General features: G+C 38.8%; 2 protein-coding genes across 2 annotated transcripts in view; both read left to right on the top strand.

Annotated features, from left to right (window-relative positions):
- The window catches only part of LOC122312514 (loganic acid O-methyltransferase), a 5,800-nt gene extending 1,055 nt beyond the window's left edge, over positions 1–4,745 (top strand). Inside the window, exons 2-3 of the mRNA XM_043127151.1 lie at positions 2,723–3,382; positions 4,401–4,745. Of these exons, the coding sequence (XP_042983085.1) occupies positions 2,723–3,382; positions 4,401–4,745 (1,005 nt within the window). The remainder of the gene's footprint in view (positions 1–2,722; positions 3,383–4,400) is intronic.
- A 31,202-nt stretch (positions 4,746–35,947) lies between these two features.
- Positions 35,948–37,060, top strand: LOC122312632. The gene is made up of 2 exons (XM_043127288.1): positions 35,948–36,151; positions 36,419–37,060. The coding sequence occupies exons 1-2, from the start codon at positions 35,948–35,950 to the stop codon at positions 37,058–37,060; spliced, it is 846 nt and encodes a 281-aa protein (XP_042983222.1).
- The last annotated feature ends 35,029 nt before the right edge of the window (positions 37,061–72,089 follow it).

The following is a 72,089-nucleotide window of genomic DNA, read 5'->3' as shown; positions in this document are numbered from 1 at the left end:
TATACTAGTCTCTCCCTCTCCTTCTCTCTCTCTAGGTCCACCCTAATCCTATTTAACTTGATGCCTATTTATAACCTTATTTACTGTTCACTTTTTCTTTTTCTTTTTCCCATTAAAATATTTGGATCTACCATCTACTCTAGTACTGTTCTTGCCACCTGCAAAAGCTCAAAGGCCGAGCTCTCTTCTGTCTTTGATGTGCTTGTATCGAGGTTTGAAGAAAAGTTATATATAATTGATTAATTAATGATAAGTTTTGCTGAAGAAAATATTAAAAACCAGAAAAGAAATATTGGATATTGTTAAGCTTAAAAGTTGAGTGATTATTTAATTAGATTACGTTTAGATATTAAGTTAAGCTGAATTTTTTATAAATAGTAATGAGTTGAGATAGCAGAACGAATTTTGTGAGATTTATCTAAAATGAATTTAGAAGTATTTAGATGTTAAGATACGTTTAGATGTTTTTATGAGAAGTTGAAAAAGGTTGTGGGTCTTGCGTGTAAAAAGGTGTTGAGTTAAAAAAGATTATGATTCTCACATGTAAAAAGGTCTTGAGTTGAATAATATTTAGTAATTTGAGAATTATGTATTTAGATGTTAGGCTAAGCTTAAATTTGAACTCAACTGATAAGTTGAGATGAGTCTATGTTCTAAATGAAGCCTTAATTATGATCTACAAACCCTTTTTTTAATTTTTTAATCTTTACTTAGCTTATCAAAAGGGTCAAAATAATTGTTTTGATTTGAATTTTTGGTGAAACTTATCTACAAGATATAAAGTTCATCCATCTTAAGGGAGGATATTACATTTATAACCCTTCTAAATAAAGAAAAAAATGCTTATGTTTTTATTGGTTCATATATATTCATATTTAAAAGCACAACATAGATATAAACGCATATATGGACAAACCGACTTTTAAGAAAGTACCACAAAAATATATTTAATAAACAAAAGAAAGAAAATTATGAGACATAACAAGAGAGAGAATGTTTACATTCACTTTTTATATTATTCTTGCCAAGAAATATAAAGAGTGCATTATAAAATTATATAAAAGAAGCATTTATAAGTTTCCTAGCTATAGCTAGGCTAGCTCCATTGCACCTACTCGTCTGTATGAGATGTGTTTGATGCTGTGTAGACACCCTCACAACTCGAGGAGATCATTTTAATATTCAAAATGAAGGCTCGAGACAACAAAAAAACTTGAAGACAAAGCTTAGTCCTTACGAAAGTGGAAAGTATATTTCTTGGTTTGCCAAACGCCAATGCAATATTTTATATCCTACTCCTCTAGCACAAGTACTTGAGAGCCCTATAAATGTCACAGACATTCTACGCTCAAAAGAAAAATTATAGATTTGGGGATATTGACCAAGTAGAAAATGATCATAAAAAAATAAATAAATTTTAGTGATAACACGAGACAATAAGATTAAAGTGTTTCAACTCAAAGAAAAACATACATTAATTGGCAAATACGATCATGAAGAATTCACTGAAAAGAAATAGAGTACATGCAAAAGAGTAGTAACAAATCAAAATCACTCAAATCTAAAGTCTTACTTAATACACCCAAGCCTCACAATCTCATTATGAAGAAATACTCAATTGACTATCTTACTCTGTGTATATCTCTTGTGCTCACTCCCCTTTATTCTCAACCTTAATTAAGATGCATTCTTATATAGACAAGAGTTACACATTTTAGATGTGAGGATAGACAAAGCATGGCAAGCCTTAAATTGGGTAAACAAATCAAATCTTGCACGTAGGAGCTGCGATATGTTTCTCTCTTGGGTTTCAAAACATGCTTGCGAATAAAAAATGGTTTCCTTTTGACATAGAAGACAAGCCATTACTTCACGTATAGGAATTACAACAAATCAAGCATACGCTAGCTAGCCTTGTACGTAAATGAGCGAACGAGTTTCACTAAGTGCATAGCGTTTGCTTTTATATGATGTTGATGGTCATTAACTCAATTCAGCATGCAACCAAATCATGCTTTAATTTGATGACATAAACTTCATTTTCCAAGAGGTGACATAAAGTACGTACTAGCTTCACCTAAAACATCGTAAGTTCTATCGATCTCCTTCCAATAGGCAAGCATGACTTAATTCACAGAACACCTCAAAGGAGATCAAGGGCTTGTCCCTTATGCATTCATCTGGTAAACTCGTCAATTGGATTAATACTCTGAATTGATTTTGCATTCTACTTACCAAAAGAATTTAGTCGACTCAGTCATTGAGGGAGTACCTTTTTTGTTTAATTTGTTTTATATGTAAGAAATGTTGGAAAGACGTGTTTAGGGCATGTTTGGATATTAAGAATATCTTTGAATATTTGTGAATAATAATAAAATAGTTTAAGTTATGATATTTTATTGAGTTTTAGGAAAATTAGAGAGAAAAAATTGAATAAAAATATTATAAAGTTAAAACTTGTTTGAATATAATTTTTTAATATTATTTTTGTTTTAAAATTTAGAAAAGTTGTATTTTTTGTGTTTAATTTGGAAGTTTAGAAAAGTTTTAATAATTAAGTAGTGATTATAAGATGAAAAAATTGAAGATTTGAAATTGAAAAATGTTTTTTATTTGAATGATATTAATTGGAAAGGAAATATTTGAGAATATTTAAGAATACCTTATGACAATTGTGTTTCCAAATGACCCCTTAAAATAGTTCATCTCTATTTCTACGCAGAGACTATCAGCAAATGTTGAAAAGAGAAAAATTGATGAGGAAATTGCTGAGAAGCTTGATGTCTTAAACTTCTTGTCTACTTCGAAAACAATTCGTATAGCAGATTTGGGATGTGCAACGGGACCAAATACATTCAATGCAATGCAAGACTTGATTGAAGCAATTGTTCACAAGTACAAATCCTTATGCCCCACTACTCCATTGCCAGAATTCCAAGTCTTTTTTAACGACCAAGCCTCAAACGACTTCAATTCTCTCTTCAATGCTCTTCCAGCAGAAAGACAATACTTCGTAGTAGGTGTGCCAGGTTCTTTTCATAATCAGTTATTTCCTGAATCCTCTCTCCATTTTGTGTATACTTGTTATGCACTCCAATGGCTATCTACTTTGCCTGAAGAGTTGAGTGACAAGAACTCTCCAATATGCAATAAGGGAAGAGTTCACTATACAAATGCCCCTCATGAAGTGTTGAATGCTTATTCAACTCAATTTGCTACGGATGTGGAGAACTTTTTGAATGCTAGGGCAAAAGAACTTGTGCCTGGAGGGATGATGGTAATGATCTTATCAGGTATTCCTACAGGAATGCCATATTCTAAGATCCCCTCTGGTATACTGTTTGATTTTATTTCTTCAATCCTGATGAATATGGCAACAGAGGTAATTTAATGTTCTTGCCATCACCTCCTCTCTCTCTTTCTCTCTCTAAACTTTCATGCATTTCTATAAAATTAGTTGATTAATAATTAATAATTTCACATAAATAAATTTGAAAATTAATGTAGTCTTATATGATATGTTAAATTTATTATATAATTAAATTAATTTTATAATATGATGTGTCATGCATGTCAAATACACACATGTACACTAGTTGGCATACTAGTAGTCATTCAACCCTCGAAACTACATGGGTGGAAGAGATCATTTTCTAAATATTTTTCTAAGTACTATAAAGTAAAGTTGTAACGTCCTAATGGAATGCCTAAATCACATGACTTATACTTCAAAAAGACTAGTCAATGATACAATTGGAACCCCATTGAAACCTTATAAATAGTAAGAACTTCTCCTTTCCAAACAATGTGGGATTTCATACACCACCTATCTTTATCCTTATCATATGGGGTATCACAATTTCCCCCCTCTTGAATTCCTGACGTCTTCGTCGGGCATGTCCTTCGTAGATAGCATGGCTCTAGTCGTACATATTTTTGTTGGGATAAGGCTCTGATACCATTTGTAACTCCCAAATGGAAAGCATAGACCACATGGCTTATACTCCAAAATGACTAGTCAATGATACAATTGGAGCCCCATTAATGGAACCTTATAAAAAGTAAAAAATTCTCATTCTCAAATAATGTGGGGTATTATATACCACCTATCATTATTCTTATCATATGGGGTATCACAAAGGCTCTACAATTAATACATACATAGATACATGCTTAATTACAATGAAGGAAAAAAACGAAATCACATGCTTATATATTTGTTGAAGATTAAATGTATTGGGATATAGCCAATGAATTATTGATGATTAGGCATGCAACACGATTTTGACTTCATCTACCTGAGTAGTGCATACTGTTTCAAACATCATGTGCTGCATGCATAGATGCAGCGTATTGGGCAGGGTGATCTAAACATGGCAATTAAACCTTTTTCATGACAGGGACTTATTAAAGAAGATGAAGTGGACTCTTTCAACATACCATTTTATGCTGCCTCTCCTGAGGAGATGACAGGGTTGGTTGAGCGAAATGGGTATTTTAGCATAGAAAGGATGGAGTTAACGAACCCAGCAACATGGTTGGGGTCAGGCCCAATTGACATTCAGGCATGGGTGATGCATGTTAGGGCTGCCATGGAGGGCATCTTCACCGAACACTTTAGCAGATCAGAGATTATTGATCAAATGTTTAAACAGATGACTGAAAAACTCTCGGACTGTTCTGAGGATTTGAAATCAAGATCGCAGGAAAAAGTACAACTCTTTGTCGTCTTGAAGCGCAAATGATGCATGAACAATATATATATATATATATATATATGAATTGTGTGACTTATTTCTTGCTGATATTGTACCTTATGATCGATGGTTAAGCATTTTTATTTATTTTTTGCTAATTTGCTCATGTCCATTCTAAGACCAGGTTTTGCAACGTGAATAAAAATAAATAATATCTCCATCAAGTATACATGTATGTGTGTGTGTGTATATATATATATGTCTGTGGCCAATTGGTTGGAGTTTGTATTTATTTTCTTATAAAGAAAATAATTTGTATAGTTCTAGATTGTGAGAACCTCACATAGCAGTACTCCCTCAATAAAAATAGACAAATTTAGGACTCATAAAAAAATATCTATTTTTAATGATGACATCTATTTTTTAATGTATTTAGCATTATTTAGCTGATAAACCTTGATTAATTAGTGTGGGAGTATTGCAACCTACCCACCATCCCTTTTATCATCTCATGGCGTGACATTTAATTATTGGAGACTATTTGTTATGTTCTATTTGTTGGTCAATCACTTGATCATACCCCCATTTAGTGATGTCGAGAAGATTATAAAAGGAAATGATAAATAGATTTTTTTCTTAGTTTGGTTATCAGTCTAAATAACTTGTAAAATGAAATCTGGAAAAGAGTTCCACCAAACTATAAGATCATCTATATTCCAAGCATGTTTTGCAAGTGTATGTGCAGCTTCAATCCGTATGTGCCCTTTATGCTGTACTGTGCAGATTTGGATCTTATTCATTGAATCTTTTATTTCTTGTACCAAGTTACCCGACATTGACAAAGATTCTCCAATAGCTTGCAATTTTTTCACCATTAATAAAGAATCACTTTCTAAAATAAGCTTATGTAGGCCAAAGGAACATACAATTGCAGCCTTCTAAATTTTGCTAAAAGTTTAATCTATGTAGGGTCATTGACTTTTTTCTTTTTTAGACTAGCAAACATAATGACATTACCATTTGCATCTTGGAGAATAATGTCCACCCATGCTCTGTGTTGATCATGAAAAATAGCCACATCTACATTCAGTTTTATCACCTCTAGAGGAGGAGGCACCTAGCATCACTTCAATTGCTTCATCTACTTTGGTTTTCCGTGAGCTTCATTATGTTTCTTTGCAAAGATAAGGCATGTTCCACCACTTACTCAGGTTTTAGGTCTTTCTCCTCATAAATTCTCAAATTTCTTCTATATCATAGCCTCCAAGCATTAAGAAAGAACTTTTCTAGATCCTCTTTACTGCCCTCAAAGTCTTCTTTATTTGCAAATGGTGGTAGACAAGTTCACTATTTCATCCAACATTCCCTTATTAATGGGCAATGATAAAGAGTAGGTCTAACATTCTCCACTTCCTCCCTACAGAATTGATAGCATTCCTCTATAAATACCTTCCTGCTTTTTAAATTATGCAGAGTTGGTAATCCATTTTTACAAACTCTCCATGCAAACACTTTTACCTTGTTTGGTAGGTGAACCTTCTGTAGTCTCTTCCAAATATACTTCAGATTTTCTGCATTATAGCTCTCTCCATTGTGTTTGGTTTTCACAAGTGCATGAAACAATATGTATGCACTCTTCACAATGTATTGACCATTCTTTTCATGTTCTCATATATGTTTGTCTGCTCGATCTCCTGGAGCTATAATGATTTTCGAGGCTTCAGCAGCTGCTCTTGGTGGTAGAAGGCTTCTAACTTTCTCCACATCCCACTAGTTTGTAGTTGCATCAATGAGACTTGCCACTTTTTCCTCATTATGATTTTTGTGCTCATTCATACTTTGTGGCATGATTTTATATACTAGTAGCCAATAATCTGTTCAGATATTAATAGATTTTCCATTACCCACTCTCAATTTGCAGCGTTGTAGCAGTCCCTTCTTTGCCTCCCTTATTCCCCCTCTCTATGCATAGGATGGTGATATGCTTATCTTTGAATCCAAGAAACTGAAATTTGGAAAGTACTTTGCTTTGAACACTTTGTGTAACAGTGTGGACTCCTCATTAGGAGTTTTCCATCCATATTTAGCCAGCAGTGCCATATTAAAAGTCTTAAGGTCTTTGAAACCCATTCCCCCTTTTGCTTTAGACTTGCACATCTTCTTCAAACTCACCCATCGAATCTTATTCTCATTCTGCCTTTGCGGGTACCAAAACTTAGCCATCATATTTTTCAACTGAGAACAAAAATTTCCAGGTAGTTTGAAACAACTCATTGTGTAAGGTAGTATTGATATAGTCACTGTTTTGATAAGAATTTCCCTCCTCCTTGAGAAAGCAGTCTTTCCTTCCAACTTCGAAGTTTTTGCCATACTTTGTGTTTCAAATAAGAGAAAGACTTATTCTTTTCTCTAGCCATCATAAGAGGCACTCCCAAATACTTCTCATATTGCTTAAAATTTTGAACACCCCAAAATGCCATGGTTTCCTCTTGTTTCATTGTACTGACATTCCTACTAAAGATCATGAAGTTTTTTTCTCTCTTTACCTTATGACCAGAGGCTTTCTCATATGTCTCTAATAAATGTTGAATTTTCAGGTTTTCTTGCATATTAAACTTGCAAAACAAAACATTGTCATATGCAAACATAAGATTATTTATACTTGGGGCCCCTTTGCATATTTTAATACCTTATATCTATTTATCAGGCTTTGCCTAGTGTAAACGAGTTATCAAACTTTCAGTACATAACAGAAACAGACAAGGGGATAAAGGATCCTCTTGTATCAAGCCTCTAGATGGTTTAAATGGTCCTTTAGGTTACCCATTAATTAGAATAGAGAAAGATACATTTTTTACACACAACATGATCAAACTCACCCACATTTCATTAAAGCCCAACTTTTGCATAACCTTTTCTAGAAAGCTCCATTTAACTCTGTCATAAGCTTTACTGCTGTCAAGCTTCAAAAACATATCAAGTTTTACCAACTCTATTTTACCTTAGAAAATGGATCAACTCATAGGCTACAAGAATATTGTCAGTGATGAGTCTACTCGGGATAAAATCACTTTGTGAATAAGAAATCACACTTGGGAGGATATTTTTTAATCCGTTTGCTAGGACCTTGGAAATCAACTTATAAATCGCATTATAGAGGCTTATGGGCCTATAATCAACAACTAACTTAGGCTTTTTCTTTTTGGGAATCAACATAATATAAGTATGGTTAATGTCATTTGGGAACTTATAATTGTTTAAGGCAGTTAGCACTGCTGATACCACATCCTTACCAACTATATCCCAATATTTTTGGAAGAAAGTTGGTGACATACCATCAAGCCCAAGTGCTTTTGTAGGGTTCATTTGCTACAAAGCCAAATAGACTTTTTTTTTTTTTTTTGAACTCCTAAATAAGCTCCTCATTCATATCTGCTATAATTTTTCCAGCAAGGCCTTCCCAGAAATCCATATTCCTTCTTTGATTTGAGGTAGTGAAAAGTTTTCTAAAAAAATCCAAAATCACATTATCTCTACCTTCCTCTTCCTACCAATTTCCTTCTCCATCCCTATCCACTTTTATCAGATTTTTCCTCTTCCTCTGAGATACTTTATTGTGAAATCACTTTATATTTTGATCCCCTTCTTTGAGCCATAAGGCTTTTGATCTTTGCCCCCACATTATTTCTTATCTTTCTAGCCATTTTTGTACCTCAGCTTGAGCTTCCTTGTGTTCTTTGATCCTGAAGCAAAAAGGGTCATTACTTTGCAATTTATGAAGGTTTGTTCTACAATTCTATATATTCTTTCTTACTGTTCCAAAACTTCTTTTTTTCCACACCTCCAATTTCTCACTACATCTCTGAATTTTGCCCATCACAGTGCTTAATTCTTTGTTTCCTAGAACTCCCTTCCATGCCTTAGTAATGACTCTTTTACAATCTATTGACTCCATCCACATGGCCTCGAATCTAAACAACTCTCCGTGTAACAAGCTATTCAAATGTACATTGACACAAAAGCATATATGCACTTTATGTCTCCTATGTTGTCCACACTTGTCCTAAATGATTAGCTATCCTACCACGTCATAGCAAAAACAATTTAAATACTACATCTTATTAAAAATTAAACTAAAATAAAATTTAAAAAATAAAACTATGAAAAGTACATATTGAATTATATGTTACTTTACGACTTTTGCAAATGAAGTCGTTAAAATATACAATGATGGTATGACAGTTTTCACACATGCTAAGGATCTCAAATATCATGATAGAACCAAAATACAGTTATTTGATTCCACTATATTCAGGATATTGTTGCATGAGGTGAGGTGATCTTACAAAAAATCTCTACCCAAGATGGTAGCTCATCCTTTTACTAAGGCTATTAGTAGAAATATTTTTTAAACTCATGTTAGGAGTTTGAGACTTCATCATATTTGATATTTGTTGTGTCAATGATGTCTTATTGACTTTATTGTACATTAAACACTGTAATGGTCTATTGCATTAGTGAGATTATTATTTTTATTTCATATTATGAGTTAAATGATACTAAGATTTCAACTGATAGATGTGACAGACACCCCCATTTTGCCACCACTATGCTACTAAGTGAAAAGCACATATTATAAAGATGTCACTGGACTATGTTCAGTTCACTCACATGGATGATCACCTTGGTCAAGAATTGCATTGAATTATAACTCGTGAGGGATTAAGGACCATTGATCTAGAGATATCAAATAATCCTGATTCTGGACGAAATATTATGAATGATGTACTATATTATGAGCCAAGTTAATGAACCAATCCCCATCAAAAGACTTTTAAAATAGAGTATTAAGTACGCTAGTTCAAAATGTAGTGAACATGCAAACAAAAAGGAATATACCCTTATCAACTAGTATTGGGTATCAAAATCTCCCCCCTTAAATTCCCAACATCTTCATCAAGCCAGCCCATAGTAAGTGACACGGTTCAAATCACACATTGTTTATTGGTACAAGCTCTGATACCATTTGTAATAACTTAATGGAGGCCCCAACCAAATTCGGGCTTATATTCTGAAAGGAACAATCAATGATACAATTAGGGCCCCTTTGTAAATATTATAAAAAGTAAAAACTTCTCATTCTCAAGTAACGTGAGATCCCATACATCACCTTATTAGTCATATGAGGTACCACAACCTCCAAAGTGATAGAGATGTGTAATCAGAACAATTTGATATGGACTGTAACAGGAGCAAATATTTGAATTTATCAGTTCCATTTGAGATAATTCGAATTAACCTAAAAACAATTTAAGACAGAATCATGCATGCTATTGCAATTACTATGGTTTCAATCTTTGGACAAAGGAAGTACAAAACCTTAGAATATAAAGAAATAAAGGAAAACATATATCTATATATGTATATGTGTTCGTATATATATATATATATATATATATTTATATACACTAACATTTTTTACCAACAACATGCAAATTGAATTTGGTGGCCTCCTATTGCATGTATTTTATTGGGTTCTTATTTTCTTTCTAGGCCATGCTGAAGGTCAATTCTAACATATTATTTTTGATTTCTATTGTTTTGAGTGTCTCTAAAATAATTTTTGAACATTTAGGCACCATTTAGATGTCGAGATGGTCAACCCATCTCAACATCCAAAAAACACTCACAAACATAATCCAAATATTAGTGAAATAGCTTGTGGATAATAATGAAATAGTAACTAATAGTTTGTAAATTGTAGTAAAGTAGTTTGATAATATTTCAGCACAGTTTTGTTCTCAAAGAGGCCCATAAGGCTCCATTTGGATACTAAGAGTATTTAAGATAATCTATGAATAGTAACAAGAATAGTAGTGAATAGTTTGTAAATAATAGTAATAATTTATGAATATATAGTAATGAAATAGTGTGAGAATATTTTAGAACAGTTGCATTCCCAAATAGACCCTTAGAAATTAAAAAATTAATGTTTAAGCATTTTACTTGCTCAATTTCTCAACACGTATAAACCATCATCAATTTCATATAGCAAATATTTTCTATTTTTTGAATTATTCATTTTCTCAAAAAGAGAAAAAGTCTACTCCGATTTTAGCTATATCATATATATATATATATATATTATAATATCTTTTGTACAAAAAGCAAAACTATATATATATATATATATATATAGATGGAGTTCGATCACATTTTCATATCTTCTTTAATATATATCCAAATTGTTGTCAATATACCACAAAAGTCAATTTTTAAGTTAGACTTATAAAATGCATGTTCTTGTCACATGTTTAATGAATACTTGTAATGTCTATATATAGATGGGTTGTAGAAAACTTCCTCCAATTCAGTTTGGAGAAAAACTAGATTAAAAGAAATAGAATATAAATAAGAATTAAGGACTTTAGAATATAAAATGCCATGCTATCATGCGCGCAACTTGTCAGAGAGTCTGCCTTATAACATTGAAACTTGTTGAAGGAAAAGCAATACCTCCATCTTTGGCCTATTTGGCTCCACAAAATTCTAAAATCCTAAGAAAAATCTTCTTATTTCTACACACGACCACACTTCCAGATTCTAGAACACCATTAACGCCTTATCTTAAATGACGAATGGCTCAAATCTAAGGCTAAAAATCAATTAATTTATCGATTTTGGTGCAAAAACCAAAACTGAACTGACGTGGTTTTAAGAGGGGGTGGTAACGATCGAAACTGGCTGACAAGAAGAGAGAGACTTGGCCAGAATCTGACAGTTTGGCAATTGGGGATCAGTTTTTGAGCCTATCTCCAAATTCACATCACAAATTGATAATAAATCAACTTTAAATTCGCAATAAATTCATAAATTCATAACAAATTAACTCGAAGTTCTCAACAAATCAACTCCAAACTCCATGGGCAGTAGTGGCAATGTTTGTAAGGGGCTGGGCTCCACCAATGGAGAGAGAGAGAGAGAGAGAGAGAGAGAGAGAGAGAGAGAGAGAGAGATGGCGCTAGTGTGTGAGATAGGAGAGAGAGAGAGAGAGTCTGAAATAGAAATAGAGAATAGGGAGAAGAAGAGGCTGGAGGGGAGGGTGGGGGAGGGGTTATAAAACCCTAAATGCAAGTGAAGTTTTTTGGTGTATTAAATCAGACACCATCGTTTCATTTTAATTTTTATTCTAAACCATAGTTGTAAAGCGATTCTGTTTAGATCACTTAAGTGAAACGGCGTTATTTTATATAAGATATATGTATATATATACAAATATATACATAAATATTATATTGGCCATTTCGGCAATTTGCACATGGTTTAAACCAGGATCGAACTGTTCAATGTCAATTTCTACAATTTTCTACCATTGGCCAACCAATCCTCCACCTGTTTTAATTGGTTCTAGACTCTGAAAGTCGGTTCGAATTGGTGACGATTGGTCTCATCGATCTGCACAATCATACTCAAATTTGTTTTGCTTGCTATAAATAGGTGGCTATATATTTATGTTCAATCTTGGGTTGAATCTTGTGAACAATACTGAACATAAAGGTGACATGATTTTTATGTTTAAGTTTTTATTATCTTTGGTATTTAGTAATTGGTGACTATTCTTCACTGCAAATATAGAATATGATAGCATGCTAAGCATATATTGCTGATTAAAATGTGGTGCATGTAACAACACATGCATGATAACCCAGATTCATATGTCTTGCACACTTGTGACTGAGTGCTCTTGTTAGCTCAAGACCTAGCTAGGGTGCCACTGTTACAAGAAAAATGATTCATTGTTAGTTATTTGTGGTGAAAATGGACTCCTTTTGATAGAACATATTCATTTTGATAGCATATAACATCACATATTAAATCTATTATTGTCTTTAAAAAAAAAAACACAATGAGAAATTTGATTTTTAGAGAACAACTTTTAGGGATGAATTAAATTTTGTTCCTAAAAGTAGTTATTTGAGATTAATTCTAAATTTCATCGCAAAATATAGAAGAAGTTTTTTACATGTTTAAACAGATAAATATCTATTCAAACTACAATATATGGGACAGGATCCAAAAGAGAACTGTTCGAACATATTGTAATTGGTTCAATCGGTATGGAGTTTTACATTCGAGTGTGTTGCCGTATGTGTTCGAACAATCTTTGTGGCATGAAACTTTATACAATTGTGGTGGGGGAGGGATAGACATCATTCGAACTTACATTTTTCATTCTAACTGACTTTGAGACCATTTTAAGGTATGAGATTTTTTATTCGAATGTCGAGGTAAATATTCAAACGATTTTTTATTTTTTATTTTTGCAAGAAGTTATATATAAATCTAGCATGGATGTTTGATATTGTGTCTGAACAATAATTTTATGTTCGAATGGTTTTATAAATTTCTCAAAGGCTATGAAAAAAATGGTTTGAACAATGATATACAAAATTGAAATAAATTTGGTTATAAAAATTTCTTGAAAGGCATTAAATTGCTTTAAAAATAATCATTATTTGAGTCTATTGAATTTCATTTTTAAAAGATATAAAATCTACCTATGCAGACTCATTAAATATGGTAAATTAAAATATGTCACATATGTCATCCCAAAAAATTAATATAATTAATTGGAAAATAAATTAATAGTTTTTTTATTGTAAATAAAAATTTGCAAAATAAAAAAAGTTTTCTTTGTAGGGAAACTCATTTTTGACATTTCCAAATGGTAAGAAAATTAAAAATTAAAAATAAAAATAAAAATCTTATTTTTGATAACAAACATGCTACCTATATAAAAATAATAATAATAATAATAAAGCTATCGAAATTAAAGTGACAATGTTTAATACAAAACAAAAAGCTTATACAAAATAAAACTATTGTCTGACATTATCAAGGTCCTTCTACATCATAGAAATGCATCCCTTAATCTCTCGTAGTCGAACCATGACAGGCGCAATAATCCTCTGCATGATCCTCTCCATATTTTGGATCAAGAGTGCGTGATGCTTCTTAAAAAGAGATCACATCTCCTTGGTAGTAGTCACTGCAGTCTTTGTATCAGCATTAACATCTATAGGAGTTGGATCAAGCCCAATGCCACTGCGTGCCACCACAACATTAATGCCAGTCTTTCGTAAGTGGCCCTTGCTTTTGCTAAAAGTTGTCATATTAAGTGGCCTGATCTGTTGTTTCATTCACTCTGTCAAAAGCACATTCAACCCCTATTTAACTAGGAGGTTTGAGATTATCAATGCATACGGTAGACTATTTTTAGTCAAATACTGTGACTCAGATTGGATGTGGATGTGGATGTGGAAGTGTAGATGCAGATCAATCAGCTTTTCTCGTGCTATCTGTAACATTAATCGAGGTCGTTCATTGCGAAAATCTATCTTGTGCTTTCTTGGATCAATATGATGTGAGATAATCAAATTTAGAATGTGATAGAAGGCTTGACAATCAACATGTTTAATAACCTTGTTGCCATCATATGGAGGAGCTTAATCATCTATCATCAATCGATGAACCTCATCATATGCTGGAGCCTCATCCTAGGTATCATCGCCACCATCTATCCCTAAAACCAGTGGCAACGCAAGGTATGCACCTACCTCACAAGGGTTGCTAAGAAGCTCATCAATATTGTCTGTTGAGATACTAATACTAACTCCTTGAATATCAAATAAAGGAGTCGTTATCAACCCATATTTGATGAGCTAATGAATAATGCATTCCGGATGTATAAAGGTAGATGACATGCACACAATCAAAATTCTAATAGTGCAACATAGGCGCATTAGAACCCATTCCAAAACATGTGCTAGAAGAATGAGAGAAGTTTAGTTATATGTTCGAAGACCTAGCATATCAAGTAATTTTACTACTATCTTTCATTTTGTTATATGTTAGATGCATGAAACAGATATAGTAATAAAGTTATTTCTTTTCTTCTTGTAGCAATGAAGTCTCGTCAACAAAGCAAAAAGAGCAACTTTAACAATACACCATCATGCAGGCTTCAGATCTTTTCATCAACTATTAAAGAAATTGATAACATTATACTAGTCCCCTTTAAATATTAACATACCACATTTGTTATTAAAGCTATACTATATATTTTCTTTTTAGAGGAACAAGATAGTCCTACTAACTATAATCTGATCCAATTGTATACTAAATAGCAAACAAGTAGCAATAGTTTTTGGACAAATTCCGAAGCAAAAGCAAATTATGTAAATTTACTTTCTTTTTATTGCCCAATAATATTTATGTTATTTATACAACCTCTAATGATTTTTCTTTTCTGTTTTTTGTAATAGAAGGTGGTTTCACTTCGACAAAATGTTGAGTCTGATGAATCCTCCATTAACAATGTTGAGGTTTTTTTCTGAAATTCCTAGACCCCGTTCTGGATATTTGAGGGGTTTAGGACATTGCATGAAACCTTCCTCCTCAACCTCATCCTCTTATCAAAGTAGATAGAATAACAACTGTCGAGACTTTGAGGAAGTAAGGCTCGAGATCGAACAATTGAAGCCCAAGAAACATGAGTTGGAAAATCAACGAATATGAAGGCACAACTAAGAGAACAACAACAAGACCTAGGGAGATGGAAACTTAATCCCAAAAAATATTTGAACAGATGTAGTTAATGATATCCCCAAACTTTATGTCATCGCCAACTTAGAACTTATTTTCTCTACATTTTATGTATTTTGGCTTATTGTACTAAGTTTAGAACATGTTTTAATGCAACATTTGAATAATTGTGGTGTTTTAATTTTAATTTCTAAATATTGTTTTGCTATTTTAAATTTTTCATTTACTGTATCATTTATTACAATTCAAATGGAGAATATTTAATTCAAACGATAATCATTAATTATTAACATTCGAACACAATTACTACCGCCATTCGAACGACCAACACAAAAACCATCGAATAAAAATGAAATTGTCACTCTAGTTCGAATGGATGACTATTACGTTCAAATACTCTGCATGTGTGAGCATTCAAACACATACCATTATTTTCGGGAAAAAAAAAAACCCATCATTATTCAAATGGACAATAAAATGTTCAAATACAAATTTTCATTAGAACTTTGTCATGGACATTTAATTGGATTATGTGATATTCCGTATTTATATGTATTTTAATTGAATGATTATTTAAATTATTATAATTAGTGGTTCTCTTGTTTTAAATTTAACGTGTGTTTCATTGTATTATTTTATGATTTTCAAGTTGTGAAATTTAAATAATGTGTTTTCTTGATAGTAATAATTATTTTGCATTTAAACTACTCTCTAATTTAAATTATTTTATTGTTGGGTTTTAATTATTTTATTTTATTAATGTTTAGTTGTAGTGTTTTATTTAACTTTATTTATTTTTATTGTACCTTTTTATTTCTTAGACCATGATTTTTGGACTAAGCTTATTTTTAATGGGTTGTTCTTTGTTTTTGGGCCAAGTAGTACCTCTAGTTTTTGGCTTAGACCATTGCAGTGAAGCCCAGCCCCTTTAATTTCCCTATATGGCGTCGTTTTCGCCATCACACCCTTAGGGCTTCATCTTTTTTTTTTCCCACTTCTGCTACGTCGTTTGCCTTCTCCCTCCAGCCGCACAACAGCTTCTCTTCCTTCTTCATTCCACTTCTTTTCTTCTTCTTTCTTTATTTTTTTCAATGGCTGTCTGTTGCTTCTTTTCTTCTTCTTTTATTTCGGTTTCTTCCCTTGTTCTTGGCATGGTGCCACTGCTATTCTTCTCCTACTTCTTCTTCATTTCTTCTTCTTCCTTTTGTCGTTTGCTACTCGGTGAGTCCTCCATCTTTTGTTGGTAGTGGTTCCATTGTAAGCTCTTTAAATTTCGGGTTCATCTTTTGCTGTAACCATGTGTTTCTCTTCTATTTAACATTTATTTTTCCTTTCTTTTCTCTCCTTTTACAGGTCTATTCATGAACCTCCATTGTTTCTCTTCCTCTTATTTTCCTTAGTAAATTTCATGGCTCATACTTGTGTTTTATTCCCATTTCATTTTCATTTGTTTGGTCCTTCCATTTCCCTATTTTTGGCCTTAATCCGTGGGTTGCATTTTCAGTTTCTTGGTATTTTTTGGATGCTGCCATAAGCTTTATTTTCCAACTCTTATAGATATTATTTTAGTTAGTCAACCCTTGTATTTCGAATTTATCAATTCAAAATCTCCTTGTTTTCGAATCCCATTTTCAATCCCAAAAATTGTGATTTTTGGTGATTTATTTTCGAGCTAGTTTTTAGTGTTAAATCATGTGCTTGATCTTTTAGAAATTTGCCTTTAGCGCTGTAAGTAATTTTTTAAATAACTTTTTGAGATTTAAATATGTTTTGCACTAATAAATCATTTGTGATTTGGTTGGTTGTGCCGAACGTTGAGTCCGAGGAGTTTGGAGGTCAATTGGATTGGAGGATGGAGTTGTTTGTGAGGTAGGATTGTGCTTCGTATTTTTATGTCTTGTTTTCATGATATACATTGCATAATTGCATGTATGTTCATGTGTATAATTGAAAACTAGGTTGTCATGTGAGAAATTATTTTTGGGTACGTGCGTATCACGACCCCAAGCCGAGATGGAGCATTATCTCGGTGGAGCTCTTCTTGTCACTCGAGAGCATATTCTATTGAGTGACGCCCCCTGGGTTATATCTGAGCGACAACGGGATTGGACACGATTGTAACTCTTTTGTGCTGACTCCGTAGCCCCTCTACTGGCGAGGGCTAGAGGATGTTTGGCCACAAACATGCTGGGCGCGGAACTAGGCATCATTCGTTACGAAGTCACATGCATGGTCATTACTCGTGGTGTAACGAAGGGAGTCCGGATGGTCCCTATGGGAGATCATGGTGCATACAGTAAAATGGGTATTGGGCCATTTTCTGAGAAAATTACAGATTTTTTATAAATGGATATTTGTGCCATTTTCTAGAAAAATGACGAGTTTTGGATAAATGGATTTATGTGAACCATTTTCTGAAAAAATGGCAGATGATATATTTAATAGACTTGGTTTTTGGACTAAAATGAGATTTTGGCATGTGTTGGAAATAATTGTTTTTGGGAAAGAATAATTTTTGAGACCGCATATTTCATCAGATGCATGCATAATTATTGTTGTATAAATGTATTTTCATCTCTTAGGCTATTTGATTTATTACTTACTGAGATTCACAATCTAACAGTATTCGACACCATGCGGTACAGTTTCGTGGTATGGTAGATTTTGATGCAGATGACGAGGTAGAGCCTGACGATGCGGTTTTGCCGAATGAGTGATTGGAGATCACTTTCTTGTATACTGGGATTTATTTCCCGCTTTTAGTTGTTGTATTTTGGCTTTATTATGTTGTTATTGGATAACTATAATACTTTTGAAACACTTGTATTTAAGCAAATTTATATTTAACAATTCTGGTATTTAGTTGATTGACTTTAACTTATCCGCTGTGTCTTTTATCTTACACGTGTTGCATGTGCGCACATTTGGCACTTGTCGTTGGGATGTGTGATCCGTGTTATCATCATCCCGATGCCTCGATTCTCACGTTTCCTTATATGGGAGTTGGGGGCATCATAGATTATTTATATTTGAACACAAACTAAGATTTTTGAATAACAAGAAAGCATTCGAACACTTTTTTCATTCGAATAGGAAAAATCAAATTCTTGTCATTTGAATTAAATTACCAACCTGTATGAACAATTACCCATTTGTTTAAACTGAATATATTCGATTCAAACATTATTTTGGGATGAAACTATTTTGTTAAAAATTTCATTTGAACGTCTTCAAATGGGCCAGTCACATTTTTTCCTTAAAGTAGCTTTTTTAGAGATTAAAAAAAAAAAAAAATCGTCTCCAAACATTTTTTGAGACAAAATAGAGATGACGAAAGTATATCTCTTTCTACCTATACCACAAATATATTTTAACAGAGAGCGAGTATAAAGAGAGAAATTGAAAAGGATAAAAAGAAAAAAAAAAAAAAAACAAAACAAAACAATCAGAAATTAAAAACAAACATCAAATAAGGGGGACCATTACCAATGGGTGTGAAATGTGGGTTGAAATTAGAGTACTGATTCCCCATTTGACCAGACTCATGTTATGGCTTTACAACGATGACATTCTATTTGTTTGTATTAATTGAATTTGATTCATTTTAGAGTAATGCTACATTCTCCTGAGGATGTAGCCGAGAAAGATTAAAAAAAAAGTTTTTTGATTTTTTTGATTTATTTTTTAATATTCTTAAATATTTTGTTTTAAAAAATTCACAATATTGCTAAAAATTATGTCTTTAATCACTAAATAAATAAAAAGATTTGAGACACAAATTCAGGATCAGATTCGGAATACAAAACATTTCTGTTCATTTTAATTTCTGTGGCATCTTCAAATGAACGTGCGTGCATGCAGGGCAGACACGGAATTACGTAGGGGGGCCCTTTGTAAGCCAGAGGAAGTCATTTCAAATTTGTAACAATTCAAGTACATGATGATATTGTAATTAACAATATATATAACAAAGCAGGCAAATTTGAAGAAGATAAGAGCAAACAAAAGAGTCGTCCCACGTGAGTGCATGCCTACTACCTACTGCCTTTGACCCTTTGAATTTCAAGAAAATAAAAAGACAAAAACCCTGGGAAATTAGCAATTAAGTAGCAGAGAATAATCTCATAGGGAAAGAAAGAGGCGATCGAAGACAGCAATAGCACAGAAAGACTTCAAAACCACTTCTTTTAGTCAGATACACCAAGAGAAGCTTAACACCATCGACATATACAACAAAACGATCAACTTTTGGGTCTAATCATCAACTTTGGCATTTACATCTGATGAAAGAATATTACCCAATAAAAGCAAATATTAAGTAGTTGAGTTAAATTCGTCACTTCCTAGTCACATGCACACACAACAAGGTCAAAGAGAAATGCAAGCTACAGATATCATCAAACGTTCCGGAGGCGACAATTGATGCGACCTTCTCATCTCAAATGCAATTCACGACGGAACTGGTCCTCCAAAGAAGACATGTACAGAGCCCTTGTAATACTTATTTTATTCTTCTTAATGCTGACCAGCTTGTCATAGACACACCATGAAAGCTGAGAAAATGATCTCGATCCATACTCTCATTGTAGAGACCCCAATAACTTGGATGATACGTGACATGATACCATGCTGAAGCTTTTGCATACACTTCCTCAGCTCCAGAATCCAACCTGTTAAGGAAACTGTTAAGGAAACCGTACCATAATTCTAGGCTCATTTAGTTGTCCTTAATTCCAGCAATCCTATTGTATAGATTGATTTAGTTTCCTTTTATTTTACCATTCATCATTATGTACATGATTTGTAAATGATTCAGATATAGTAAATATATAAAGAGATCACTCACCACATTCGGTTGTGTGGTGGTTTTGCAAATCCTCTCATGGTATCACGAGCCCGTCCGGTTTAGCAACCCCGATCCCTTCTTCTCCATGGCTTCCGAATCCTCTTCTCATCTCCTTCCTTTCAACACTCTAATCCATATGATCACCATCAAGCTTTCTTCCTCCAATTATCTTCTTTGGAAAAGCCAACTTCTCCCTTTCCTTGAGAGTCAAGACCTGCTGGGCTACGTTGATGGAACTCTGGTTTCACCACCTCGTTTTGAACCAGCAACCTCTACCACACTCAGCACCAAATATTTGGCATGGAAAGCAGCCGATCAACAGCTTCTCTGTCTCCTGCTCTCCTCTCTCACCGAGGAAGCCATTGCTGTCGTCGTTGGTTTCTCCACTGCCCGTGACGTTTGGCTCGCGTTGGAGACTACGTTCAGCCATCATTCGAAAGCCCGTGAACTGAGACTCAAGGATGACTTGCAGCTGATGAAACGTGGCACCAAATCTGTTGCTGAGTATGCCCGTACCTTCAAAACAATCTGTGACCAGCTTCATGCCATCGGCAGACCCGTTGAGGACACTGACAAAGTGCACTGGTTCCTTCGTGGACTCGGCACCGATTTTTCAAGCTTTTCCACAGCTCAAATGGCCCTCACTCCCTTGCCCGGATTTGCTGATCTGGTGTCCAAAGCCGAAAGCTTTGAACTCTTTCAACATTCTCTTGAACCGTCGGCTCCTCCAACAACTGCTTTCACAGCAACTCACCATGGCACCTCACGGACACAACAGAGGAATTATTCCTCCCGAAATCAGCAAGGAAATCGTAGTGGCCACAACGATTCCACTCGCACCCGTGGATAGTCAAACCAGCGAATCCGTTCAGGCCAGGGCCGCCATCCACCACGCTGCCAGATCTGCAGGCAAGAAGGTCACTATGCTGACTGTTGCAACCAACGCTATGCACGGACAGATTCAGCAGCACACCTTGCCGAGGCCTTCACTTCTTCATGTGGGCTGACTGGGCTCGAGCCCAGTGATTGGTACTTAGATACTGGAGCCTCAGCCCATATGACCAAAGACCCTTCCACTTTGGACCAGTCCAATAACTATACGGGTAAGGATTGTGTAATTGTAGGGAATGGTGCTTCCCTACCCATTACCCACATCGGCATCACTTCTCCAACTCCCAATCTTCATTTATTGGATGTTTTAGTCGTTCCCCGTCTCACCAAAAATCTCCTATCAATTAGTAAATTAACCTCTGATTTTCCTCTCTCGGTTACATTTACTAATAATTGTTTTACTGTCCAGAATCGTCAAACGGGAAGGGTGGTGGCAACCGGTAAAAGTGATGGTGGCTTGTATGTGCTGGAACGCGGCAACTCCGCTTTTATTTCCGTTCTTAAAAATAAAGCTCTTCATGCTTCTTATGATTTATGGCATGCTCGTCTTGGACATGTTAATCACTCTATTATTTCTTATTTGAATAAAAATGGTTATCTTTCTCTTACATCTTTATTGCCTTCTCCTGCATTGTGCCCTACATGTCAACTTGCCAAAAATCATCGCTTACCTTATGCACGTAATGAAAAAAGATCGTCACATGTGTTGGATCTTATTCATTGCGACATTTGGGGCCCCTCCCTCGTCAAATCCACATCGGGCTTCCTATATTATGTCATATTTATTGATGATCACTCTCGCTTCACTTTGCTTTATCCTTTAAAATTCAAATATGATTTTTATGATACCTTTATTCACTTTCAAAATTTTGTGGAAAATCAACATTCCACTCGTATCAAAATTTTTCAAAGTGATGGTGGTGCAGAATTTACAAGCAATCGCTTCAAAGCCCATCTTAGCACCTCAGGCATTCACCACCAACTTTCCTGCCCATACACACCCGCTCAAAATGGTCGCGCTGAAAGGAAACATCGCCATGTGACTGAGACTGGTCTAGCCCTTCTTTTTCACTCTCATATTTCCCCTCGCTTCTGGGTTGACGCCTTCAGCACTACAACTTACATTATCAACCGTTTGCCCACACCGCTTCTTGGAGGTAAGTCCCCATTTGAGCTTCTTTACGGCTCCTCACCCAATTATGAAAATTTCCATCCATTTGGTTGTCGTGTTTATCCTTGCTTACGTGATTATATGCCTAACAAATTTTCTTCTCGTAGCATTCCTTGTATTTTTCTAGGTTACAGTTCTTCCTATAAAGGGTTTCGCTGTCTTGAACCCACTACCTCTAGGCTATATATCACTCGTCATGCTCAATTTGATGAACACCACTTCCCCTCTCATATCAGCTCTCAAGCTCAGCCTATCTCATCTCTCAATTTTTCCAATTTTCTTGAACCCAGTCCCAACGACCCCCCTCCTACTTTCCCTATGCACCATTCTCCGCACCTTACACCTTCCGGATCCACCCCGTGTGTTATTTGTACTAACTCAGTGGATGAGTCTTTGCAGGCTCCTCATTCTATTGCAGGTTCTTCCCCATCATTGTTGGATCCTAGACCGCCTCCTGTTGAGACTGCCATTGATCGTTCTGTTCCTGATCTCCCATCCGCTCCCGCCTTATCATTGGGTTCTCATCCCATGATCACACGAGCCAAGTCCGGTATCTTTCGGACTCGTCATCCGGTGGATCTCACTGTCTTGGAACCCTCTGGACTTCTTTCTGCTCTACTTGCATCTACTGAGCCCAAAGGATTCAAATCTGCTGCTAAGAATCCTGCCTGGCTTCCTGCTATGGATGAAGAAGTTCATGCTCTACAGACCAATCGCACCTGGATCCTGTTCCCTCGACCTGTCAACACCAACATTGTGGGTTCCAAATGGGTGTTTCGGACCAAATATTTACCTGATGGATCCATTGAGCTCCTCAAAGCTCGACTTGTTGCCAAAGGCTACACTCAGGTACTTGGACTTGACTACACTGACACTTTTAGTCCTGTTATCAAGGCTACTACTGTTCGTGTTGTCCTTTCTCTTGCGGTTACCAACAGATGGCCTCTTCGTCAACTGGATGTCAAGAATGCCTTTCTCAATGGTCACCTTACTGAAAATGTCTTTATGGAACAACCTCCTGGATATGTTGATCCTCGCTATCCCGACCATGTTTGTTAGCTGAAGAAAGCACTTTATGGCCTCAAGCAAGCTCCTCGTGCCTGGTTTCAGCGGTTTAGTTCTTTTCTTATTACACTTGGTTTTGCTTGCAGCCGTGCTGACACCTCTCTCTTTGTTTTCCACCAGCAGTCTGACACTATTTATTTGCTCCTTTATGTTGATGATATTATCATTACTGGCAACAATCCCTCTCTTCTTGACAGCTTCACTCACAAGCTCAATTCTGAGTTTGCCACCAAAGATTTGGGTTCCCTCAGTTATTTTCTTGGTTTGGAAGCCACCTCCACTACTGATGGTCTTTTTATCAGTCAGCTGAAATATGCACGGGACATTCTTACTCGCGCCCACTTGCTTGATAGTAAGCCGGTTCACACTCCCATGGTTATCTCTCAGCATCTGACTGGCGACGGTTCCCCTTTCTCGGATCCCACTCTTTACAGATCACTTGTTGGTGCCCTCCAATACCTAACCATCACTCGTCCGGACATTGCTTATGCTGTAAACTCTGTCAGCCAATTTCTGCATGCTCCGACTACTGATCATTTTTTGGCTGTCAAACGCATTCTTCGCTATGTCAAGGGCACTCTTCATTTTGGTCTCACCTTCCGCTCCTCTATTGGTTCTAGTGCTTTAGTTGCTTACTCTGATGCTGATTGGGCTGGTTGTCCCGACACTCGTCGCTCCACTTCTGGTTACTCTATTTATCTTGGCAACAATTTGGTTTCTTGGAGTGCCAAGAAGCAACCTACTGTCTCCCATTCCAGCTGTAAGTCTGAATATCGTGCTCTTGCCACCGTTGCATCTGAACTTCTCTGGCTTATGCACCTTCTTCAAGATCTCAAGGTCCCCCTCTCATAGAAACCACTCCTGTTATGTGACAATAAAAGTGCTATTTTCTTGAGCTCTAATCCTGTTTCTCACAAACAGGGGGCCAAGCACGTTGAGCTTGATTATCATTTTCTTCGAGAGCTTGTGGTTGCTGGCAAACTTCAGACGCAGTACGTTCCTTCTCACCTACAGGTTGCCGATCTCTTCACTAAGAGTGTTCCTAGACCTCTCTTTGAGTTTTTCCGTACCAAGCTTCATGTCTGTTCCAATCCGACGCTCAGCTTGCGGGGGGGTGTTAAGGAAACTGTTAAGGAAACCGTACCATAATTCTAGGCTCATTTAGTAGTCCTTAATTCCAGCAATCCTATTGTATAGATTGATTTAGTTTCCTTTTATTTTACCATTCATCATTATGTACATGATTTGTAAATGATTCAGATATAGTAAATATACAAAGAGATCACTCACCACATTCGGTTGTGTGGTGGTTTTGCAAATCCTCTCACAACCCACTTCCCTTCTTGTTGAACTAGGCTCTAGCTTCCTTTCTCAAGGACCTGATAGACACATTAATTGCTTCTGCATCTCTTCTCTTAGTGAAAGACTTGGCCATTCTGATAATATTCCCACTAAGAATTTCAGCCTCCGTTTTGATGCCATAATAGTCCATCAAGGTCCCCAACTTGTAATCATAATTGTTTTTGTAGAAGAAAGCATCGTCGACAAAATCCTCAAATCCACCAACTTCCATGTCAGGGTCATAACGCCTTGCCATTTCTACAGTGAAGGACTTAAAAGAAGCATTATTCGGGGCTTTGTCTTTCACCTCCCGAAAAAGCTTTCCAATCACATTGTGTGATTCATATGCGGGTTTGTCTGGCTTATCCATGAAATCTGGATATTCTTTGACATGAAGTTCATGTGGAATTTCAGCTGGTATGCCAGTCTTTGGAGAATCAACAGCGATTGAAAATAGTTTTGCCAACTCTATGCATGGGTCACTCATTGCTTTTAGGGGCTCTCTATCCGCAAAAGCCGTGTGGGCATTGGCAATAATACCTAAGCTGTCATTGACCATGTAATTGACAAAATACTCCTCGACTTCCTGTACCAGAAGAAATTAACATCTTTTGCAGTGGAATTTGGGGAAATCACTATCTTTCTGAGTTTTTGTGCATGAGGATTAATAGAAAATTGAGCAGAAGCTTATTAAATTTCAATGAATTCGCAGGCAAAAAATATGTAGATGAATGCAAGTCGTTAATGCAATGGCTTTGAAAGATTTTCATCCAATTCCAACTTGTGTGATGCTGAAATGTTTAAGGTACTACACATTCTTGAAGCTGTTCATTTGCAATTATCATTCTGTCTGCTAAATCCAATTTTTCCATTTATTATACGTTAATATAGAGATAGTTTATATATGACCACAACCCTGATACAAAGTCCCATTTTAAATGGCCACTGAAAGCAGCACAAACTAACAAACTTCCACTGGATAGACATCAAAGCATAAAAGATATCTATTTTTCAGAATAGGAAGACAGAAGATTTAATATAAGCAACTGATATTCCATAATCTTTCATGGGCTCATATAAATCTTTTGTTTGCGCACTTCATTATCAAAACCTAATCACGTCCATGGAAAGTGATAGAACAGTAAATAAGGAATAAATTCAATATGCAACATTAACTCATCATTCGTCCAAGTATGTCCAGTAGAAAGAATGGATAGAAACACATTCAAACCGAAACCTTAATCTTTTGTCGGAACCAATTTGAAAGCGTTCACCAAAAAATCAGTATAATGAGCACAAAGAGATCACGATTAATGAAGTGCAACAATGAGATATCTTTTTGCAGGGATTAATAAGTGAAGCTCAGGTGGACTTGTTCAACTTGCCTTTCTATATTACCTCGCCCAAGGAAATGAGAGAGATCGTGGAAAGAAATGGGTGTTTTAGAATTGAGAAAATGGAGATACAAAACCTCGATCAGGAATTGATGCCCCAATTAATGGGAAGTCATGCATGATGCAAAGAAGAGCTGGCCTGGAGGTATGATCAGTAAACATTTTGGAGCTGAGATTGTTGATGATTTGTTCTATCGATTCTCTAAGAAAATCGACGAGGTTTCCAACCTGTTGGAGTCCCAATTCCAGGAAGGAACTCAGCTTTCTATTGTTTTAAAACGCATCTAATGTAGCTTTTTAAGTAGAGATAAGAGTTACTCCCAGTCCCAGGTCTCACAAACTTGTACGTTTCTGTATCTCTCTCTCAAAACACTACTGATCATTTGAATGTCAAAATTTTTTTGGTAATGTTGTAAACCCAGAAGTGATGCTAGCTGAATGTGTTGAGAACTTGATGAATAGCAGAGAAAACTAAAAACAGAGGAAGGATTGTGTAATCTGATATGAATTAACTCGATACTTGATGATTAATACATGAAGGTCTATCTGATATTTATACTACACTACATAGAGATAAAAGTATAACAGAAATAACTGTATTTTAAATCTTCTCCTTTTCTTTTTCTGCCTTGAGCTTTTCTTCTTTGGATTTCAATTCCATGCTGTCAATATGCGAGGCTATACTCCAACACCCCCCCCTCAAGATGAGCATGTATATTGATAATGTTCATCTTGCGCAAATTATGATGGAAAGGCAGTGATCCGAGAGGTTTGGTAAATATATCTGCTAGTTGTAATCTTGAGGGAATATAGAAAAGCTTTATAACATTCTGCTGTAATTTCTCCCTAACAAGATGACAATCGATTTGAATGTGTTTAGTCCTTTCATGTTGTACAGGATTAGTTGCAATAGACAAAGCTGATTTGCTGTCAGTGTAGAGCATTGTAGGCTGAGAGTGATCAACACCGAGATCTTGAAGGGCATATAATAGCCACTGCACCTCACATGTTGTGGCATCAAGAGCCCTATATTTTGCTTCTGCAGATGATCTGCTAACTGTGGCTTGTTTCTTTGATTTCCATGAGATTAAAGAATCTCCAAGAAAAATTGCATATCCTGTAACACTTCTCTTGGTGTCTAAGCAACCTGCCCAATCACTGTCAGAAAAAGCTTTTAATTGAAAATCTGAAGATGAAGAGAAGAACAATCCTTGTCTAGGTGTAGCTTTTAAGTATCTAAGCACACGCATAGCAGCTTGATAATGAGAAACTGATGGTTTAGCAAGAAACTGGCTAAGGACTTGAACAGAATAGGCCAAGTCAGGCCTTGTAACTGTCAAATATAGTAGCCTGCCAATTAACCTTCTGTAACCCGAGGCATCTTCATAGATATTAGGATCATCTGCACTAAGTTTAAGAGTAGATTCCATTGGAAATGCAGCTGGCTTGGAACCTGTGAGACCTGCATCTTGAAGTATATCCAAAGTATACTTTCTTTGACAGAGAGAGATGCCAGACTTTGATCTGGCTACTTCCAATCCTAGGAAGTACTTCAGCTGTCCCAAGTCCTTGATTGTGAACTTATCATGCAGAAATATCTTGAGTTGCTGAATCTCAATTAGATTATCACTAGCTAGTAGAACATCATCTACATATACTAGTAAAGTAATGAAGGAAGTTGCAGTTTTCTTGATGAAAAGTGAGCAATCAGAACTGCCTTGAGTAAAGCCATATTGAAGAAGAGCTTGAGAAAGTTTGGCAAACCATTGTCGAGATGCCTGCTTCAGGCCATAAAGACTCTTTAAAAGTTTACAAACTGCATTGGGATGTTTAACATCCAAACCAGGGGGTACTTCCATGTAAACTTCTTCATTTAATTCACCATGTAAAAAAGCATTATTTACATCTAATTGGTGAATATACCATCCCTTAATAGCAGCAACAGCTAACAATAACCGAATTGAAGTAATTTTTGCCACTGGGGAAAAGGTATCAAAGAAGTCTAATCCTTCTTGTTGAGTGTAGCCTTTGGCTACCAGCCTTGCTTTATGTCTTTCTATGGTTCCATCAGCCTTGTATTTCACTTTAAAAACCCATTTACAACCTATGGTCTTTTTATTTTTAGGTAAAGTAACAAGTTCCCAGGTTTTATTTAACTCTAAAGCAGTGAGTTCATTTCTCATAGCAACTTGCCATTCATGAGATTTTGCAGCTTGTTGGTATGTTTTAGGTTCTTTGATAATAGAAATTGAGGCTAAGAAAGCTTTGTGTGATGCTGAAAGTCTACTGACAGAAATAAAAGAGGATATAGGATAAGGATTACCTATGTTAGAGGAACAACCAATGAAAACAGATGAGTCGATTGCCTGAGGAAACAATGAGGCAGTACCACAATAATAATCCTGCAAAAATTTTGGTGTTTGTTTAATCCTTGATGATTTTCTGACAGTAGGGATAGGATTTGCTAAGTCAGTTTGATGGTTGCTATCAATGTGAGATGAATCTGAACTTTCTAAGTCATTTTGGTGCATGGTGTCAATGTCAGTAGGGATAGGATTTGCTAAGTCAGTATGATGCATGCTGTCAATATGAGAGGAATCTGATTCATTAGGAATCAGTGATGAAATATTTTGATCAGAAGAGATAGGATTATTTATATGAGAGGAATTATACTGGAATTCTGAAGGAGGAAACAGAAAAGTAGGTATGGCAGAATTAACTGGAAGACTTTTGAATGGGAAGTTGGTTTCATGAAACACAACATTTCTGGAAATGATGATTTTATTTGTGTTTAAGTCCATGAGTTTGTAACCTTTGACAGCAGAAGGATATCCTAAAAATAGACATTTTGTTGCTCTTGGATTGAACTTTTGTCTGTGACTTGTAATTGTAGATGCAAAGCATAAGCATCCAAAAACTTTTAAGTGAGAAAGATTTGGTGATTTTTGAAATAACATTTCAAAAGGTGTTTTATTTTGGAGAAGAGGAGTTGGAATTCGATTTATGATATGGGCTGTAGTTAATATACAATCACTCCAAAAAATTAAAGGTAAGTTTGCTTGAAACATCAAAGCTCTAGCTGTGTTTAATAAGTGTTGATGTTTTCTTTCAACCACTCCATTTTGTTGTGGAGTTTCTACACAACTTCTTTGGATTTCAATTCCATGCTTGAGGTAGGTGATAAAGACCTTGTTTCTCATAGGCAATCCCAATCATCTTCTTCATTGATTAGTCTTGTAAAAGGCAATGGGAATCAAAGAAAGATAGACAAAGATTAGATTCTTTGGTTAGTTTAGAAACAGATAATAGGTTGAATGAAAAACTTGGAACACACAAGACATTATGCAAATGTAATGTGCTAGAAAGACTTACAGTTCCAATATACAATGCTGGAACAGTTTGACCATTAGGAAGATTTATGGAATTTGTAATTGGTTTAGGAGTAGAAGAATATAGTAGTGGTGAACAGATCATATGATCTGTTGCACCAGTATCTAGGATCCAAGAAAATTCAGAATTTAACTTGGTAGAAACAGAATTGCATTGACTGAAAAAATTACCAGAAAATTGAGTGGTGGCTAGATTTACTGCTGCTGTGGATGTATGAATGTTCTGGGTAGTTGAACTCGAATTGGCAAGTGCTATGAGTTTATTGAATTCTTCAGCAGTTAAACTAAACCTTTGGTTCTCATTACTGTTTTTAATACAGACCTCTTCAGTTGAAATGGCTGCATGTGCAGAAGAAATGTTTCTTTTTCCCTTAGGTCCAGTCCATCCAGGAGGATAACCATGCAATTGAAAGCACTTGTCAATTGTATGACCATTATAGCCACAGTGAGTACAATGCAGTGAGAATTTCCTCATCTTGTCTTTGATGAACTTGGACTGAGTATTCTGATTAGACTGAGTATAATGCTTTGCCAACAAAGCATGTGTGTCATTGCTTGTGAAGTTGGTTAATTGTCGCTGACTTTCTTCTTGAAGCAGCAAAGAAAACACTTTAGCCATGCTAGGCAATGGGACAACAAGTAACAATTGACTTCTTACTGAGGCATAAGAATCATTCAATCCTACCAGAAATCTCAACACGTAATCTGACTGTTGCCTAAGAAGCAAGAATTTGAACAGATCACAAGTGCAAGAATCCATCTTGCCACATGTACAAGTTGGAAATGGCCTATAATTGACATACTCATCCCAAAGAGTCTTGAAAGAACTGAAATATTCTGTGATTGAAGATGAACCCTGGTTTATACAGCTTAGGGATTTTTCAAGATGAAAAACCCTTGGTCCATCACTTCTCAAGTATCTTGTTTTTAACTCATTCCAGAGGTCTACAGCAGATGCAACATAAAGTAAACTATTTCTAATGTCTTTAGAAATAGAATTCATGAGCCAAGAAAGTACCAAATTGTTGGCACGAAGCCAAGCAGTATGATTAAGATGCTGAGTAGTAGGAGGAGTAGTAATTGAGCCATCAATGAAAGCTATCTTGTTCTTCACAGTGAGGGCAATAGTGATTGAACGACTCCAAGCAATGTAGTTGTCTCCTGCAAAGATTTCTGAAACCAAGAGAGAACCCGGATTATCACTAGGATGAAGATAATATGGGCTAGAAGAATCATTTGAAGGGTTAAGAATACGAGATGAAGCTGAAGAATTAGGAGAGTTTTCTTCTGCCATGTTTCCAAGAATTGGAAAGAAAGTGCAAGAATTGGGAAACAAGATTCTCAAGAATTAAAGATTCTTGAGCAAAAATATGTAATCGAAGTAAAAGATTGTAATTGAAGTAGAAAGATCAGAGTGTGCAATGTAGATTGCATGAATAGAGGAAAAGAAAATATGCGGAAGCAGTGTTTGTGAATTCTCAATCTGATACCATGTTGAGAACTTGATGAATAGTAGAGAAAACTAAAAACAGAGGAAGGATTGTGTAATCTGATATGAATTAACTCAATACTTGATGATTAATACATGAAGGTCTATCTGATATTTATACTACACTACATAGAGATAAAAGTATAACAGAAATAACTGTATTTTAAATCTTCTCCTTTTCTTTTTCTGCCTTGAGCTTTTCTTCTTTGGATTTCAATTCCATGCTGTCAATATGAGAGGCTATACTCCAACAGAATGAAATGCTATCGACCGAATACAAAGCTCCAAGAATATGGAATTAATTGATATGGTTTTGCATTTATTGGAAATGAAAACGGATCCAAATGAGTGCATGATTGCTTGTAATATTGTTAATTGTTGGCTTTGCATTCATAAAAATAAAAAATAAAACACAGCAGGACCTCATGCTTCTACTAAAGCTGGGATGAAGTATCTGAAGAGATACGCTTTAACCCATAATCTTCAAAGGAAATGATGACTTCAAAACCACTTCTTTTAGTCACGATACACCAAGAGAAGCTTAACATCGTCGACATATACAACAAAACGATCCGGTTTCACCATCAAAAGAACTTCCTATCACAGGGTCCTCTCCTCTCAAGGTTGAGGTTTTTTCTCTCTATCAGAGTTTTATCTCTTAAGCTAGCTTTGGCTGGTTTGAAGAGGAGATATGGCAGAGGAACTAACAAAACAGTGGGAAGAACTAAGTCTCATGGAGAAGGAAAAGGGGGAGGTAGTACTGGTCCCTAGTTCAACAGCCAAAAAACTGCAACATAGTAACTATTGTCTGTTGGCTATGATCATAGTTGAAACGCCAGTAAATAGAGAAGCCTTTAAGACAACTATGGCAAGAGTGTGGAGATGCAAAAGCTGGATCCAATTCACTGAAGTTGGAAGCAATAAATACTTAGTTGAGTTCCACTTAAAGCAGGATCTTCAACAAGTCATACGTGGAAGGTCTTGGTCCTTTGATAGGTTGCTGGTCTGCATTCACTTGTATGAAGGGAATAGATCAATCAATGAAGTTCCTTTCACCTTGGAAGAGTTTTGGGTTCATGCATATAACATGCCTTTGGCAAGCATGACTGAAGAGGTAGGCAAAAAAATTGGTGACACGATAGGGAAGACTCTTTCTGTACAAGTTGATGATAGGGGCATTGGATGGGGTAAGTTCCTGAGACTTAAGGTGGAGGTTGACATCTCAAAGGCTCTTTAGAGAGGTCTCTTCCTAACCTTTGAAGGTAAGAGAACCTGGATCTCCTTTAAATATGAACGTTTGCCATCTTTTTGTTTCAAATGTGGGGTCTTAAAGCATGCACAAAGAGGCTGCCAAGTTCTGAATACAGACAACAGTAAGCTCCAATATGGGTCTTGGCTTCAAGCACCAACAACTAGAAAAGGAGATCTCTCAAGGAAAAGTATGGAAACTCAAGTCCACCTAGAGAAGCAGAGGAGCAACCATGGGAGAGGGAGAGAGAGGTCAGGGACGACACACCAACCAAAAAGCATGACAATACACCAGTAGGTCAGAATTCTAACCTGCAAGATGGGGACAGCACAGAAACAAAAAGGGCAACTGTAAACCACCACCTTTTTGTTGACCAGAAGACAGGAAGCAGTCAGGTCCTTTTTAAGGAAACAAACATGGAGCTATTTGTGGGCAGGTCAGAAAAAGTTTCAAAAGATGCAAAACCCTGTCTGATGCAAGGCATTGAGGATGCTGCACTACCAATCAACTAGGCAGAAACCTCCAGCAAGGACAAGGCCCAGCAAATTGTCTTGAACCTCAGGAGCCATGATCTGGCGGCCCAAGTATCCTCTATGGCCAACTTTGTCTCAGACCAAGTCCAAGCCTTACAGAAATTCAAGAGTCAAGCCACATGGAAAAGGAAAGCAAGGGACAAAGGCAATGCAGGCCCCTTAACAGAAGTGAACAAAGAAAACATACCAACTAGCTCAAAGAGAGAGGCAGGCCTTATCACTAGATCAGCATCTGTTAAGGCCCTCAAGAAACCAAAGATGGAAAAGGAACATGGTATGAAAACTAGCAAGAAAGATATGGTGATGGCTGGGATCTAGCCCCACCAATTAAGATGAGTTGCTTGAGCTGGAACTGCTGAGGGCTTGGGAACCCTCGGTCAGTTAATAACTTGTGCCTTATGGTGCAAAGAAAGTCCCCAACCTTGGTTTTCTTAATGGAAACAAAGAGTAAAAAAGAAAAATGGAATCAATCAGGCGCTTGATTAAGTATGAGCATAGTTTTGTTGTCAATCCCATAGGGACTAAGGGAGGCCTAGCATTTTTTTGAAAAGAAGAAGTGGAAGCAGAAGTAATCTCCTATACAATCTCACACATCTCTCTGGCAATTAAAGATAGGGAAGCAGGAGTCACATGGTTCCTAACGGGATTCTATGGCAACCCAGCTATAGAGAAAAGGCACGAGAGTTGGCAATTACTGCAAGCACTGCAACCTGTAGCAGGAGAGGGATGGTTGTGTGTAGGTGACTTCAATGAGATTTTGAGCAATAAGGAGAAGAGTGGAGGCCCATTGAGACCTCTCAAACAAATGGAGATGTTTAGGGACACAATCACCAAATGTGGCCTTATAGATATGGGATTTATAAGGAACAAATATACCTGGACCAATGGCAGGCAAGGGGCAGCTTTTACAAAAGAGAGGTTGTATAGGGCTCTTGGCAATAGGGTCTGGCTAGACCTGTACACAGACCCAAGTGTTCACATCCTCCCCTCTCTTACTTCAGATCATAGCCCCATCTGGATCACCATGGAATAGCACCAACATTTTGGTAGTAGACACACAAAGCCATTCAGATTTGAAGCCTATTGGATACTAAATGAAGAGTATTTTACAAAGGTGGAAGAAGTATGGAAGTCACCTAGACTGGCCAACAATAGTGTAAAATGCATCTCAGAAGGCCTGAAAAACTGTCAGTAGAGACTTACACAATGGAGCAAGAAGACCTTTGGCACATCCAAGAGAGAGACTTAGGCTCAACTAGAACTGCTCTCTAAACTACAGGAGGACAATACAAGCAACTTAAATGAGGAAATCAAGCAAGTCCAGAGAGTAGTAGACAACAAGCTAGAGGCTGAAAACATCAAGTGGAAACAAAGGGCCAAGATAAGGCGGTTGAAAGAGGGGGACAGGAACACTAAGTTTTTCCACCAGGTAGCTTCCCAAAGAAGGGCAACAAATAGGATAAAGACACTGGTAGACAACAATGCAAGGTGGTGCACTCGAGAAAAGGGATTAGGGATCTTTTCCAAGATTATTTCACTAATCTTTTCACCACTTATAATCCTAGTCACCAAATAGAATGCCTGTCCTCTTTAGAAGCCCGAGTGACAGTGTCCCAAAATGAGTTCCTCACTAGAACTTATTGCATTCAAGAAGTGGAAGAAGCAATGTTCCAAATTAAAATGGTCTAAGACCCCCAGGACCAGATGGATTCCCAGCCATTTTCTATCACAAACACTGGGCAATCGTGGGTCCTCAAGTTTGTGAGACAATTTTGAAAGTGCTCAATTCGAGGGGCAATATGGAAAGCATCAACAGCACCTTCATTGCACTTATTCCCAAGAAGAAGAAACCAACAAGAGTGACAGAGTTCAGGACTATTTCACTTTGTAATGTTCTCTACAAACTCATCTAAAAAATCATTGCAAATAGGCTTAAAAATTTCCCCCTAATCTCATATCTGCATCTCAATCAACTTTTGTCCTAAATAGGCTTATATCAGATAACATTATTGTTGCTTTTAAGACTTTGCATACCATGAAATGTAAAATGACAGGGAAAGAGGGCTATATGGCCTTGAAGTTAGATATGAGCAAAGCATATGACAGAGTGGAGTGAGGATTTCTAAGAGTAGCCTTACTCAAGCTGGGTTTCTGTAACACATGTGTGGATTTGGTGATGAACTGCATAGAAACAGTCACATACTCCCTGATTGTCAATGGGGAACCTCAAAAAGCATTCTCCCCTACTCAAGGAATAAGGCAAGGGGACCCTCTATCCCCTTACCTTTTTTATCTTGTGTGCAAAAGTCCTGAGCAATTTGATTAAGAAAGCTGAGGAAAAGGAGATCATTCATGGTGTCCCAGTAGCTCGTGGACAGATGAGGGTATCTCACCCTTTTTTGCAGATGACAGCCTCCTCTTTTGCAAAGCCAATGCCTTGAAGTGGGCTAGAATGATCAGCCTCCTAAGACTCAATGAAAGAGCCTCAGGTCGGAGATTGAATGTTGAGAAAACCTCAATAGTATTTAGTAGAAATACAAGCCAATTAACCCAGCAATTCATCTTGTCTATAGCAGGAATAAGAACCTCTGTGCCTTATGAAAGGTATTTGGGATTACCTCCTATGGTAGGCAAGGATAAATTTAAAACCTTCAAGAATATCTTGGACAATGTAAGGATGGGACTGAACAACCATAGAGTCAAGTCACTCTCTCAGGCAGGAAAGGAAATTTTTTTGAAAGCAGTGATTCAAGCCCTTCCAACTTACACAATGAGTGTCTTTGAGCTGCCACTAAATCTTCTTTAGTCTATAAACAGTGTAATCCATAACTATTGGTGGGGTCAGCAAGAGAAGGAGCAAAGAATACATTGGATCTCATGGAAGAGAATGGGGCAAGCCAAATCTGAGGGTGGCTTGGGTTTCAGGGATCTTGAAGTCTTTAACAAAGCCATGCTATCCAAGAATTGCTGGAAGATAATCCAAGACCCAACATCACCTGCTGCCAGGGTCCTTAAAGCTAAATATTTCCCAAATTTGAGTTTCCAAGTGGCTAAGGTGGGAGCCAAGCCCTCTTTTGTATGGAGAAGTCTCCTATCAACTAGACAGACTATTGAGGCAGGGTCAATGTGGAGGTTAGGCACAGGAGACAAGATTAAAATATGGTCAGATAAATGGTTAGTCAAGTCTAAACCAGCAATGGTAAGAAGTCCTATAAAGGTTCTGAGTTCTAAAGCCACAGTAGCTGAGCTTATAGACCATTCAACCAAGAGTTAGAAAATGGACCTGGTGCAAGAAACCTTTGAAGAAGAGGAAGCCTCAGTGATCCTCCAAACCCCCATTAACTCCTTGAATTCCAAGGACAAGCTCATATGGCATGGCACAAAAAATGGCTATTTCTCAGTAAAGAGTGCATATCACATGGAGAAAGCAAAGGAAATGGAAGGAAGAGGCCAAGCTTCAACCAGTAAAACATTTAAAGAAGTATGAAAAAAGATATGGCAGCTCCATGTCCCTCCAATTGACAAGATGTTTATATGGAGAGCATGCCAAGAATCCTTCCCTACCCAGCTCAATTTATTCAAGAAAGAGATAGTGAATGTACCACTATGTCCAATCTGCTCACGAGTGGAGGAAAGTATTCTACATACTCTGTGAAACTGTGAGGCAGCCAAAGATGTTTGGGGCCAATGCTCGATGAGGCTACAAAAAAGCACATGCTCCTAGCTGCCAATGATGTTATTTTTTTAGAACATGACCAAAGCTCTAAATGACTCAGAGCTGCAAGAATTTGTGATGGTAGCTAGACAATTATGGCTGAGAAGAAATTCTATCATTTTCAAAAACAAATTCCTACCTCCAAACTGTCTACTCAGAGAAGCCAGTTTGAGACTACAGCTACTAAAAGAAGATGAGGACAAAATTCAGACTCAAAAGGAGGGCCAACAGACAAAGAATTCAGCTGAGAAGTGGCAAAGTCCTCCTGCAAACTGGTTTAAAGTCAACTGGGATGAGGCAATAGACAAAACAAAATGCATGATTGGCATAGGTATAGTATTAAGGGATGAGAAAGGTCAAATCATATCAACAATGAGGCACAAGAAGATGCAACTCCCTGATCCTCTCCTAACAGAATCTTATGGAGCTTTAGTAGCTATTCAGTTTACCAAGGATCTAGGATTGACACAAATTGAATTGGAGGGTGACTCACTCCAGGTAACAAAGGCACTACAGGAAGAAAATGAAGCATGGAGTAGCAGCAGTATGTTTATCGTTGAGACTAGAATTTGGCTTAAAACTTTTTCAATGTGGCATGTTTCTCATGTTAGGAGGAATGGTAACAACATAGCCCATTTGCTAGCAAAAGGATCTCTTAGCATTTTTGATGTTTAATGTAACTATGGAGGACATTCCTCAATGTATTTCTCCTTTAGTTCAATGAAATGAAGTAAGAGTATTTCAAAAAATATATATACAACAAAACGATCAACTTCTGGGTCTCATCATCAACTTAGGCATTTACATCTGATGAAAGATTACCCAATAAAAGCATATATTAAGTAGTTGAGTTAAATTCTTCCCTTCCTATTCACATGCATACACAACAAGGTCAAAGAGAAATGCAAGCTACAGATATCATCAAATGTTCCAGAGCCGACAATTGATGCGACCTTCTCATCTCAAATGCAATTCACGACTAAATTGGTCCTCCAAAGAAGACATGTACAGAGCCCTTGTACTATAAGATATATCGATTTTCGCCAAGGGGGCTATTCATGACTAAAAATGCCTTTTTTGTGGGTAAAATAATTTTCCCACAAGTTTGGCCCGTGGGACGCTCATGGCGTATAACTGGCCACAAAGACTAATATTTGCCATGGTGACTGTAATTGGTGGGGACTAAATGTTTTTAGCCACGGCATATTCCGTGTGAAAAGACTTTATTTCTTATGGCAAAAGTTCATTGGATTTCTAACAATCTCATGGAAAATGCGAGAAGGCCACCATAGCAGCCGTGGCTAACATCTCTGTTGCCATCATACCTTCTCGTGGGTAAAGGGATCTCTTCCACCAGACCAAATCATGGGCAACGGATCAAATACCACCATAGCAACCCCTGGGTAGAGGTATGTCTTCCATCAGATGAACTCGTGGGCAATTTAACAAATAGCACCATAACAACTCCTGGGTAGAGGTATTTCTTCCACCAAAGCAACTCGTGGGCAATGTAACAAATACCACCATAACAGCTCCTAGGTAGAGGTATTTCTTCCACTAGAGCAACTCGTGGGTAAAGGAGTTTTATACCACCAAAGAATGTTGTGGGTATATATGTATTAGGCAAGAGATACTGTGGTAGAAAATAATCACAACTAGAAACATATCCCTTGCCCATTACACATGATAGTGACGGTGGGAATTACTTACTTCCCATGAAAGTGTCTTGTGGCAAACACCGACTAAATATGGTGGTAAGAATCTGGATTATGCCCCACAAAACTTCACCCGTAGGAAATAAATTTCCCCCATGGTTTGCCCCTGCAAGAAATATGTATAAACATATACTTGCTAGACTTTTTTCCCCCAACCATGTTCCATGTAAATACCATACAAAACTTGGAACCATTCTATCACAAAACCTAATCCAATATATGGTAGTCAATGTCTATTGATTCCCACAATTCAATATACATGAGGTGCTTGAGATAGGCAGCAAAATTACAAACATATACTTTGTTCACAACCATATAACATAATTCCCATAACATAAATATTTACACCATTCAGGAATGTTCCCATATTCATTGATGGAAATGGAAATACACTAATGTGAACTGTGTGGGAAGGAGAAGAGGGTCAGCAGCATGATTACAACGACTTTAATTACACAACCAGCTAAGAAGGTTCCGTTCTACATGCATAGACTTTCAGGTTCAACTTCCTCCAATTTCAATCTCCTGATAGCTCCATTTCCTTCATTTCTTAGAACTGAGGGGTTCATCTCACCAGTTGACTGAACGCACCAACTTATATATCCTACTGGCTCTCTATGTCAGAAAATTCGCCCTGCCTCTGTTGAAAAAGACCTGAAAAGAGTGCATATATTATGTTATGATTTTAATCAAAGTGCAACTGACTACAACCTAACTTCAACAAAGGACATGATCTCCTGACTATCCAGATAGATTTATTAATGTTATAATTGGTCCTTTACAATCATAACACTAAGGGATGTTTGAATGTAATCCCATGGTAGCTGACAAATGTATAAGATTGAGGCCATGAAATTAAATTATCCAACAATGCAAAGCAGAAATTAGACTATGGGAACCCAATTTACACCATTTATAATTAATGGTTAGGTTATAGCACATTGATATAAATCATAACCTCCTAACCAAATCCGGATACAATAAAAGCTACACCACCATTCATTATGACATAGGTGTACCCACCTGTTTTGTGTCGATATAGTTGACATAACAGGTTTGATGAAGTTTTCCTAAATGCCAAATCCGGACCTAGCATACTGAAATTATTTCTGTGCTAATAATTGATTGATCATGGCAATGGTTCTAGGGATAGCATGAAAATCCTATCTACGCAATAGATAACTCATACTCCAAAGTTAAATCCCACTCACCTTTCCCTATTTTCAACAATTACCTGCTGACTTTTTTTCTCCCTAATATCCCATATGGTCATTTACAAACACCACAGGATAACCATTAATGCCTAATTATGTACATTGATGAAAACAAATTCCAAAACTGTGTTCTACACCTTTGCTTCAAGGAACACCATTTTCACATGTTTAGGCAATATGGTATAGTATTATCAGCTTCAATTACCATATAAAATACCATATAAAACATTTTAATTATCAGCTTCATTTTAGTATGAGATAGGGCATGCAGTGGTCCGTGTCCAATGATTGTGTATTACAACTTCAATAACCCAACTTTGCAACCAATCCTAACCATACTCCTTGTACATTATACTATCAGTTAATGCACGTATTCCATAAATACTTTCCCAACTGCTCAAGAAAACTAGGGAGTGTTGTACACCTGAAATACTAATTATCTGTAACTCGTTCACAATCGAGTTTTAGTACTATTGATGATAGAAATGCTCTTATGTTCTTCACTTTTTTTATCTTTTGATCTAATTGTTTCAATCTCCTATATATATATATATATATGTATATATATCCCAGATCTTGAGAATTGCACACATATCAATTACCTGGCAAACACTATACTTTTATTAAGTGACCAGACAACCAATGGCTGGTAACTGACTAAAATGTATGTTAACATCAGTCCCACCTATTATGATTTCCAGCTAATTACTCTTTCATTCCACTAGTCATTTCCTGAGCCGTTTTAATTTAAACAAACATGTGGTCTACCCTAAGGAGCATATAACAATATCATTTAGCTATGAGAAGTTTGTGACATTGACTAAACCAATAAAGGAGGCAAATATTATATACCATCACTGGATCTGGAACTTGTCCAATTATGTTCCAAATTTTTGACATTTCTGCATGGCTGCCATTCATGGAATCTCTAAAATGCGTTCTGTGCATGAATCCCCTAGTGCCATCACAGAAAACAGTGGTCTTCTCTAACACGTGATTGAGCAGATCCTCCGATGCAATCTGGTGTATCCCTACATGGAAAAAATATCATCATCATAAACTGTACCCACTCAGGTAATGAATATACACCAGCCTGGAAATTATAACTACTTCTCAACTGTTATTAAATTGGATACTCACTCATTCTAGTGCCTTACCATTAGCAAATCCTCAGTACCACCAAACATCTAACAACCACTTCCAATGGGATACCCAGTTATAAATTCCCCAAAACACAAACTGTCATCACTTACATAACAACCTCTCACCCTTTTTGTCAAAACGTGACCCCCAACCCATCCCACACCGCACATGAATACCTTGGCATTTATAACTGTTGCCATTTTCAATAGGGGGAACCAAAAACACAAAAATCCCGATGACCTTCTTGAAAAAATGTTAGCTAATGAGAGATGTTATGCATCTCCTTGAGTCTCTTGTTGAGACTCCCTACTTGTCCCCAACTGTGATGACATGGCCATAATTTGTTTGTCATGCTCAGAAAACTGTTTGTGAAGCTCAGCCATATCACCCAAAAGTGCTTCAAGTTTACTCTTATACAAGTCTATAGATTCCTTGTTCCTTTCTTTCTCCTCGACTATACGTTTAAATGCCTTGTTCTTTTTCAAGAACGGGGAGGGCTCAAGTATGACTGAGTGGCCCAGCCCTTATACATACCCAGATTTGAACCCCAACACCTCCTTGAAAACATCACCAGAAGCTTCCTAAACATCCTCTTCAGTTTCTTTCTCATTCAACCTCTCTAGCATCAGATTCTGAAATTTTGGCAAAAAACACCGTAAAGTTAATAAAAAAAGCACAATTACTAAGAACCATTATATAAAAAAATATATTCAGCTAAGAGGGAAAGATCTAACTAACATAATTGTGTTCACTTGCTGCATTGATGAATTTCCCCTTCTTATTTGACCAGTGTGTTTCTTTGTAAAATTCAATCATATTTCGTGCCTCCTCACCCTTCAGATTCAATGATTGAATTTTAAGTATAAACAAGCATTTATTAAAACAGGTGATAATCACTTTAATAATCAACTTACCCTCTCTTCCATAAGCCTAACAAAAGATTTTCTCCCACTTGTATGCCTAACCTTCTGTTTTTTCCTATTATTGTTGTTCCTACGAGACTGCTCCTGAAAGAATATCAATATAAATCTTATTATTCTAACACACTTATGTACTCTTAACGTATATATATATATGTATATAGGAATATTTATATAGTGCAAAAAACAGCTCATTATATGCTGAAACAGTTTATTGGTAGACGGCTTACACACTAGTGGTCCTTACCTTGAATTTGGGGCTGTCCCACATTTGACATAGCCACTCCCATACATGTGGCTCCACCCATTCCTTCCGACCAGCTAATGCCTTCTCATGCGAAACAAATTTCTTGTAGTGCTTGTGTAATTCATAGTGATAAGCGTTGTACCTATCAGCTAGTGCGTTTGCTACAGCTTCGTGATGGTTCTCTCTAGTCCAATCCAACACAAAATCAGCCTGCATGGACATTGTATCATATCACATCTTGTCATTCAAAAATACAACCTTGAGAATCATAAATAACAAGCAATAGGGTGCCTTATTAAACCCTTACTCTAACACGATTGATGAGCTCGTGCTTCTCCTTGTCATTTACGACACTTCAACTTGCATGTCTCATATCTGCATGTACTCTTATAATCCAGCTCACCTGACTGGTGAATAATGTGGCATTCTCGCATGATGTGCCTCTATGCCCATCCTTTATACTTAAAGGGATCTTACCCATCTTGCGTAACCTTTCAAAAACTGTACCCTTAGTAGGCCTGCAGCCTCCTTTTTTTATGGGTGGAACTGTAACAATAAGGTGAATAAAACTGTTAGTTAACACAGAAGCATGGATACCTTGTTTATATGCTAAAATAGTACGTATAGATACATGTCCAGATAACAAGCCATTAATTAGTACAACCATACCTATGTTGTTATCCCCCTCAGTTATATCATGTTGTGCAGTTTGGATGGACTCTTCTACCCCCACAGCTGGTACCGCTTCTCGTGAGGCATCAACCCTGGGATCCTCCTCATCTCTTAGGCTCCTTGTCTCAGGCACCAAATCTGGAACTTCTATACCCTCTGTTGGTACTGCTTCAGGTGAGGCATCTATTATGGGATTGACGAAATCTCTTAGTCTCCTTGTTGGAGGCACCAAGCCTGGAGCTTCATCAATTTGGCTTGATACTATGAGTGGATGTTGAGGTCTAATTCTTCCCCTCCAGCCTCTTTTTACAGATATCACCATTACTACCTACTATGTATATTCCTATATTAGTGATACAACAATCAACATGTTTCACTAATACATGTTCAAATAAGATTGTTGTGAAAGTTTATCAACATGTTACTTTTTCCTAACTTTTTCTCGAGTTCTTAATATACAATTAATTGTTCCAAGTAATGGTGGGGATGTTTGAATTTGCCTGAAAATATGCTTCAGTTTCGCAGGTTACAGAATATGTCACATTTAGATGAAATTTTTTCCTTCTCAAAACTCGCCAACCCCCTGAGCGATCGACGGGGGTGGGAGCTTCGGCTCTCTCCCCCCCTCCTTTTCTTTTTTTTGTGTTTCTGTTTTTTTTTTTTCGTGTGTTTTTGTGTTTTCAGGCAAATAAAGGGCATCTCCGATGGGGTTAGATCCAGTCACCGTTCTTCAACAAGCGCTCCACCAAAACGTTGGCCAGCCGTCGATCTTCAGGACCACCGAATGCAGTGCCAAATGGAGGGGCGCGCAGCCCGAACGCGCGGGACGGTGTCTCGGCCTGCTTCAGCGCGTGGATGTCACGAGCCACCGTGGAGCCACCTGCCGGTTCAAACATGACTTTTCTGGGTCCTTCGACTCTGGGTGTTCATCGACTGCCCGTCGGACCTCCACTTAGTGTGGTTTGCTCTGCCCGTGGTGTTTTTTGATCGTCTATTTTCTGTTTTGTTTGTGGTCTTGTTCTGTTATCCTTGTTTAAACCGAGTGGAGTGTTGAGTTTTTGATTGGACACAACCGGGGGTTTGTGCGAGTGGGGTATGGCGGATGATGCTACGGCTGGTGGACGTACGGCCGACCTCTACAGTGGAGGTTTGTGGTCCGTACGCGAGCTGGGTGCTCGTGCTGTTCTTGGACTCCAGATGTCGTCGCCTGGGGTGGTGTTTCCGTCAAGCTCTTGCTGGTGCTTGGTTTGCTGTCTGTTTGTGGGTTGTGTAGTTCGTTGTTGTTTTTATTGTGGTTTGTTGGTTTTTTGGTTTTGTGTCGTTTTTGCTTTGGTCTGTCTGTTAGTGGATGTTGTCTCCCGTAATCCACCTTCCTGGAGGTTGGAGGGGTCATCCTAGCTCTGGTATTTGTGAGCTTTTTAGAAGTTTAGACGATGTCTGCCATGTGCGGGGAAGCTCCTGAGCATATGCATTAGTTGACTTATATAGTCTAGTTCTCTGTACTGATAAGTCACAGCTGTAACTTCGTTATTGAATGAATGAATGCATGAAGCATATTTCCATAAAAAAAAAAATATGAATAAAAGTGCAAAACATATTTTGAAATTAATTGTGACATAAAGTTTCGAATTTTCCCACCTAGTGCAGGTGGAACACAAAAGCTAGTTTTTTTGACATAACCGCGATAATGAGATGAGGAATTTCCCTTGCATCTCCAGAAATTCCTATGATCACTGGTGCCACCTTATCACATTAGATGGATTTATTACATTGGAGTCATTTGAAGATCAACCCAGAGACAACATTCCATTATCACATGGTTATATACATGGATTATATTTGAATGTTGTATTCTATTTCGGGCAGGATTTATGAAGTTCTAGTCTCCATTTAATCTGTAGGACTTTTCTAATGTATGCTTTCTGAAAACATACATTTTCTGGATTGAAGTGGTGATTTTTTGTCCAAACATTACATCATACAGTAAACCACAAGATTTCTAAACACCTCAACACCGTGTATGCTGCTATAGTAATTACCCCACTTGTCTTAGCAACATGCTTGAAAAACCATTGCCTTCACCACTAGGACAACAACGACAACTACCCATGTTGTTGTTTCACTATGTTCTTCTACTTATTCCTTATATGCAAACCCTAGTATGACCTATTTTTTGGCTCAATATCTATCTTCAAAGTTCCTGCCATATATTAAAAATATTCCCTAAAATCAGAATTCAGATCTAACTCAACATATATGCTGACTTTGAAAACAAGCATATGATCTTAAGAATTATATGATTTAACAGAAAACCATTCACATAAAAAAGACTTGGCTTATCTTGTAAAGTAAAGTTGGAGCTTGTGGGGTTAAAAATCTATTAACCTTTTCTTGCCTCTGTTGGTTAGTTTGGCAGCAAAATGTTGAGCTATGTCTTTAGAGCTCCGTGAGTTTTCTGTCACTCGCAATAGGGTTTGAGAATCCAGCTAAAGTTTTTGCAGCTCACTATGAACCCCACCAGTTGCTTACTTCCTCACCCTACTGGAGTCCAGAGCACCTTCTCACGATCTGGAAATTGGTACCGACAAGATATTGATGTAAATCTAGCTTTGGTCACTTCATGCTCAGAGACTTTAACCACGGGCAGTACTGACTCTCAAACGTTAAAATCCCACCAGTGGAAACTAATGTTTTACTTTCCCGCGTGCTCCATTCCTTGGCCATTTGGGAATTATAGCTACTTGTATTTGCTTATTTCGGGCTTTTAATGTATATTAAATGGGCTGCCCAGCAATAAGATTCTGTCTATTAAAATGTAGTGTTCCCGTATATCTTTTGTTTTACTAGATCTGCCAATGTATGCTACACATGTATGGATTTAGGGCTGCCTGAGAACATGCTATATAAAACTACATTTATAATTTAACCTAGATGAGATCAGAGATATCATTTTGTGGACCTTGTCACATGCTTATCTTTGTGTTCAAATATTCTTGACAGCATTGGTAAATCAAATATATGTTGATGGATAGCTGATTTGGCATAAAGTATTATATACAATCTGCATAAGATCACCACTTTGAAGAACATGTTAAAAATTTTAACATTTGTGGGACCCAATGGCTTTTTTGGCCAAGCTTGTCTGTTTTGATAGCTTTCTCTTCTGACATGTTAAAAAATATATAACTTTTAACACTAGATTGTAAACGTTATTCAGTGCATGAATTTGACACCACTTAAGACAACGTTAAGATAACTCAGTTTCACAAAATGAGAGAACCATTAGGCCCATAGTTATCCTGAAATGATATGCTTCTTTAGTCATAGGCTTACACGTTGTCTTCATCATGTGAAAGGATTACAAGAGTCGTTCAGCAACGTTTTATCCAATCAAACGAACTATTCTGTATAATAGAATATTAAAGTAACTTGTTGTAATTGTGATCGTCCTATTTTTATGTTTTTATTTTTTTGTGCATGGTATATAATTAGTGGTTTAGTTTAGTTGAATTATGACTCTGTATAATAGAAATCTCAAGTTCAGACTTTTAGGGACCATGGAATTACAGCAATTGTCCAAGTATCTACAAGTTTTATTTATGCCTTTATCTAAAATGTCTGATACCACGCCCTTTTAGCTCGATTTATCCTTCCATCCCATTCTATAATTACTTGCATATAATAATTATTTCTTAACATGTCCATTTCACGAGCTTGCAACCAGCTTATAGTCAGTAAACCAATATTCTATTTGCATTGGTTTAGGCCTTTTTTTAAAATGTCCATTTCACGCCCTTTATGGACTACTCTATCAGTCCAAAATACTAAACCAATTATTTTTTTTATGCTTTATGCCTTCGTTTACCCTATCCCCCTTTCATTCCCAATTTAGCTCAATTTATCAGTGCGAATCACACTAGGCATGATACCATAATGCTTAAACTTAAATATTCAGGCAAATTTAACGCACTTCCACTTATGAATTTGGACCACATCATTTACATTTCCATATTTATATTCAACTCCAAAAACATTCGTGGTGTCATTGTAAGGCAATGGTGGAAAATTATTCCTGTATTGTCTTACAAGAAACCTGGACTGTGTTATTACATATACCATCTAATGTCAAACCTTTCATATAGTGTGCCAAATATATTAAAGGTTTGACCACCATCACTCTTCCCTACCTGGACTTTCCATCTTCCAACGTTTCCTATGTTAAGTGTCCAATTGGGAATATTAAATTTATCCATTAATGTGTCTTTGACTTAATACTACAGAACCATTGTTAGAATTGGTTAATTCCCAATGATTGGATGAATCTTTCTTACGTACAGAGGCCTTGGGCTAAATATTTAGGTTGCATGCAGCAATATACATGCATTACATGAATGATTTTCCAATGCTTGAATTAAAGGCTATAAGGCTTCCTATATAACCATGCAATTCCCCAACCCATGTTATTGCTGCATGATCCCAATGAAATCTGCAGGGCATTAAATTGTATTGACAACTAGGTCTGAAAATGATTGACAGTTTAATAATTTAAATTGAAAGCAGCTCATCACTTTGAATTATTGCTAATCTTGAATGTGACTTTAACCAACTCATCTCCAGCTCAATGCATTACTCTATTTAGGCATATGTGTAATATTTATATGAACTATTTCATATAAATTGAGTAAGATGGGACAAAAAATCATTGCTTTAACGGACTAACTGTACCCTTATCAGCAGTGGATTCATCAATAATAGTGAAAAACAAACTGAGGACTGTTTAGAAGTTTGAGTGACTGCTTATGAGACTCAATGTGACGCCCCCAAATCCCCACGCATGGACACGGGAAAATTGAGACATCCGGATGATGACAACCCGGGTCACCATCCTATCGACGAGTGTCAAGTGTGTGTAAAAGCAACGAATGTGCACGAGAAACACGCAGCGGATAGCAAAGTCAATAACTAAATACCAGAATTTTTTCTTAATTTAATACAAGGCTATTCAAAACATACATAATAAAATATTACAAAGCACAAATATAATTTTAAACCAAACAACTAAGCTTAAACTTTAACTCAGAACTCCGGCAGAGCCGCATCCTCGGGCTCAGCCTCCTCCTCTTCCTCGAACTCTGCATCAAAATCTACGGAACCAAAAATGGTGCCGCAGGTAACTAAAATCCAAACACCACTACATAAAAACATATAAAACTCAACAATATGTATGAAAGAAAAACCAATGCACATGTCCCGTAAAACCATATTTTTCCACGTACGCCAAAAACCATAACGCTTAAAACCAAGCCTTGCCATTATCCCAGATAATGGCCCAAACCACCATTTTCCTAGAAAATGGATCAAAATCCTCAAAACCAAACCCCGCATCCGAAAACCATAAAAACAAACCAATTATGCATGCACCATGATCTCCCCTAGGGATCATCCGCACACCCTGGCTCTGTGCCACACCGCAGGTAACGACTACGCATGTGACACCTAAACAAGGGATGCCTAGACTCGCGCCCAGTGCCTACCTGGCCAGGCCATCCTCTAGTCCCCGCCACTCTAGGGACCATGGAGTCGACACGACAGCATTACCGTATCGTGTGATCCGGTCGTCACCTTGCGACAACCCAGGGGATGTCACTCAGTATTATCCACTCCCGAGTGACCAGAGGAGCTCCACCGAGATAATAACCCATCTCGGCTTGGGCTCGTGAAACACACGCACCCGAAAATCATTTATGCCAACAAAACATGGTTTTTCTCACTTAAAATAAAATACACATGTATGCAATCTGTAACCCACACCTCATGGTACAAATAATCAAGCAATCACAAACAACCAAAACCAAGCACTCTGTCCTCAAACCATTCGACTCCCGAACTCCTCGGACTCAGTCTAGAATCAACCAACCAACAGATAAATATTTATTGAATGAGAAAAATATATTTAAATCTAAAATTAGGGTTTGAAAAATACTTACAGTGCTATATGGTATTTTTTGAAAGCTTGCGGCGTTGCAAACGGCGGAGGAAAAATAACGTAACAGTGAAATTTCACTGTGGCTGTGGGTTGTAAAATACCCACTTTTGAACGGGGATAAACCAAAACTCGGGATTGATAGGGAATGGTCTAGGGATATTTATGAAGCTAAGGAAAGTGGAGTTTGGCCGTGGGTGGCGGCGAAAACGACGGAGGAAGGGCTTAAACGCCCAAATCGGAAACTAGCTCATGGGACCTGTTCCGACGACGGATCGAGGCCAGAAATGGGTGGGTTAGGACGGCAAGGAGTCGGTGATGAAGTGGTGAAGAGGTGGTGGCCGGAGGTGGAGCGACGGCGGCAAAACGGAGCAAAAGCCGTTTGGCTTGATGGTGGTTTTCCGGCTAAACGGCGGCTCCGTTGGCTGTGGAAATTTGTGGGGTGGTTCACCGAAGGGAGGGGAAGAGATTGGTGGTGGTGGTGTGCTGCACGGTGGCCGGCAGCGGTGGGTCTGGGTGGCTGGAGCTTTCGGCGTGAAGGAGAGGAGAGAGAGAGAGAGAGAGAGAAATGCACGGGGGAGGGGGAAAACGCACGGGAAAGAAAGGGAGGGAAATAGAAAGAAAAAGAAAAAGAAAAAGAAAGAAAAGAGAAAAAGAGAAAAGAAAAGATGGAGGAAAGAAATAAGGTCCAGTCCTCACTCCAGAAACCAAAACAGATCCGCCGAAAACGAGATTAAAAACCGTAAAACGACTAAATAAATCAAACACAACATCAAATAAATTAAAAATCAATTTAAAATGCAATAATTTAAAATAAATAAACCACTATATTAATTAAATTAAAAACAACCCTTCAGTGAAAATACACGTAAAAGCAGGTCATCACATCCTCCCCCCTTAAAACAAATTTCGTCCTCAAAATTTGCAAGATCAAACACCGACTTGAAACAAGCCACATAATTCCACATAAACCACATGTGACCAAGATTAAGAGACGTACCGTCTTTTACTCAAACAAGTAGGGGTACTGCTCTCTCATGTCAACTACTCTCTCCCAAGAGAAATCTTGAGCTAACGGATCTCCCCATGCCACCTTAACCAAAGGTATCATCTTGAATCTCAACTGTTGCTCCTTCCAATCCATGATCTGCAACGGAACAACCTCATAAGTAAGGTCCAGTTGCAACTGAATACTCTCTGGGTTGACAAAGCCTGGCTCTTGTTGTCCAAAGCTCTTCTTTAAGGATGATACATGGAAGACATCATGAATATCCCCAAAATATTCTGGCAAAGCAAATCTATAGGCGACGGACCCTACCTTCTCCAAAATCTGAAAAGGGCCGACATATCTCGGATCCAGTTTCCTCTTTTTACCAAAATGCTTAACTTCTCTCAGGGGAGAGACTTTGAGATAAACCCAATCACCTTCTTCAAAAGATAACTCTCTCCTCCTGGTATCAGCGTAGCTTTTCTAACGACTCTGAGCTGCCGCCATTTTATCTCTGATGATCTGGACTTGACTTTGCATCTTTTGAATTATTTCGGTTCCAATTATCTTACTCTCTCCGACTTCATCCCAGCACAAAGGCGATCTGCACTTCCTTCCATAGAGAGCTTCATAAGGAGCCATCTGAATGGTTGCATGGAAGCTATTATTATACACAAACTCTATGAGCGGCAAATGGTTTTCCCAACTCCCTTGAAATTCCATGACACATGCTCGCAACATGTCTTCAAGGGTCTAAATGGTGCGCTCTGATTGGCCGTCTGTCTGCGGGTGATATGTAGTACTGAACTTCAACTTGGTACCCAATGCTGCCTGCAAACTCTTCCAGAACTGAGACGTAAACCTTGGGTCTCGATCCGACACTATGCTCTTTGGTATGCTGTGCAACCGTACTATCTCCTTGACGTACAAACGGGTCAACTTACCCAAGGAATCAGTGTTATTAACAGACAAGAAATGAGTACTCTTCGTTAACCAGTCAACAATCACCAAAACAGAATTTTTCCTACTAGGCATTCTCGGCAAGCCCACTACAAAGTCCATCGTGATGTCATCCCATTTCCACTCAGGAATAGGGAGGGGTTGGAGCATACCTGCGGGTCTTTGATACTCGGCCTTGACTTGACGGCATGTGTGGCATTTCTCAACATACAAGGCAATATCCCTCTTCATTCCATCCCACCAATAATTTTTCTTCAAGTCTCGGTACATCTTCGTACTGCCGGGATGAACTGAATAAGGGGCTGCATGAGCTTTTGCCACGATCCACTCCTTAAATTCTGAATCTTTGGGGATCACTCTACGATCTCGAAACTGAAGAATTCCATTTCCATCTTTATCCATACTATAGTGCAACGACCCTCGAGATTTTCTGACTCTTTTCCTGATATCCAGCAGCTTCGGATCCTTCCTTTGAAGAGTCTTCAATTCCTCAAAATCAGTTACCCGAATATCAAGAACTGAAGATAAAATATCTTCTTGCTGTGAACTTTTTCAATAAGGAGCCTTCTCATCCCACAAAGCAAAGAATCCAATTCTGACGGCTCGGCTTCATCTTCCAAGTGCGATTTTCGGCTCAAAGCATCAGCAACTATATTTGCCTTCCTCGGATGATACTTGATCTCACACTGGTAGTCACTGATTAACTCTAGCCATCATCTCTGCCTCATGTTCAGATTCTTTTGGGAAAACAAGTGCTTCAAGCTCTTGTAATCGGTGTATACTTCACAAGCTTCCCCATATAAAAAGTGCTGCCAGATCTTAAGAGCAAAAACAATCGCAACCAATTCCAAATCGTGCGTCGGATAATTCTTCTCATGATCCTTTAGCTGACGAGATGCATAAGCAACAACACGTCCTTCTTGCATAAGGACACAACCCAATCCGAATTTAGACGCATCGCTGAAGACTATGAATGGCTTATGCGGTTCTGGAAGCGCTAACACTGGTGCCGTCGTCAACCTGTTCTTCAATTCTTGAAAGCTTCTCTCACACTTATCTGACCAAACAAATTCTGCATTCCTCCGAGTCAAAGCTGTGAGAGGTTCGGATAGGCGAGCAAATCCCTCCACAAATCTTTGGTAATATCCGGCAAGTCCCAAGAAACTTCGGATCTCGTGCACTGTAGTCGACCGCTGCCATGACAAAATGGCTTCCACCTTACTAGGATCAACGGCCACTCCGTATCGGGAAATCACATGCCCAAGAAATCTGACTTCTTCCAACCAGAATTCACACTTGCTGAGCTTAGCATGCAACTGGTGTTCTCTTAATTTCCCAAGAACTACACAAAGATGACACACATGCTCTTCAACGTCTCGAGAATAAATCAGAATATCATCAATGAATACTACCACAAAAGAATCTAGATAAGGTCGAAATACTCGATTCATTAAATCCATGAAAGCAGCAGGGGCATTGGCTAATCCAAACGGCATCACCTTAAATTCATAATACCCATATCTCGACCTGAAAGCAGTTTTGGGCACATCCTTGTCTCTGATCCTCAACTGGTAGTATCCTGACCTCAAATCAATCTTCAAGAACACAGCTGCTCTTTGCAGCTGATCAAACAAATCATCGATTTGTGGGAGAGGATATTTATTTTTGATGGTCACCTTATTTAATTCCCGATAATCAATGCACATACGGAGGGTTCCATCTTTCTTTTTAACAAACAGAACTGGCGCACCCACGGCGAAGTACTTGGTTGAATGAACCCCTTATCTACCAGCTTTTGCAACTGAGTCTTCAACTCTTTTAATTCAGCCAGTGCCATGTGGTAAGGAGCTTTATGTACAGGAGCCGCTCCAGGTTTCAAGTCTATAACAAACTCCATTTCTCGAACAGGGGGTAGCCCAGGCAAGTTATCCACAAACACGTCTGGAAATTCTTCCACAACGGGAATGTCTACCAAAGACTTCTTCTCAGACGACGTAGACACCATCTGAACTAAGAAGGCATCCGCTCCCCATGCAATCTCTCTTCTTGCTTGAATTGCCGATATAATTACCGGTTTTTCTTTTAACTTACTTTCCGTAAATTCCAGACAATCACTATTTGGAAACTGAAAGCTAATTACCCGACTTCTGCAATTAATATTCGCAGAATATTGGTATAGCCAATCCATTCCTAGGATGATATCAAAACCCAACAGCTTAAATACCACCAAATCAGCATCCAAGAACCTTCCATCAAAATTTAATGGGCATCCCAAAGCAACCTTCGAACACCATACCATTTCACCATTGGGTAGAGCCACTACCAATGACTTTGGTAAAGGTTCCGCAATCAAATTGCACATCCGAGTAAACGTGGAAGATACAAATGATTGTGAAGCAGCCGAATCAAACAAGTGCAAGCACTGCTTGTCTTGGATTTGTTCTTCCACCGCGTCTACCTCCACGGCTTCCTTGAACTGGCCTCAGACACTCATGGACAAAGTGACCCTGCTGGCCACAATTATAGCATCGAGCCCCACCAGAAGGGCACTCACCCACATGGGCTCTATTACAAACTCCATAAACTGGCACACGTCCTCCCATACGAACACCTGAGGATGCTTGCGGTCGAGTTCCGGTCCGCTAAACAAATTTTTGAGGCGAACCCAAGCTACTTCCTTCACCAGAAAAATTCCGCCTCTTATGTCCTTGAGGGGAGCCCATACTCAGATTATTCTCTCGCTCTATAAGGGTGGCCACATCCACTAAATCCTGAAAAGTGGATATCTGGTGGCTGAACACCATACGGCGTATATCAGGACGTAGACCCTCCTGGAAATGCTCAGCTCACATTTCCTCTGTGGCGATGAGGTGGGGAGCAAATCGCCCAAGTTCTATAAATCTTCGGGTGTACTGTTCCACTGTCATGCTCCCTTGGACCAAACTTGAGAACTCTCTTGCCTTTTGCTTCCTTACAGAAGCGGGAAAGAAGCGATTATTAAACTCTTTTTTGAAGCGCTGCCAGGTCACAGCGGTGAAAGATCCCAATTCTGATTCCAGCATTACCCTCTTGGTATCCCACCAATCAGAAGCAGTGCCTTGCAACAGATAGCTGGCGTAGAGTACTTGTTGTGCCTTGGTGCAACCACACACCTCAAAAGTTCTTTCCAAGTCTTTGATCCACTTTTCAGCTTGAAGTGGATCCTCTTCTCCAGTGAAGTGTGGAGTTCTATGCGCCAGAAAGCGCTCATAGGTGCATCCGGCTTGCACCATGCTACTAGGCCCTCCTGGGTATAGCCAAGGCCCTCCCTAATGATGCCAAGGACCTCCTGGTTGTGGCCAAAGCCCTCCTTGTTGCGGCCAAGACCCTTCTTGTTGTGGCCAAAGACCCCCTTGTTGTGGCCAAGGCCTTGCCTGCTGTGGCCCAAAATTCTGTTGCATGAACTCCGTCATTTGCCGTATCGCTTGGGCTATGGAGTCATCTCTCGATGTATCATCCTGTGGCTCCTGAGTAGATTTCCTTGGTCTCACCATTTTTCCTGCCACAACACAACCTTTGACCCCCTTAAGAAAACAAATAAAACCAACATAAAATTAAAAACCAAACCAACACCACATAGTCAGAAACAAAAGAAACCAGCATGCAATAACATAACAAAATAAATAAAAACAAGCAAACAAGTTTAAACAAATAAAACAAATCAAATAGCAACTTTACTTAACATACATTTTAAAACACAACTTTAAAAACATTCTGGTACTACCTACGGGACATGTGGTTTTATCCAGAGCCAAACTGCTCTGATACCACCTGTGACGCCCCCAAATCCCCATGCACGGACACGAGAAAATCGAGACGTCTGGATGATGACAACTCGGGTCACCATCCTCTCGACGAGTGTCAAGTGTGTGTAAAAGCAACGAATGTGCACGAGAAACACGCAGCGGATAGCAAAGTCAATAACAAAGTACTAGAATTTTTTCTTAATTTAATACAACACTGTTCAAAACATACATAATAAAATATTACAAAGCACAAATATAATTTTAAACCAAACAACTAAGCTTAAACTTTAACTCAGAACTCCGGCGGAGCCACATCCTCAGGCTCAGCCTCTTCCTCTTCCTCGAACTCTACACCAAAATCTACAGAACCAAAAATGGTGTCGCAGGTAACTAAAATCCAAACACCACTAGATAAAAACATATAAAACTCAACAATATGTATGAAAGAAAAACCAATGCACATGTCCCGTAAAACCATATTTTTCCACACACGCCAAAAACCCATTTGGCCTAAAAACATAACGCTTAAAACCAAGTCTCGCCATTATCCCAGATAATGGCCCAATCCACCATTTTTCCCAGAAAATGGATCAAAAGCCTCAAAATGAAACCTCGTTATTTTCCTAGAAAATGGCTCGCATCTGAAAACCATAAAAACAAACCAATTATGCATGCACCATGATCTCTCCTAGGGATCATCCGTACACCCTGGCTCTATGCCACACCGTAGGTAATGACTACGCATGCGACACCTAAACTAGCAATGCCCAGACTCGTGCCTAGCGCGTACCTGGCCAGGCCATCCTCTAGTCCCTGCCACTCTAGGGACTACGGAGTCGACACGACAGTGTTACCGTATTGTGCGATCCAGTCGTCGCCCAACGACAACCCAGGGGATGTCACTCAGTATTATCCACTCTCGAGTGACCAAAGGAGCTCCACCGAGATAATAACCCATCCCGGCTTGGGCTCGTGAAACACACGCACCCGAAAACCATTTATGCCAACAAAACAAGGTTTTTCTCACTTAAAATAAAATGCACATGTATGCAATATGTAACGCACACCTCATAGCACAAATAATCAAGCAATCACAAATCAACACATCAAGCAACTTCATCCTCAATCCATCCGACCCCCGAACTCCTCGGACTCAGTCCAGAATCAACCGACCAGCAGATAAATAAATATTGTAAGAGCATAATACATTTAAATCTAAAAGTAGAGTTTGAAAAATACTTACAGCCCTATACGGTATTTTTTGAAAGCTCGCAGTGTTACAAACGGCGGAGGAAAAGCAACATAACAGTGTAATTTACACTGTTGCCGTGGGTAATAAATTACCCACTTTTGAACGGGGACAAACCAAGGTACAAAATTGATAAAGAATGGTCTTGAGATATTTATGAAACTAAGGGAAGTGAGTTTTGGTCGTGGGTGGTGGTGGAAATGACGGTGGAAGCGGAAAAAGGCCAAATCGGAGTTGAGCTCGTGGGAGCTACTCCGGCAATGGACTGAGGCCAGAAATGGGTGGGTTACGTCAGCAAGAGGTAGGGGAAGAATTTGTGAAGAGATGGTGGCCGGAGGTGGTGCGACGACACCGGAATCAGTGAAAAACTGTGTGGCTTGGAGGAGCTCGTGGTGGTTAACGGTAGCTCGGATGGAGGTGAAACTTGGTGGGGATGTTCACTGGTGAGAGGGGAAGAAAACTGTGTGGGTGATGTAGGCCACGCCTCTAGAGAGCGGCGGTTCTGGGCTACGAAAGCAACCTCCGACAGGGGAGAAAAACAGGGCAGGTGCCGTGACTTCCAACCGTGCGTGGCGGCAACGGCTGGTCCGATGGCTCTGAAAATTGGTGGGGATGATCTTTGATGGAAGGGGAAGATAATGATGGGGGTGGTACACTACACAGTGGCCAGACGGCGGCGCACTGGGCTGACAAACAAGCGGCGACGGGAAGGAGAGAAAAGGGGCTGCTGTGCGTACGCGAGAGAGGAGGAAGAAGAAAGAAGAAGAAAAAGAAAGAAAAGAAGAAAAATAAAAAGGAAAAGGGAAAAATAAAAAGAGAAAAGAAAAGAAATGAGGTCCAATCCTCACTCCGGTAACCAAAAACTGATCTGCTGAAAACGATATTAAAAACCGTAAAACGACTAAAATAAATTAAACACAACATCAAATAAATTAAAATCAATTTAAAATACATTAATTTAAAATAAATAAACCAATATATTAATTAAATTAAAAACAACCCTTCAGTGAAAATACACGTAAAAGCGGGTCATCACATGCCCCCTTCTCAATCTCTCCTCATTTCCTTTTGTCAATACCAACAAAGGTAGATGGTCTGAGCTCCTTGCTAACAACCCCTTCACACTAGCACTTCTGAACATTTCCATCCATTTGTTATTGGCCACACATCTATCTAACCTCTCCTTTGTGAATGAGAGGTCATTATGCCTATTACTCCACGTATAGAAACCATTTCTACATCCCAAATCATACAACAAAGTATCCTCTAAAGCTCCTCTAAATTGATTCATTTGAAATTTAGCTCTTTGTCGACTCCCTACCTTTTCAGTTTGAACAAGAATCTCATTAAAGTCTCCTACCACACACCATGGTTCCTGCTCCCTAGGTTTTAACCTTCTCAACAAATCCTAAGAAAACATCCTCTTCCTTGTCTCAGGATATCCATAGAACCCAGTGAATAACCACTTTGTGCCTTGTCCCTCCTCACTAACCTCAACATTGATATGCCAAGTAGAATAGCTCTTAATTTCCACTTCCTCACTGTTTCTCCAGTACAAAGCTAATCCCCCTTTCTTCCTAATTGAATCTACAACAAAGCAACCTTCCATACCAAGTCTACTTTTTAATCTTTCTAATTTACTTGCTTTACTCATGGTTTCAATCAAGAAAACCATGTTGGCCTTATTCTCCCTTGCCATCAGGCAAAGGTCTTGAACTGTTCGAGGGTTGCCAATCCCTTGGCAGTTCCAGCTGATGATTTTCATAATGTTAGGCGGGGCTGCTCAGCAGCCATTGCCCCCAACCTTTCCATCTCAAAAGCCTGCATCCCATCCATTCTAATTTGCTTAGCATCTTCAACAACCTCCTCTCTTTCTATACAATAAGAACCTCTTTTTTTTTAATAGCATTTGAAAGTTTCAGTTTACTTGAGGGTGGTCTACCTCTAGCTCTTCTCTTCCAATTAGCCTTCTTACCTTCATGCAAATTCTCCTGACTTCCTTGTACTGCCTCCACCACCATCTCCTCCCTTGTTACTTCATCTTCATCTTGCACAACTAAATTAACTAGGATCAACTGACTATCCTGCTTCTCTTTCTGACCAGAACTCCTCACCACCCTCTCACCCTCCTTTACTACTTCATGAATTACTATACTTTTCTTTCCACTTCCTTCCACACTCCCTTCCACCCCTTTCTCTTCCACATTACTCCCTTCAGCCTCCTTCTCCCTCTCCTTTCCATCCATAGAATCCCCCACATCTTTTGAACCTGTAAATGATCCTTGAGTATCATCTCTTCCAGATTCAGTAAACATTGACTCTCTCTTCCTATCCATCCATCTACGATTCCTTGGAATGGCTCTCATCCAAGCACCATATTGCAAGTCCCCTCCCTTTCTTCCCTTTTGTCCTTCCCCACAGCCTCCCTTTTCATGTACAATTCTACCACAATAATAACAGAATTTTGGTAGTTTCTCATACTGAAAAGGAATTCACATCCTCTTCCCATCCACATCAATGGTTCGACCCCTAGCCAAAGGTTGTTTCAAGTCACATTCAATTTGTACCCTCAGCACTCTGCCCCAAGCCACACCATCCTCCTAAACATCAATCTCTCTAACCAACCCTACAGAATCACCTATCTGCTTCCCCATCTCAATTGTCATACAACTTAATGGCAAATTAAGCATATGAATCAAGAAACTAACCTTATCGAAGCTTATCAAATGTAGTTGTGTATCACCATCGTAGTCCTTCAGCACAAACAAATAGTTGTCAAACAACCATGGACAGCCTCCCATAACTTTCACCTTATCATTCTTCGATGCAAACGTAATAATGAAACTGTTATTCCCAATTTCCTAAAATTCCATAGGTCTCTCCACCCTCCATATTTTCTCCATTGTAGATCTAACCACTTCCCTCCCTATCTTTCTTTCAGAGCATATCTTTCCCACTATACTCCTCTTTCCCTTATCTCAAACTTTTTCCATGGAAATGCACTGAACTCTCACCAGCGTATTCTCTTCCTCACTCAACTTCAATCGCTCCCAGATCCTTGCCATTTCCTCCACAGTCAATTCTCTGCCTTCCTCAGCACACAGAGACACTCCTGCCTTCGTCCACAGCAGCAAGCCACCGTCGAGCTGAAATGGACTAACAAACTCCCCTCTGTTGTTTTCAGAGAAAATGGTTAGAGAGAGAGAGAGACTTTTTACTACATTCATTTACTATTTATAGTGTACTTATAATTGGTAGTTTTGTTTTAAATTTTTTAAAAAAATCCTGATGTTATTTCTAAAAAAAGATACAAAACAGTGATATTTTGTTCCATTACTAATTGCACTGAAAGAGTGCAAACTGATCTACGGCACACTGCACAGCGCTCGGGAACTTTAGTAAATTAATTACAGTCGTAGATATTGACTTGGGCGCGACAACTACCCTCTCCCGCACACTAGCTCTCTCTCTCTGGTCCATCACCTTTGTTTTCGTAAAATGTTCTAAAAAGATTCTTGTTATAATTTCCTTCTGAAATTTTCTTTTGTTTACTCAGTCAGTTATCTACTGTCTTTAGCTTAGTTGCAATCAAATATGAATGGTAAGTTTCAAGCTCTGTTCTGTGGGTGACTGATTTTTCTCGACTTGTTTCATGTATGTGGGCGCCTCTGTATTTTCTTAGCAAAAGAGTTTCCAATCCCAGCCGCAAGAGATTAGACCATTTACTTTTATAAATTTAATAGCAGACCTCTACGACATTGATTAAGTGTTTGGTTTTTTATTTTTTAATGGTCATCCGTTGTCGAAGAAAAAAGTTCCGACTAATTCCGAGAGTTCAGTGAGAAATGTTTCTACAAGTGCACTTCGGTAATTCAACGGAAAGTTCTCCATTTGGATGTTCTCTAGCAGCCAGGAAACTCTAGACCGGAGCGTACTACCGAGACGAGAAAGCCTTTACCATTTGAGCTAATCCTAGGGCTTTGTTTGGTTGCCCCCACCCCCCCCCCCCCCCCGAGACGAATTCGTACGGCTGCATGCCTAGAAAATGACTATGCTCAAAATGTTCAAACCTATGGTTACGTAAACATTCTTATGTTTCACCAAGATTCACTTCTCTTATGCAGTAATACATAAGCATTTTTAATGAAAATTTGTTCAAAAACTCTGTGCCTTGTCCAATTGAGATTCATAGCTTTTAATTTTTAATATTTTGTATAATACTCGGGATATTTATTACTTTGGATCGACCCCTTCACCCTGTAGGACGTGTTGAGATAAATACGTGATGAAATAATTTGATTCAAAGTAGAAATACCACAGATAATATACCCAAGGGACGAGTTTTAATTTAGACAAAGCACAGATCATTCCCCAATCTTTTCTGTTTGAAACACCGTGTCTGTCATTGAAAGTAAATTTTCTTTTTCACTTTTTTGGGCAAAAAAGGGTTGAATGGTGTTGAGTTTGGCTTGATTTCCTGCTGAAAATATATTTTTTGGGGCTTGGCTTGACTGTTGCTTGACCCTAGCTCGACTGTGGCTCGACCCTAGCTCAAGCTAAGGTTCCGCTCGACCTCCGCTTGACAGCCCGCTCGAGTGAACTCATCCAGAGAGTTCTGCTCGACCTCCACTTTACAGTCTGCTCGAGTAAACTCATCCAGAGAGTTCCGCTCGACCTCCACTCGACAGTCCGCTCGAGCGAACTCATCTAGAGAGTTCCGCTCGACCTCCGCTCGACTGTTCGCTCGAGCGAAATCTTCCAGAGAGTTCTGCTCGACCTCCACTCGATAGTCCGCTCGAGCGAACTCATCCAGAGAGTAACGCTCGAACTCCGCTCGACTGTTCGCTCGAGCGAAATCTTCCAGAGAGTTCCGCTCGACCTCCGCTCGACTGTCCACTCGACCTCCGCTCGACTGTCCGCTCGAGCGAGAATGCAACCCTAACGTGCGCTCGACACGAATGTTCTGAATTAGCGCCTTGTGCTATAAATACATCATTTTCTCTTCATTTTGAAGAGACCTCAGCAGCCAGGTTAGAGAGAGTTTTAAGAATCCTTTTGTATACAATCCTAAGAGTCCATTGGATGTATTGGGGCTTTAGGATTAAGGATTTTGTGATCAATACTCTTGTACTCCATCTTTGTTCATAGTGAATTTGTTGAAACCGACCCCGACAGTGGACGTAGACTCACATTGAGCTGCACCACTTAAATCTTGGTGTTCATTGTGTGCTTGTTTTTCATTTTGTTGCTTCCGCTATTATTTACTTCAACTTAGCCTGTGTTTATTTGGTCCATTCCCAACAAACTGGTATCAGAGCGTCAAGCTCTTTGCAAAATCTTGAGGAATGGCTATGGCAAAGTTTGAAGTGGAGAAATTCGACGGACAAAACAGCTTTAGCTTATGGCGCATCAAGATGAAGGCTTTGTTATGACAACAAGGCTTGTCGAAAGCTTTGGAAGGGAAGGTATCCGAGGATTCTCCTGCACCGTCAAGAAAAGAAGATGAGAAGGCACATAGTGTCATTTTGTTGTCACTATCAGATGGAGTTTTGAGGGAGGTTGCTGATGAGGAGACCGCTTTCGGTCTTTGGTCCAAGCTTGAGAGCTTGTATATGAAAAAGTCGCTCACCAACCGTTTGTATTTGAAGCAACGACTATACACTCTCAAGATGAGGGAAGGTACTCCTATTTTCGATCATCTAGATGAATTTAATAAAACTATTATGGATCTAAGAAATATTGATATTAAGCTTGATGATGAGGGTCAAGCATTAATTTTGTTGTGTTCATTGCCGGTATCATTTGAAAGTTTTGTGAACTCGATGTTGTATGGTAGAGATACCATCTCCTTGGTAGATGTAAAATCTGCTTTGAACTCTAAGGAGTTGAGAACAAAATTGGGTGTACAAGGCACAAACAATCAAGCCAATGGTTTGTTTGTGAAATATTCCTCTGGTGGTAGATCTAATGGAAGAGGTTCGGATTATGGTGGGAGTAATTCCAGTAGTAGCTCTAAATTTAACAAGAAAAATGTTAAATGTCACTACTGTCATAGGTTTAGTTATTACAAGAATGAGTGTCCCAGATTGGAGGAAAGTAAAAGTTCCTCCAATGTTGTTAGCGTTGAACAGTCTAACGACTCTGATATTGTCCTAGCAGTCAGCGGTTCTAGTGGTCACTTTGGTAACAAGTGGGTCATGGATTCAGCTTGTACATTCCATATGTGTTCCAGGATAGATTGGTTCACTACCTATGAATCAATCAACGGTGACTCCGTTTTGGTTGGAAATGATATGGCTTGTGATATTGTTGGGATTGGTTCAGTTGAGATTAAGATGTATGATGGAATCGTTAGAACCTTGTCTAACGTTTGGCATATTCCATCTTTGAAGAAAAATCTTATATCTTTGGGCATTCTTGACTCCTTTGATTACCAGTATTCAGCTGGAGGTGGAGTCATTCGAGTCTACAAGGGCTCTTCAGTGGTAATGACAGGGAAGAAGACAGATGGTCTTTATTTTCTTTAGGGTAGTACAGTGATTGGTGGAGCATCTCAGATGTTCTAGATTCAGATATTACTCATTTATGGCGCATGTGATTGTGCCATATAGGTGAACGAGTATGGTCATTTGTGAGTAGGCATTTTTTGCTTTGTGTAATCAGAAGACAGAAAAGCTTGATTTGTTTGTTTGCATTGTATTCTTGTAAAGCAGTGCTGAATTAGGTTTACTAGAGTTTATGTCTTTATGATTTTTTGGGGGTACATCTAGTGCGATGTGGTGCCCTGTTTGTACTCATATTTGTTGATGACCATTTGAAGAAGAGTCTGGATTTGTTTATCCTTGTTTTGTGATGTGTTTGATGTGTTCAAGCATTTTGAAGGCTAGTGATCTACAGACAAGAAGGTAGAGCGTTGTTCATACCATACAGTTGGGTCCACTCCACAGAAATGGAGTAGTTGAATGGAATGAGTCGGACTCTTGTGTGAGAGCTCGTAGTATGTTTTTGGATTTACCAGGCTTGTCTACAGATTTGGGTGAAGCGGTCGACACAACTTGCTATTGGGTGAACCTTCTCTTCTTTACAATTTGTTTTCTCAGTTGTTGTTTCCACAGGAAAGGAGAGCATGGTTATAGCAAGAAGGTGGAGTTGCTGGGAGAGCTTCACAACAGAGTGCAGGTGGTACTCTAGATCATGCTATTGAAATTAAGTATGATTTTGATTTTGGCATTGACGTACAGTGAGAGCAAGTCTATAGTTTCATCTGGTAGATAGAGGAGACAGTTTAGTCACCTTTGGGATATGCTCATGCAGGCTTTGAGGTGTTCTTACTTTGGCAGAGAATATTTGTTGTTAGCCTCCGTGTGTATTCAGAAGCCGTTGTTCAAGTAAGCAGTCTGTTTCAGTGGTGCGTTGTCTTTTGTGTGAAGAGGTTGATTCTTCATTAGGACCAAGCTTGTGATTTGGTCAAATTGTCTATGGTATTGAAGACTTTTGAGTGGAAATTGAGTTCTTCAAGGATAAACGTTGTGTTCGGGGTTTGTGATTCCCCTTTGGTGATTTGTTGGTGGGAATCGATTTCTTGGTTAATGGTTTTTTGTTTAGGCTTGACGGAATTCAAGCCAAGGTGGAGATTTGTTGAGTTTGGCTTGATTTCCTGCTGAAAATATATTTTTTGGGGCTTGGCTTGACTGTTGCTTGACCCTAGCTCGACTGTGGCTCGACCCTAGCTCAAGCTAAGGTTCCGCTCGACCTCCGCTTGACAGCCCGCTCGAGTGAACTCATCCAGAGAGTTCTGCTCGACCTCCACTTTACAGTCCGCTCGAGTAAACTCATCCAGAGAGTTCCGCTCGACCTCCACTCGACAGTCCGCTCGAGCGAACTCATCTAGAGAGTTCCGCTCGACCTCCGCTCGACTGTTCGCTCGAGCGAAATCTTCCAGAGAGTTCTGCTCGACCTCCACTCGATAGTCCGCTCGAGCGAACTCATCCAGAGAGTAACGCTCGAACTCCGCTCGACTGTTCGCTCGAGCGAAATCTTCCAGAGAGTTCCGCTCGACCTCCGCTCGACTGTCCGCTCGAGCGAGAATGCAACCCTAACGTGCGCTCGACACTTTTCTCGACGTCCGCTCGAGCGAATGTTCTGAATTAGCGCCTTGTGCTATAAATACATTATTTTCTCTTCATTTTGAAGAGACCTCAGCAGCCAGGTTAGAGAGAGTTTTAAGAATCCTTTTGTATACAATCCTAAGAGTCCATTGGATGTATTGGGGCTTTAGGATTAAGGATTTTGTGATCAATACTCTTGTACTCCATCTTTGTTCATAGTGAATTTGTTGAAACCGACCCCGACAGTGGACGTAGACTCACATTGAGCTGCACCACTTAAATCTTGGTGTTCATTGTGTGCTTGTTTTTCATTTTGTTGCTTCCGCTATTATTTACTTCAACTTAGCCTGTGTTTATTTGGTCCATTCCCAACAAACTGGTATCAGAGCGTCAAGCTCTTTGCAAAATCTTGAGGAATGGCTATGGCAAAGTTTGAAGTGGAGAAATTCGACGGACAAAACAACTTTAGCTTATGGCGCATCAAGATGAAGGCTTTGTTATGACAACAAGGCTTGTCGAAAGCTTTGGAAGGGAAGGTATCCGAGGATTCTCCTGCACCGTCAAGAAAAGAAGATGAGAAGGCACATAGTGTCATTTTGTTGTCACTATCAGATGGAGTTTTGAGGGAGGTTGCTGATGAGGAGACCGCTTTCGGTCTTTGGTCCAAGCTTGAGAGCTTGTATATGAAAAAGTCGCTCACCAACCGTTTGTATTTGAAGCAACGACTATACACTCTCAAGATGAGGGAAGGTACTCCTATTTTCGATCATCTAGATGAATTTAATAAAACTATTATGGATCTAAGAAATATTGATATTAAGCTTGATGATGAGGGTCAAGCATTAATTTTGTTGTGTTCATTGCCGGTATCATTTGAAAGTTTTGTGAACTCGATGTTGTATGGTAGAGATACCATCTCCTTGGTAGATGTAAAATCTGCTTTGAACTCTAAGGAGTTGAGAACAAAATTGGGTGTACAAGGCACAAACAATCAAGCCAATGGTTTGTTTGTGAAATATTCCTCTGGTGGTAGATCTAATGGAAGAGGTTCGGATTATGGTGGGAGTAATTCCAGTAGTAGCTCTAAATTTAACAAGAAAAATGTTAAATGTCACTACTGTCATAGGTTTAGTTATTACAAGAATGAGTGTCCCAGATTGGAGGAAAGTAAAAGTTCCTCCAATGTTGTTAGCGTTGAACAGTCTAACGACTCTGATATTGTCCTAGCAGTCAGCGGTTCTAGTGGTCACTTTGGTAACAAGTGGGTCATGGATTCAGCTTGTACATTCCATATGTGTTCCAGGATAGATTGGTTCACTACCTATGAATCAATCAACGGTGACTCCGTTTTGGTTGGAAATGATATGGCTTGTGATATTGTTGGGATTGGTTCAGTTGAGATTAAGATGTATGATGGAATCGTTAGAACCTTGTCTAACGTTTGGCATATTCCATCTTTGAAGAAAAATCTTATATCTTTGGGCATTCTTGACTCCTTTGATTACCAGTATTCAGCTGGAGGTGGAGTCATTCGAGTCTACAAGGGCTCTTCAGTGGTAATGACAGGGAAGAAGACAGATGGTCTTTATTTTCTTTAGGGTAGTACAGTGATTGGTGGAGCATCTCAGATGTTCTAGATTCAGATATTACTCATTTATGGCGCATGTGATTGTGCCATATAGGTGAACGAGTATGGTCATTTGTGAGTAGGCATTTTTTGCTTTGTGTAATCAGAAGACAGAAAAGCTTGATTTGTTTGTTTGCATTGTATTCTTGTAAAGCAGTGCTGAATTAGGTTTACTAGAGTTTATGTCTTTATGATTTTTTGGGGGTACATCTAGTGCGATGTGGTGCCCTGTTTGTACTCATATTTGTTGATGACCATTTGAAGAAGAGTCTGGATTTGTTTATCCTTGTTTTGTGATGTGTTTGATGTGTTCAAGCATTTTGAAGGCTAGTGATCTACAGACAAGAAGGTAGAGCGTTGTTCATACCATACAGTTGGGTCCACTCCACAGAAATGGAGTAGTTGAATGGAATGAGTCGGACTCTTGTGTGAGAGCTCGTAGTATGTTTTTGGATTTACCAGGCTTGTCTACAGATTTGGGTGAAGCGGTCGACACAACTTGCTATTGGGTGAACCTTCTCTTCTTTACAATTTGTTTTCTCAGTTGTTGTTTCCACAGGAAAGGAGAGCATGGTTATAGCAAGAAGGTGGAGTTGCTGGGAGAGCTTCACAACAGAGTGCAGGTGGTACTCTAGATCATGCTATTGAAATTAAGTATGATTTTGATTTTGGCATTGACGTACAGTGAGAGCAAGTCTATAGTTTCATCTGGTAGATAGAGGAGACAGTTTAGTCACCTTTGGGATATGCTCATGCAGGCTTTGAGGTGTTCTTACTTTGGCAGAGAATATTTGTTGTTAGCCTCCGTGTGTATTCAGAAGCCGTTGTTCAAGTAAGCAGTCTGTTTCAGTGGTGCGTTGTCTTTTGTGTGAAGAGGTTGATTCTTCATTAGGACCAAGCTTGTGATTTGGTCAAATTGTCTATGGTATTGAAGACTTTTGAGTGGAAATTGAGTTCTTCAAGGATAAACGTTGTGTTCGGGGTTTGTGATTCCCCTTTGGTGATTTGTTGGTGGGAATCGATTTCTTGGTTAATGGTTTTTTGTTTAGGCTTGACGGAATTCAAGCCAAGGTGGAGATTTGTTGAGTTTGGCTTGATTTCCTGCTGAAAATATATTTTTTGGGGCTTGGCTTGACTGTTGCTTGACCCTAGCTCGACTGTGGCTCGACCCTAGCTCAAGCTAAGGTTCCGCTCGACCTCCGCTTGACAGCCCGCTCGAGTGAACTCATCCAGAGAGTTCTGCTCGACCTCCACTTTACAGTCCGCTCGAGTAAACTCATCCAGAGAGTTCCGCTCGACCTCCACTCGACAGTCCGCTCGAGCGAACTCATCTAGAGAGTTCCGCTCGACCTCCGCTCGACTGTTCGCTCGAGCGAAATCTTCCAGAGAGTTCTGCTCGACCTCCACTCGATAGTCCGCTCGAGCGAACTCATCCAGAGAGTAACGCTCGAACTCCGCTCGACTGTTCGCTCGAGCGAAATCTTCCAGAGAGTTCCGCTCGACCTCCGCTCGACTGTCCACTCGACCTCCGCTCGACTGTCCGCTCGAGCGAGAATGCAACCCTAACGTGCGCTCGACACGAATGTTCTGAATTAGCGCCTTGTGCTATAAATACATCATTTTCTCTTCATTTTGAAGAGACCTCAGCAGCCAGGTTAGAGAGAGTTTTAAGAATCCTTTTGTATACAATCCTAAGAGTCCATTGGATGTATTGGGGCTTTAGGATTAAGGATTTTGTGATCAATACTCTTGTACTCCATCTTTGTTCATAGTGAATTTGTTGAAACCGACCCCGACAGTGGACGTAGACTCACATTGAGCTGCACCACTTAAATCTTGGTGTTCATTGTGTGCTTGTTTTTCATTTTGTTGCTTCCGCTATTATTTACTTCAACTTAGCCTGTGTTTATTTGGTCCATTCCCAACAAACTGGTATCAGAGCGTCAAGCTCTTTGCAAAATCTTGAGGAATGGCTATGGCAAAGTTTGAAGTGGAGAAATTCGACGGACAAAACAGCTTTAGCTTATGGCGCATCAAGATGAAGGCTTTGTTATGACAACAAGGCTTGTCGAAAGCTTTGGAAGGGAAGGTATCCGAGGATTCTCCTGCACCGTCAAGAAAAGAAGATGAGAAGGCACATAGTGTCATTTTGTTGTCACTATCAGATGGAGTTTTGAGGGAGGTTGCTGATGAGGAGACCGCTTTCGGTCTTTGGTCCAAGCTTGAGAGCTTGTATATTAAAAAGTCGCTCACCAACCGTTTGTATTTGAAGCAACGACTATACACTCTCAAGATGAGGGAAGGTACTCCTATTTTCGATCATCTAGATGAATTTAATAAAACTATTATGGATCTAAGAAATATTGATATTAAGCTTGATGATGAGGGTCAAGCATTAATTTTGTTGTGTTCATTGCCGGTATCATTTGAAAGTTTTGTGAACTCGATGTTGTATGGTAGAGATACCATCTCCTTGGTAGATGTAAAATCTGCTTTGAACTCTAAGGAGTTGAGAACAAAATTGGGTGTACAAGGCACAAACAATCAAGCCAATGGTTTGTTTGTGAAATATTCCTCTGGTGGTAGATCTAATGGAAGAGGTTCGGATTATGGTGGGAGTAATTCCAGTAGTAGCTCTAAATTTAACAAGAAAAATGTTAAATGTCACTACTGTCATAGGTTTAGTTATTACAAGAATGAGTGTCCCAGATTGGAGGAAAGTAAAAGTTCCTCCAATGTTGTTAGCGTTGAACAGTCTAACGACTCTGATATTGTCCTAGCAGTCAGCGGTTCTAGTGGTCACTTTGGTAACAAGTGGGTCATGGATTCAGCTTGTACATTCCATATGTGTTCCAGGATAGATTGGTTCACTACCTATGAATCAATCAACGGTGACTCCGTTTTGGTTGGAAATGATATGGCTTGTGATATTGTTGGGATTGGTTCAGTTGAGATTAAGATGTATGATGGAATCGTTAGAACCTTGTCTAACGTTTGGCATATTCCATCTTTGAAGAAAAATCTTATATCTTTGGGCATTCTTGACTCCTTTGATTACCAGTATTCAGCTGGAGGTGGAGTCATTCGAGTCTACAAGGGCTCTTCAGTGGTAATGACAGGGAAGAAGACAGATGGTCTTTATTTTCTTTAGGGTAGTACAGTGATTGGTGGAGCATCTCAGATGTTCTAGATTCAGATATTACTCATTTATGGCGCATGTGATTGTGCCATATAGGTGAACGAGTATGGTCATTTGTGAGTAGGCATTTTTTGCTTTGTGTAATCAGAAGACAGAAAAGCTTGATTTGTTTGTTTGCATTGTATTCTTGTAAAGCAGTGCTGAATTAGGTTTACTAGAGTTTATGTCTTTATGATTTTTTGGGGGTACATCTAGTGCGATGTGGTGCCCTGTTTGTACTCATATTTGTTGATGACCATTTGAAGAAGAGTCTGGATTTGTTTATCCTTGTTTTGTGATGTGTTTGATGTGTTCAAGCATTTTGAAGGCTAGTGATCTACAGACAAGAAGGTAGAGCGTTGTTCATACCATACAGTTGGGTCCACTCCACAGAAATGGAGTAGTTGAATGGAATGAGTCGGACTCTTGTGTGAGAGCTCGTAGTATGTTTTTGGATTTACCAGGCTTGTCTACAGATTTGGGTGAAGCGGTCGACACAACTTGCTATTGGGTGAACCTTCTCTTCTTTACAATTTGTTTTCTCAGTTGTTGTTTCCACAGGAAAGGAGAGCATGGTTATAGCAAGAAGGTGGAGTTGCTGGGAGAGCTTCACAACAGAGTGCAGGTGGTACTCTAGATCATGCTATTGAAATTAAGTATGATTTTGATTTTGGCATTGACGTACAGTGAGAGCAAGTCTATAGTTTCATCTGGTAGATAGAGGAGACAGTTTAGTCACCTTTGGGATATGCTCATGCAGGCTTTGAGGTGTTCTTACTTTGGCAGAGAATATTTGTTGTTAGCCTCCGTGTGTATTCAGAAGCCGTTGTTCAAGTAAGCAGTCTGTTTCAGTGGTGCGTTGTCTTTTGTGTGAAGAGGTTGATTCTTCATTAGGACCAAGCTTGTGATTTGGTCAAATTGTCTATGGTATTGAAGACTTTTGAGTGGAAATTGAGTTCTTCAAGGATAAACGTTGTGTTCGGGGTTTGTGATTCCCCTTTGGTGATTTGTTGGTGGGAATCGATTTCTTGGTTAATGGTTTTTTGTTTAGGCTTGACGGAATTCAAGCCAAGGTGGAGATTTGTTGAGTTTGGCTTGATTTCCTGCTGAAAATATATTTTTTGGGGCTTGGCTTGACTGTTGCTTGACCCTAGCTCGACTGTGGCTCGACCCTAGCTCAAGCTAAGGTTCCGCTCGACCTCCGCTTGACAGCCCGCTCGAGTGAACTCATCCAGAGAGTTCTGCTCGACCTCCACTTTACAGTCCGCTCGAGTAAACTCATCCAGAGAGTTCCGCTCGACCTCCACTCGACAGTCCGCTCGAGCGAACTCATCTAGAGAGTTCCGCTCGACCTCCGCTCGACTGTTCGCTCGAGCGAAATCTTCCAGAGAGTTCTGCTCGACCTCCACTCGATAGTCCGCTCGAGCGAACTCATCCAGAGAGTAACGCTCGAACTCCGCTCGACTGTTCGCTCGAGCGAAATCTTCCAGAGAGTTCCGCTCGACCTCCGCTCGACTGTCCGCTCGAGCGAGAATGCAACCCTAACGTGCGCTCGACACTTTTCTCGACGTCCGCTCGAGCGAATGTTCTGAATTAGCGCCTTGTGCTATAAATACATCATTTTCTCTTCATTTTGAAGAGACCTCAGCAGCCAGGTTAGAGAGAGTTTTAAGAATCCTTTTGTATACAATCCTAAGAGTCCATTGGATGTATTGGGGCTTTAGGATTAAGGATTTTGTGATCAATACTCTTGTACTCCATCTTTGTTCATAGTGAATTTGTTGAAACCGACCCCGACAGTGGACGTAGACTCACATTGAGCTGCACCACTTAAATCTTGGTGTTCATTGTGTGCTTGTTTTTCATTTTGTTGCTTCCGCTATTATTTACTTCAACTTAGCCTGTGTTTATTTGGTCCATTCCCAACAAACTGGTATCAGAGCGTCAAGCTCTTTGCAAAATCTTGAGGAATGGCTATGGCAAAGTTTGAAGTGGAGAAATTCGACGGACAAAACAGCTTTAGCTTATGGCGCATCAAGATGAAGGCTTTGTTATGACAACAAGGCTTGTCGAAAGCTTTGGAAGGGAAGGTATCCGAGGATTCTCCTGCACCGTCAAGAAAAGAAGATGAGAAGGCACATAGTGTCATTTTGTTGTCACTATCAGATGGAGTTTTGAGGGAGGTTGCTGATGAGGAGACCGCTTTCGGTCTTTGGTCCAAGCTTGAGAGCTTGTATATTAAAAAGTCGCTCACCAACCGTTTGTATTTGAAGCAACGACTATACACTCTCAAGATGAGGGAAGGTACTCCTATTTTCGATCATCTAGATGAATTTAATAAAACTATTATGGATCTAAGAAATATTGATATTAAGCTTGATGATGAGGGTCAAGCATTAATTTTGTTGTGTTCATTGCCGGTATCATTTGAAAGTTTTGTGAACTCGATGTTGTATGGTAGAGATACCATCTCCTTGGTAGATGTAAAATCTGCTTTGAACTCTAAGGAGTTGAGAACAAAATTGGGTGTACAAGGCACAAACAATCAAGCCAATGGTTTGTTTGTGAAATATTCCTCTGGTGGTAGATCTAATGGAAGAGGTTCGGATTATGGTGGGAGTAATTCCAGTAGTAGCTCTAAATTTAACAAGAAAAATGTTAAATGTCACTACTGTCATAGGTTTAGTTATTACAAGAATGAGTGTCCCAGATTGGAGGAAAGTAAAAGTTCCTCCAATGTTGTTAGCGTTGAACAGTCTAACGACTCTGATATTGTCCTAGCAGTCAGCGGTTCTAGTGGTCACTTTGGTAACAAGTGGGTCATGGATTCAGCTTGTACATTCCATATGTGTTCCAGGATAGATTGGTTCACTACCTATGAATCAATCAACGGTGACTCCGTTTTGGTTGGAAATGATATGGCTTGTGATATTGTTGGGATTGGTTCAGTTGAGATTAAGATGTATGATGGAATCGTTAGAACCTTGTCTAACGTTTGGCATATTCCATCTTTGAAGAAAAATCTTATATCTTTGGGCATTCTTGACTCCTTTGATTACCAGTATTCAGCTGGAGGTGGAGTCATTCGAGTCTACAAGGGCTCTTCAGTGGTAATGACAGGGAAGAAGACAGATGGTCTTTATTTTCTTTAGGGTAGTACAGTGATTGGTGGAGCATCTCAGATGTTCTAGATTCAGATATTACTCATTTATGGCGCATGTGATTGTGCCATATAGGTGAACGAGTATGGTCATTTGTGAGTAGGCATTTTTTGCTTTGTGTAATCAGAAGACAGAAAAGCTTGATTTGTTTGTTTGCATTGTATTCTTGTAAAGCAGTGCTGAATTAGGTTTACTAGAGTTTATGTCTTTATGATTTTTTGGGGGTACATCTAGTGCGATGTGGTGCCCTGTTTGTACTCATATTTGTTGATGACCATTTGAAGAAGAGTCTGGATTTGTTTATCCTTGTTTTGTGATGTGTTTGATGTGTTCAAGCATTTTGAAGGCTAGTGATCTACAGACAAGAAGGTAGAGCGTTGTTCATACCATACAGTTGGGTCCACTCCACAGAAATGGAGTAGTTGAATGGAATGAGTCGGACTCTTGTGTGAGAGCTCGTAGTATGTTTTTGGATTTACCAGGCTTGTCTACAGATTTGGGTGAAGCGGTCGACACAACTTGCTATTGGGTGAACCTTCTCTTCTTTACAATTTGTTTTCTCAGTTGTTGTTTCCACAGGAAAGGAGAGCATGGTTATAGCAAGAAGGTGGAGTTGCTGGGAGAGCTTCACAACAGAGTGCAGGTGGTACTCTAGATCATGCTATTGAAATTAAGTATGATTTTGATTTTGGCATTGACGTACAGTGAGAGCAAGTCTATAGTTTCATCTGGTAGATAGAGGAGACAGTTTAGT

Source organism: Carya illinoinensis, chromosome 6, assembly GCF_018687715.1.
Source record: "Carya illinoinensis cultivar Pawnee chromosome 6, C.illinoinensisPawnee_v1, whole genome shotgun sequence".
Taxonomy (NCBI): domain Eukaryota; kingdom Viridiplantae; phylum Streptophyta; class Magnoliopsida; order Fagales; family Juglandaceae; genus Carya; species Carya illinoinensis.
This window is presented reverse-complemented; position numbering and strand designations above follow the sequence as displayed.

What these genes read in the sequence shown, in the direction of transcription:
- LOC122312632 (XM_043127288.1), top strand. Translation starts at nt 35,948, where the DNA reads ATGGACCTGGTGCAAGAAACCTTTGAAGAAGAGGAAGCCTCAGTGATC. An exon ending in CCAGTAAAACATTTAAAGAA is followed by an intron (nt 36,152 to 36,418) that starts GTATGAAAAAAG and finishes TTATTTTTTTAG; the next exon opens with AACATGACCAAAGCTCTAAA.